Source organism: Nicotiana tomentosiformis, chromosome 4, assembly GCF_000390325.3.
Source record: "Nicotiana tomentosiformis chromosome 4, ASM39032v3, whole genome shotgun sequence".
In the NCBI taxonomy this organism is placed as follows: domain Eukaryota; kingdom Viridiplantae; phylum Streptophyta; class Magnoliopsida; order Solanales; family Solanaceae; genus Nicotiana; species Nicotiana tomentosiformis.
Genome location: NC_090815.1, coordinates 135994383 through 136066471, shown reverse-complemented (window position 1 = coordinate 136066471; position 72089 = coordinate 135994383). Strand labels below are relative to the sequence as shown.

The window sequence follows — 72089 nt, the reverse complement described above, 5'->3', positions numbered from 1 at the left end:
TATGGATGCTCTCCACATTGCCAAGAACCCTGTCTTCCACGAACGCACAAAACATATTGAGGTTGATTGTCTTTTTGTGAGAGATTGTTTGTGTGATGGTATCATTTATTTACATTTTGTCTCCACTGACCAGCAACTTGCAGATCTTCTGACTAAGTCCCTGTATGGTGCTGCCCACAGAGCTCTTTTGTCCAAGTTGGGAGTTTTTCACCCTCCAGCTGGGGGGGGGGGGGGTTGTGAACGTGAGCTCAACTGAAGACGTAATCATGAATCAGGCCCAACTGAATGCCTTAGAGAGCAGGCCCAATTCTTAGTTACACTTACAACACAAGTAAGTGTAACTGAAGACGTAATCATGAATCAGGCCCACTAATTTTGTACATATACATATAGTGAAGTGAATATTCTAGAGAACTAATTTTTGTAATTGTTTTGCTATCTCTGAAATAAGAAAATATCTTTCTTTCTTTCACTCATTTTCTCTCACACGAGCTTAGGGTTCTAGCTCACAAAATTTAATGGCGATCTGCCAATTTTCTATGTCAACAAGTTTGCAATCACATATACACTGTGCGTGGAGATGATCTAATTGTACAATTATATATAATTAAAGAAAATTTTGAAAATAGGTAAAGCGAGACTAGAGAATCAAAATCACGAATCATTTAAATTCTTGGATATATCACATTATTATACCTTTGGCATTTAGTGTAACAACAATACATTCGTATCATAAGACGATCTCACACAAAAAGTTTACTCGTGGCAGTTATATGTATTAGTTTAGTAAATTTAACTCTAACAAGAACATTAGGCACAATCAAAATAGGAATTTTATATTTTTTAAATGAATCAAATTTCAATTTTTTTTTTTAAATTTATGTTTTCTCGCTAATTATAAATCTTTTTTAAATATAAAATTATGTTATTTACGTAAAGAGGTGTAAAAACTTTTATTCCCTATTTTCTATTTAACAATATGTGCAAATCACATGTTAGTTGATCTTCATTACCATATAAAATTGACTATAGTAAATTGGGAACATACACTAATATTAGGAGTTTGTAACCACATATCTGCAATGTGTTTGGAGACAATATCACGAGCTTATAACCACATTGGAGATGAATCGATTATATCATAGAGTAATAAAGCACTGATTATTTAATCTTATAATTACATCAAAATATTTATATTTTTTGTAAAGCACACAACTACATATGTATTCTGACTTTAGTTATTTTCTAAGAAGCTAGACTTTAATTAGTTGAGACTTGAGAGTGACCATTTAAAAATTAAGTCGTGAATTTTGCACTCAACCATATCCCTTAACTCTAGCCCAGCCGATACAAAATGCATTATAAGCAAAAAAGAGACACAAAATGCATTCACACATGTACGTTTACGTCCAAATAGCTACGTATAAGTGTATTTTGTACATAAAACTAGTCAAATGAAATCCCACAAAAGCACAATAGGGGTGTGTTTGGTACGAAGGAAAATATTTTTATTTTCTAATTTTCTCATGTTTGCTTGGTTTAAATGTTTTGAAAAATATTTTTCTCATGAACTCATTTTCCTCTGATTGGAGAAAAATATTTTCCTTATTAAAAAAATAAAAAATATTTTCCAAAATTCTTTTTCAATTGAGTATATAAAACAAATTAATTTAATATTCCAATTTCCACAATTTCTCTTAGCACTTTCAATTATATTCTTGAGTGTGTGGCGATCTGATTAGCTTGAATTGAGTCTATTGAATTATGTAATTATGTAAGTTTAGGAAGCTGCTGAAAACCTGAGGCAAGGGGTACAAGCTTGTAACTAAGTATATGCTCAGACTTTGGCAGAATAAAACAAAACTCTGTGAATCTGCCAACGAATATTTGACCTCCTGACGAAAATGTGTTCTGTTGGTAGCTTTGACGGGGTATGTAAACGGATTTCCAAGAATAGCACGAGGAGGACAATCTAAACTCACGATCAGTGGAGGTTGCTCCCCATTTACATCAGGAAGACTGTGTTTTGTTAGAACTGCAGATGCCGCGCTACAAGAACCTGGTCTTTCTCCGTCTCAAACCCTGCAGATAGTGTGGGATATAACACACGAAAATCTGGTAATCGGGCGGAATTTTAATTTTATGGCCCTAAAACTAAAAAAACAAATTAGGAACGGTCATGGCGATGCAATGACTATTGTGTCTTAGGTCGTTTTTGACTGCAGATGGTGTCGTTTTTGACTATTTTAGGCAATTCGGGTCCGGTCGCCTGGGCCCATGCAGATGCCGTGGGCTATAACACACGAAAATCTGGGAATCGAGGAAAATTCCAGTTTTATGGCCCTAAACGCGAAAAAGGAGGAACGGTCGTGGCAATGCGGTGACTATTGTTCTTTAGGTTATTTTTGATGGTGTGATAAAATTTTAGACGACATGGGTCTGGGAGCCCGGGCCCACGCAGATGGCATGGGTTATAACACGTGAAAATTTGGGAATCGAGCGGAATTCCAACTTTATGGCCCTAAAACGCCAAAAACGAGGAAGTGTCATGGAGAGGCAGTGACTATTGTTCCTTAGGTCATTTTTTGTGGTCCGGCAAAATATTAAACGATCTGGGTACGCGCGCCCGGGCCATGCAGATAGCATGGGCTATAGCACGCAAAAATCTCGAAATCGAGGAACGGTAATGGCGAGGCAATGACTATTGTTCCTTAAGTCGTTTTTTATGGTCCGACAAAATTTTAGGCGATCCGGGATCGAGCGCCCGTGCCCATACAGATGGCGTGGGCTATAACAAATGATAATTTGGGAAGCAAGCGAAATTCCAGTTTTATAGCCCTAAAATGCCAAAAATTGAGGAACGTTCATGGCGAGGCGGTGGCTATTGTTCCTTAGGTCGTTTTTGATGATCTGAATTTTTTTTAGGCATTTGGGCTCCGGACGCTGGGGCCCATGCAAATGGCGTGGGCTATGCCACACGAAAATCTAGGAATCCCGTGGAATTTTACTTTTATGGCCCTAAAATACCAAAAATGAGAAACGCTCATGGCGAGGCAATGACTATTATTCCTTATGTCGTTTTTGATGGTTCAGCAATATTTTTGGCGATTCAAGTCCGGGCGCTCGGGCCCATGCTAGAGTTGTCAATATGGGTCGGGGCAGGTTAGCCCATCCCATCCCATGTGGGCTTTAGCAATTGACGGATTGGGCTAGCCCACCATTTTTATGGGCCTTATAATGGTCAGCCCACCCCAGCCCTATGTGGGCTGCGTGCCCCCAAGAACCGACCCATCATTTTTAAAATATAATTTTATATTTTTTCTTTAAGTTCTAACCTAAAAAAAAGATAAATATTTGAAAGTTAAAAAATATCTTATTAGAAAAATTTCGCAAAACTTAGTCAAAACTCAAAACAAACGATTCAAGAGAACGTCCACGATACTTATGGGATATCCAACACATCATCTTCGTCAAACACATTAGAATCCGTTTGTGACAAGGTTGTCTTAACATCTTCACTTTCATCTACATCTACAATTCATATGTAATATTAATTAGTCAAATATTAAGAATAATTAAATTTTAAAAACTAATAATATTCAAATTCACATAAAAAAATATTACAAGTTTGAGTTTGGGAAAAGCCGTGCAGACAATTTCGAGTAGTAACAAGTGTTTGGACATTTTCATGATGGATGCAACTTCTGTACTATGTCAAAACACGCCCACCAAAGCTGAAAGTTAATTCCGATGCTACAATGATAATAGAAATACTAAGTACATCACGCGCCATCACTGAAAGATCGGGATATTTTCTAGAATGGTCCTTCCAATACATGACAACATCCATCTCTTGAAACTTTTCAAAATTAAGGTTTGGTCCCTCTAAATAAATTCTGACTTTCCATTGCTAGCGGCAGTATACTTTTTATATTTTACTGTATATATTTTAAAAAGATATTTTTATTAAGCCCTCGGGCTTGGCTTAAAAGCCTCATTTTTAAATGAACTCCAAAAATTCTAGCCCAACCCTGATAAATCACGGGCTGGGCTAGCCCCACGGGCCAAACCCATATTGACGGCTCTAGCTCATGCAAATGGTGTGGGTTATAACACACAAAAATATGGGAATCGCGTAGAATTCTAATTTTAATGGACCTAAAACGCCAAAAAATGAGGAATAGTAATGGCGAGGCAGTGACTATTGTTCCTTAGGTCATTTTTGATGATCCGGTAAAATTTTAGGCGATCTGAATTCGGGCGCCCGGGCCCATGCAGATGGCATGGGCTATAGCGCACGAAAAATCTAAGAATCGGGTGGAATTTCAGTTTTATGGCCCTAAAACGCCAAAAACTGAGGAACAGTCATGGCGAGATGGTGAAAATAGTTCCTTAGGTCATTATTCATGGTCGTCAAAATTTTAGACGATCCGGGTCCGGGCGCTGGACCCATGCTGATTGCGTGGGCTATAGCACACGAAAATTTGGTAATCGGGCGAATACCATTTTTATGGCCCTAAAACGCCAAAAAATAAGGAACGGTCATGACGAGGCGGTGACTATTGTTCTTTAGATCATTTTATGGTCCGAAAACTTTTTAGGCATTTCGGATCCAGACACCCGGGTCAATGCAGATGGTTTGGGCTATGACACAAGAAAATATGGGAATAAAACGGGATTTTCATTTTATGGCCCTAAAATACCAAAAACATGAGGAACAGTTATGGAGAGGCAATAACTATTGTTTCTTAGGTCATTGTTTATGGTCCGAAAAGTTTTTAGGCAATAACTATTATTTCTTAGGTCATTGTTTATGGTCCGAAAAGTTTTTAGGCATTTCGGTTCCGGACACCAGGGCCAATGCAAATGACGTGGGCTATGGCACAAGAAAATATGGAAATAAAACAGAATTTTTGTTTTATGGCCCTAAAATGCCAAAAAATAAGGAACGGTCATGGAGAGGCAGTGACTTGTTCCTTAGATCATTTTTAATGGTCCAACAAAATTTTAGTTGACCCGAGTTCGGGCGCCCGGGCCACGCAGATGGCGTGGGTTGTAACACACGAAAATATGAGAATCAGGTGAAATTCTAGTTTTAGGCTCTAAAATGCCAAAAACGAATAACGGTAAAGGCGAGGTAGTGACTATTCTTCCTTAGGTCATGTTTGATGGTCCAAAATAATTTTAGGCTATCCGAATTCGGGCGCCCGGGCCCATATAGATGGCGTGAGTTATAGCACACAAAAATTTTGGAATTGGACGGAATTCTAATTTTATGGCCCTAAAACGCCACAAAATAAGGTACGGTCATGGCGAGGCAGTGACAATTGTTTCTTAGGTTGTTATTGATGGCCCGTTAAAATTTTAGGTAATCTGGGTCCGGGTTCCCGAACCCATGCAGATTGTGTGGGCTATATAGCACACGAAAATCTAGGAATCAGGTGGAATTATAGTTTTTTGGCCCTAAAACACCAAAAAATGAGGAACGGTCAAGGCGAGGCGGCGACTATTGTTCCTTAGGTCATTTTTTATAGTCAGAAATTTTTTTAGGCGATCTAGGTTCGGGCACCCGGGCCCATGCAGATGGCGTGAGCTATAGCACATGAAAATCTGGGAATCAGATAGAAATCCAGTTTTATGGCCCTAAAATGCCAAAAACTCAGAAACGGTCAAGGAGAGGCGGTAACTATTATTCCTTAGTCGATTTTTGATAACCCGACAAAATTTTATGTGATCCAGGTCCGGTCGCTCGGGCCCATGCAAATGGCGTAGGTTATAGCCCACGGAAATCTAGGAATCGGGCGGTATTCTAATTTTATGGCCCTAAAATAAAAAACATTAAGTAAAAGTCATGACGAAGTGGTGACTGTTGTTTCTTAGTTTATTTTTTGTGCTTTGAAATTTTTTTAGGCGATCTGGGTCGACGAAATTTTAGTTTTATGGCCTTAAAACACCTAAAAATGAGGAACGGTAATGGCGAGGTGGTGACTATTATTTCTTTGATCGTTTTTATGGTCCGAATAAATTTTAGGCGATTCGGGTCCGAGTACCTCGGCCCATGCAGATGGCGTGTGCTATAGCACACAAAAATCTAAGAATCTAACAGAATCTATTTTTTTGGCCCTAGAACGCAAAACAATGAGGAACGGTTATGACGAGGTGGTGACTATTGTTCCTTAGGTCATTTTTGATGGTCCAAAATATTTTTAGGCATTTCGCATCCGAATACCCGGGCCCATGCAAATGGCGTCGGCTATGGCACCTGAAAATCTGGGAATTAGGCGAAAGTTTAGTTTTATGAACCTAAAATGCCAAAAAATGACGAACAGACATAGAGAGACATTGACTATTGTTCCTTATCTCATTTTTAATGGTCCAACAAAGTTTTAGGTGATTCAGGTCTGGGGTCCGGGCCCTTGCAGATGGCGTGGGTTATAGCAAAGGAAAATGTGGCAATCGGGTAGAATTCTAGTTTTATGACCCTAAAACGGCAAAAATGAGGAACGGTCATGGCGAGGCGGTGACTATTGTTTCTTAGGTCATTTCTTACGATCCGAATTTTTTTTTAAGCGATCCGGGTTTGGACACATGGGCTCATGCAGATGGCGTGGGGTATAGCACACGAAAATCTAGGAATCGTCTAGAATTCCAGTTTTTTGGGCCTAAAACGCGAAAAAATGAGTAACGGTCATGGAGAGGCGGTGACTATTATTCCTTAGGTTGTATTTGATGGTTCGGAAAACTTTTAAGCGATTTGGGTCGGGCCCGCCTCATTCAAATGGCGTGGGCTGTAGCGCACGAACATTTAGAAATCAGGCAAAAATCCCGTTTTATGACCCTAAATGTGAATAAATGAAGAGTGGTCATGGCGAGTCGGTGACTGTTGTTCCTTAGATAATTTTTTATGGTCCGGCAAAATTTAAGACGATCCAGGTCAGGACGCCCGAGCCCATGCAGATGGCGTGGGCATAGCACACGAAAATTAGGGAGTCGGGCGCAATTCTAACTCTATGGTGACTATTGATCCTTAGGTCATATTTGATGGTCTGGCAAAATTATAGGCAATCCGGGTCCGGGCACCCAGGTCCATGTAGAAGGCGTGGGTTATATAGCACATGAAATTCTAGGAATCGGGCGAAATTTCAGTTTTATGGCCATAAAACACCCAAAAAGGAGGAACGGTTATGGCGATGCAGTGACTATTGTATCTTAGTTCGTTTTATATGGTACGGTAAAATTTTAGGCGATTTAGGTCCGGGAGCCCGGGCCCATGCAAATGGCGTGGGTTATAGAACATGAAAATCTGAAAATCGTGTAGAATTCCAATTTTATGGCCCTAAAGTGCCAAAAAATGAGGAACAGTCATGGAGAGATGATGATTATTGTTTCTTAGTTCGTTTTATATGGTCCAATTTTTTTTAAGTGATCCAGGTCCGGGCGCTCGGGCCCTGCTGATGGCGGGGGCCATAACCCACAAAAATCTGAAAATTAGGCAAAATTCTAGTTTTATGGCCCTAAAACATCAAAAAATGAGGAACGGTCATGGAGAGACGATGATTATTGTTCCTTAGGTCATTTTTTATGTTTCGACAGAATTTTAGGTGATCCGGGTCCGGTCGCCCGGGCCCATGAAGATGGCGTGGGCTATACGTACGAAAATCTGGAAATCGAGCAAAATTCCAGTTTTATTGCCCTAAAATGCCAAGAATAAGGAACGGTCATGGCGAGGTGGTGGCTATTGCTCCCTAGGTCTTTTTTGATGGTCACCCTGTCCCATGCAGATGGCGTAGGCTATAGCACATGAAAATCTGGTAATCAGACGAAATTCCAGTTTTATGGCCCTAAAACGCCAAAAAGGAGAAACAGCCTTAGCGAGGCGGTGACTATTGCTTCTTAGTTTATTTTATATGGTCTGGCAATGTTTTAGGTAATCTAGGTCCGGACGCCCAAGCCCATGCAGATGGCGTGGGCTAGCACACGAAAATCTGAGAATCGGGCAGAATTCCAGTTTTATGGCCCTAAAACGCCAAAAAAGGAGGAACGGTTATGGCGAGGCGATGACTACTGTTTCTTAGTTTGTTTTATATGGTCCGGTTAAATTTTAGGCGATCCACGCCCGGGCGCCTGGGTCCATGCAAATGGCGTGGGCTAGCACACATAAATTTGAGAATCGGGCAGAATTCCAGTTTTATGGCCCTAAAACTTAAAAAATACGAGGAACGGTCATGACAAGGCAGTGACTATTGTTCCTTAGGTCATTTTTATGGTCCAACAAAAGTTTAGGCGATCAGGGTCTGGTCGCCCGGGCTCATATAAATGGTTTGGTATATAGCACAAGAAAATCTAAGAGTCGGGCAAAAATACCAAAAAATAAGGAACGGTCATGGCGAGGCGATGACTATTGCTTCTTAGTTCGTTTTATATGGCCCTGAAAATTTTTAGGCGATCTAGTTTCGGGTGCTCGGGCCCATGCAGATGGCGTGGGCTATAGCGCATGAAAATCTGGGAATCACGCGGAATTCTAATTTTATGGCCCTAAAACGTCAAAAAACGAGGAACGGTCATGGTGACGTGGTGACTATTGTTCCTTAGGTCATTTTAGATAGTTAAACAAAATTTAGGCGATCCGAGTCTTGTCGCCTGGGCCCATGCAGATGGTGTGGGCTATAACACGTTAAAATCTAGAAATCAGGCGAAATTCCAGTTTTATGCCCCTTAAATACCAAAAACGAGGAACAAACATGGTGAGGAGGTGACTATTGTTCATTTGGTTATTTTTGATGGTCCGACAAATTTTTTGGTGATATGGGACCGGGCTCCCAAGCCCATGCAGATGGCGCAGGCTATAGCATACGAAAATCTTGAAATCAGGCAAAATTCTAGTTTTATGGCCCTAAAATGCCAAAAATGAGGAACAATCATGGAGAGGCAGTGACTATTGTTCCTTTGATCGTTTTTTATGGTCTGGAAAAATTACAGGCGATCCGGGTCTGATCGCCCGGGCCCACGCAGATGGCGTGGGGCTATAGCACTCAAAAATTTGGGAATATAGCAAAATTCTAGTTTTATGGCCTAAAACACCAACAAATGAGGAGCGATCATAGCGAGGCGGTGACTATTATTACTTAGGTTGTTTTTTATTTTCCGGCAAAGTTAAAGGCGATTCAGGCCCGGGCGCCCGGGCCCATGCATATAGGGTGGGCTATAGCACACGAAAATCTAGAAATCAGGTGGAATTTCAATTTTACGGGCTACAAATATCAAAAACTGAGGGACGGTCATGGAGAGGCGACCACTATTGTTACTCAGGTGGTTTTAGATAGTCCAGCAAAATTTTAAGCGATCCGGATTTGGTCGCCCGGGCCCATGCAGAAGGCGTGGGCTATAGCACACGAAAATTTGAGAACCGGGCGGAATTCCAGTTTTATGGCCCTAAAACGCTAAAAAACGAGAAACGGTCATGGAGAGGCGACGACTATTATTCCTTACGTCATTTTTTTATGGTCCGACAAAATTTTAGACAATCTGGTTCAGGTCGCCCGAGCCCATTACGATGGCGTGGGCTAGTACACGAAAATCTAGGAATCAAGAAGAATTCTAGTTTTATGGCCCTAATTGCCAAAACCATGACGAATTCATGGCGAGGCGATGACTATTGTTCCTTAGGTCATTTTTGATGGTCCGACAAATTTTAAGCGATACGGGTTCGGGCGCTAGGGCCGATGCAGATGGCGTGGCCTATAACATATGAAAATTTGGGAATGGGGTGGAATTCTAATTTTATGGCCCTGAATGCGAAAAAACGAGGAACGAACATGGCGAGGCAGTGACTATTGTTCCTTAGGTTGTTTTTGATGGTTCAAATTTTTTTTAGGCGGTCCAGGTCCGGATCCCGGGCCGATGTAGATGGCGTACGCTATAACATACAAAATTGAGAATTTGGCAAAATTCCAATTTAATGGCTCTTAAACGCCAAAAAACAAGGAACGATCATAGAGAGGCAATGACTATTGTTCCTTAGGTTATTTTTGATCGTCCAATAAAAATTTAGGCGATCCGAGTCAGTTTATGGCGTGGGATATAACATACGAAAATCTAGAAATCAAGCGGAATTTCAGTTTATGGCCCTACACGCCAAAAAATGAGGAATAATCATGGTGAGGTGGTGACTATTGTTCCTTAGGTCTTTTTTGATGGTCCGATAAACTGGCGTACGCGCCTATGTAGATGACGTGGGCTATAGCACATGAAAATCTAGGGATCAGGCGGAATTCTAGTTTTATGGCCCTAAAAAGCCAAAAACTAAGGAACGATCATGGCGAGGCGATGACTATTGTTCCTTAGAAAATTTTTGATCATTTGGAAAAATTATAGGCGATCCTGGTCCGATCGCCCGGACCAATGCAAATGGCATGGGCTATAGCACACGAAAATTTGGAAATCGGCCAGAATGCTAGTTTTATGGCCTAAAATACCAAAATTCGAAACTATCATGGCGAGGCGGTGACTATTGTTACTTAGGTAATTTTTATGTTCCTGCAAAATTTTAGGTGATTTGGGTCTGGGCGCCCGGGCCCATGCAGATGGTGTGGGCTATTGCACATGAAAATCTGGAAATTAGGTGGAATTTCAATTTTATGGCTCTAAAACGTCAAGAAACGAGGAACGATCATGGCGAGGCGGTGACTGTTGTTACTTAGGTCTATTTTTATGGTCCTGCAAAATTTTAGGCGATTCAGGTTCGGGCACATGGGCCCATGCAGATGGCGTGGGCTATAACACACAAAAATCTGAAAATAGTCGGAATTCAATTTTATGGCCCTAAAATGCCAAAATATGAGAAACAGTCATGGCAAGGTGGTGAATATTTTTTCTTAGGTCATTTTTTATGGTCCGACAAAATTTTAGGCGATCTCGGTTTGGTCGCTCGGTGGGCTATAACACATGAAAATTTGAGAATCAGGTGGAATTCCAGTTTTATAGCCCTAAAATGCCAAAAAAAGAGGAACGGTCATGGCGAGGCGGTGACTATTTTTACTAAGGTTGTTTTATATGGTCCGGTAAAAGTTTGGGCGATCCCGGTCCAGGCGCCCGGGCCCATGCAGATGGCGTGGACTATAGCACACGAAAATCTAGAAATCAGGCAAAATTCTAGTTTTTTGGCCCTAATACGCCGAAAAATGAGGAACGGTCCAGGCTAAATTTTAGGAGATACGAGTTCAGGCGCTCGGGCCCATGCAGAAGGCGTGGGCTATAACACATGAAAATCTGAAAATTAGGCGAAATTCAAGTTTTATGGCCCTAAGATGCCAAAATTTTAGAACAATCATGGAGAGGCGGTGACTATTGTTCCTTAGGTCATTTTTCATGGGCTAAAGCACACGAAAATCAAGGAATCGGGCGGAATTCCAACTTAATGGCACTTAAACGCCAAAAAATAAGGAACGATCATGGCAAGGTTGTGACTATTGTTCCTTAGGTAATATCCGGGTCCAGTCGCCCAACCCCATGCAAATGGCGTGGGCTATCAAACACGAAAATCTAGGAATCATGTGGAATTCTAGTTTTATGGCCCTAAACTGCCAAAAAATGAGGAACAATCATGGCGAGGTGGTGACTATTGTTCCTTGAGTCATTTTTTATGGTCCGACAAAATTTTAGGTGAATCGGGTCCGGGCCCCCGAGCCCATACATATGGCGTAGGTGCACACAAAAATCTAGGAATCATGCAAAATTGTAGTTTTATGGCCCTGAAACGCCAAAAAATGAGGAAAGATCATGGCGAGGCGGTGACTATTATTTCTTGGGTCATTTTGATGGTCTGGCAAAATTATAAGCGATTCAGATCCGATTGCCCGGGCCCATGCAGATTGCGTGGGATATAGCACATGAAAATTTGGGAATAGAGCAGAATTCTAGTTTTATGGCCTAAAACGCCAAACACTGAGGATCAGTCATGGCAAGGCGGTGACTATTGTTACTTACGTCTTTTTTTTATTGTACGGCAAAATTTTAGGCAATTCGGGTCGCTAGCGCCGGGGCCCATGCAGATGGAATGGGCTATAATACATGAAACTCTAGGAATCCGATAGAATTTCAGTTTTATGGCCCTAAAACGCTAAAAAATAAGGAACAGTCATGGCAAGGCGCTGATTATTGTTCCTTAGGTCATTTTGATAGTCCAAAATTTTTTAGGTGATCCGAGTGCGATCGCCTAGGTCCATGCAGATGACGTGACTTGTAGTACATGAAAATTTGAGAATCGGACGGAATTCCAGTTTTATGGCCATAAAACATCAAAAAATGAGGAACGGTCATGGTGAGGCGGTGACTATTGTTCCTTAGGTCATTTTTGATAGTTCAACAAAATTTTAGGCGATCCGGGTCCGAACGCCCGGATTCATGCAGATGGTGTGGGCTACAGCATACGAATATCTAGGAATCGGGCAGAATTCCAGTTTTATGGCCCTAAAACGCCAAAAAGGAGGAACGGTCTTATGGAGGCGGTGACTATTGTTCCTTATGTATTTTTTTATGGTTCGGCAAAATTTTATGTGATCCAGGTTCGAGCCCGGGCCCATGCAAATGGAGTGGGTTATAGCACACAAAAATCTAGAAATCGGGTGGAATTCTAATGTTATGGCCCTTAAACGCTAAACAATGAGGAACGGTTATGGCGAGGCGGTGACTATTGTTCCTTAGGTAGTTTTTGATGGTTCAAAATTTTTTTAGGCGATCCGGTTCCGGCGCCCAGGCCCATGCTGATGGCGTACGCTATAGCACACAAAAATTTGGGAATCAGACAGAATTCCAATTTAATGGCTCTTAAACGCCAAAAAATGAGGAACGGTCATGGCGAGGCAGTGACTACCGTTCCTTAGGTCATTTTTGATGGTCCGGCAAAATTTTAGGCAATCTAGGTCCGGACGTCCGGGCCCATGCAGATGGCGTGGGCTTTATCACTTGAAAATCTGGGACTTAAGCAGAATTCTAGTTTTATGGTCCTAAAATGCAAAAAAAGAAGGAACGGTCAAGGCGAGGCGGTGACTATTGTTCCTTAGGTTATTTGTTTATGGCCTGGCAAAATATTAGGCGATCCGGGTTTGACGCCCGGGCTCTTGCTGATAGCGTGAGCTATAGCACACGAAAATCTAGGAGCGGAATTCAAGTTTTATGGCCCTAAAACGCTAAAAAATGTAGAACGGTCATGGAGAGGAGGTGAATATTGCTCCTTAGGTCATTCTTTATGGTCCGCCAAAATTTTAGATGACCCGGGTCAGGTCGCCCGAGCCCATTACGATGGTGTGGGCTATAGCACACGAAGATCTAAGAATCTGGCGAAATTCTAGTTTTATGGCCCTAAGTTGCTAAAATATGAGGAACAGTCATGGCTAGGCAGTGACTATTGTTCCTTAGGTCATTTTTGATGGTCCAGCAAAATTTTAAGAGATACAGGTCCGAGCGCCCGGGCCCATGCAGATGGCGTGGGGTATATCACACGAAAATCTGGGATTCGGGCGGAATTCTAATTTTATGGCCCTAAACGCCAAAAACAAGGAACGGTTATGGCGAGGTAGTAACTGTTGTTCCTTAGGTCATTTTTGATGGTTCAGCAAAATTTGAGGTGATCCGGGTCCGGACACCCTGTCCCATGCAGATAGTGTGGGTTATAGCACATGAAAATTTGGTTATCGAGCGAAATTCTAGTTTTATGACCCTAAAATGCAAAACAAATGAGTAACGGTCATGGCGAGGCGGTTACTATTGCTCCATAGGTCATTTTTCATTGTCCGATAAAATTTTAGGTGATCCAGGTCTGGGTTCCCGGGCCCATGCAGATGCACACGAAAATTTTAGAATCGGGCGAAATTCTAGTTTTATGGCCCTAAAACGCCAAAAATTGATGAACAGTCACGGCGAGCGATGACTACTGTGTCTTAGGTCATTTTTTATGGTCCGACAAAATTTTAGGTGATTCGGGTCCGGTCGCCTGGGCCCATGCAAATGGTGTAGCACACGAAAATCTGAGAATCGAGTGAGACTCCAGTTTTATGGCCCTAAAATTCCAAAAAAGAGGAACGATCATGGCGAGAGAGTGACTATTGTTCCTTAGGTCATTGTTTATGGTCCAACAAAATTTTAGACAATCCGGGTCATGGCTACCGGGCCCAAGTAGAGGGCATCGGCTATAGCACACAAAAATCTGATAATCGTACGAAATTCTAGTTTTATGGCCCTAAAACGCCAAAACATGAGGAACGGTCATGGAGAGGCGGTGACTATTGTTCCTTAGGTCATTTTTTATAGTCCGCCAAAAGTTAAGGCTATCCGGATTTGGTCGCCTGGGCCCATGTAGATATAGCACACGAAAATCAAGGAATCGAGCAAATTTTTAGTTTTATGATCCTAAAACGCCAAAACATACGGAGCGGTCATGGTGAGGCACTGATTATTGTTCGTTAGGTCATTTTTATGGTCCGCAAAATTTTAGGCAATCCGGGTCCGATCCCTCAGACTTATGTAGATGGTGTGGGGTATATCACATAAATATCTGGAAATCGGGCGAAATTCCATTTTTCTGACCCTAAAACGCCAAAATATGATGAACGGTCATGGAAAGGCGGTGACTATTATTCCTTAGGTCATTTTTTATTGCCAGAAAAAAATATTAGGCGACCCGGGTCAGGTCGCCCGGGCCCATGTAGATGGCGTGGGCTATAGCACAGGAAAATCTGGGAATCAGGCGTAATTCAAGTTTTATGGCCCCAAAATGCCAAAAGACGAGGAACGGTCATGGCGAGGCGGTGACTATTGTTCCTTAGGTCATTTTTTATTGTCCGAAAAAAATAGAGGTGATCCGGATCTGGTCAACCTGGCCCATACAAAAGGCATGGGCTATTGGCGAGCTCTAGGCATATATGATTTTTTGCTCGTGCTCTGTTAAATTATAGTAAAGCTTAAGATATCGTCCCACGGAGATTGGAACCAGCTAGGCTACAAATTTGTATTGTCTTTGTCACTATTTGAGAGAATCAAATTGGTAAAGAGAGAGTTGTTAACAAAAATGGAAAAATAAAAGCAATAAATATTTAGAGTTTTATAATAAAAGATAGAGGTTGGGATATTGTGAATCAGCAAGATAAAACCATTTTAATATAATCAAAATTTTATTATTTATTTATCTGTTTAGTGAAATGATTGCTTATTTCTAATTCAACCAAATCCCATAAAAGTAACCAATTAATAACACCTCTTTCGATTAGTGTAGTCAATCGCTTAACAGTGAAACAAAGACCTTATTTAAAGAATGACCACTTATTTCTAAGATATCACTCTACATAACAACAATATATAAATAGCACTGCTAGCGCTTAGTGTTATCAATATATTGACAGTTAGTGACATTAAATAATAACTGACTAATAACACCTCTTTCTATTAGTGTAATTAACCAATTAAAGTAATGGCTTCAAACAAGAATTATCTTAGCTGAGTGCACCAAGTGAGAAAAAGAATCTTTCGATTAGCCTTTGCTAAATCAATAAACTTGTTTAAATCATTATTATCTCCCGAATAATAAATAAAATAACAAGATAAAGATTTGATAAGTGTATATAATTATATCTAATAGTAAATATAATTAATATCAAATACCTTGGTGTATAAAGACAATAAATAGAAAATTTCAACATAAGAAGATTATTATAATATTTTTATAGCTTCATCTAGTATCCCAACCAAAAAAGATTACTCCATTATGGAGAAAAGATAAAAAAGAAAAATACTATTTGTACAATAAAATAAATAACTTTTAAACTAAAAAAAAGCCAATATTAAAATCGGTGTTCTCTACACAAGTATGGTTCTCCTTTCAATTGAAGTTTACACCCTTTTTATAGGGACAAACACAAGCAAAAATTCCCAAGAATGTCATCCTTAGCCTGGGATGTGGTCTGGGATGTCTTCCTTGGTCTGAGTCGCTTAATTTTCTCTAGTTGTTTCTTCCCACGGATGTCATCCTTGGCACTCTTTCTTTATTTTTGTATTCTTCTTTCTATGCAGTATTTATTATATTTACACAAATATTGAACAAAAAGTAATATATTTAAAAATAAAATATTTATTTAATATTATATATACTTAAAACATTTATACTTATCAAATACCCCCATACTTAAATGTTTGCTCGTCCTCGAGCAAAGTACACAAAATAAATAGCGGCTAAAGTTTTTAAGTAAAATTATGAGAACTTTAGACAAACGAGAATATAACCAAGATCAAGCCACGAGTTCAAATAATCTTTAATCGTACTCATGTTCATTTATTGAGAACCAAAATTATAATACTTTTTAATCCCAAATGTGTCTCACTAAATGAAGAGAGATGCCCACAAATCATAATATTTCAATGGTGTGGGCTATTCGGGTCAGGTCGCCAAAATTTTAGGCGATCCGGGTCAGGTCGCCCGGTCCCATAACGATGTTGTGGGCTATAGAGCACGAAAATCTAGAAATCAAGCAAAACTCAAGTTTTATGGCCATAAAATACCAAAAATGAGGATCTGTCATGGTGAGACGGTGACTATTGTTCCTTAGGTCATTTTTGATGGTCCGTCAAAATTTAAAGTGATACGGGTCCGGCGCCCGTGCCCATGCAGATAGTGTGGGCTATAGCATACGAAAATCTAGGAATCGGGCAAAATTCTATTTTTACGGCCCTAAACGCCAAAAAATAAGGAACAGTCATGGCGGGGCGGTGACTATTGCTCCTTAGATCATTTTTTATGGTCCGACAAAATTTTAGGCAATCCGGTCCAGTCTTTCGGGCTTATGGAGATGGTGTGGGCTATAGCACCCGAATATATGAGAATCGGGCGGAATTCCGATTTTATAGCACTAAAACGCCAAAAAGGAGGAACGATCATGAATAGGCGAATACTATTGTTCCTTAGGTCGTTTATGATGGTCCGACAAAATATTATGCGATTCGAGTTAGGTCGCCCCGGCCCATGCAGATGATGTGGGTTATAACACACGAAAATCTAGGAATTGGGCGTAATTCAAGTTTTATGACCCTAAAACGCCAAAAACGAGGAATAGTCATGGCGAGGCAGTGACTATTGTTCCTTAGATCATGTTTTATTGTCCAAAAAATATTTGAGGAGATCCGATTTCGATCACCTTGGCCCATATAGAAGGCGTGGGCTATAACACACAAAAGTTAGGGAATCGGGCGAAATTCCATTTTTATATCCCTAAAATACCAAAATATGAGGAACGGTCATGGCGAGCCGGTGACTATTGTTTCTTAGGTCATTTTTGATGGTCCAAAAAAATAGTTAGGCAATTCATGTCTGGGCGCCCGGGCCTATGCAGATGGCATGGGTATAGCACACGAAAATATGGTAATCGGGGAATTCAAGTTTTATGACCCTAAAACTCCAAAAAATAACGATCATGGCGATGCAGTGACTATTATTCTTTAGGTCATTTTTGATGATCCGGAAAAATTGCAGGCAATCTGGGTCAGGACACCCGGGCCCATGCACATGGCTTGGGCTATAACACACAGAAATTTTGAAATCGGGCGAAATTGAAGTTTTATGGCTCTAAAACACCCAAACAACGAGGAACGGTCATGGCGAGACGATGACTATTGTTGCTTAGTTCGTATTCGATTGTTTGGAAAATTTTTAGGCAATCCGGATCCGGGCGCCCGGGCCCATATCGATAGCGTGGGTTATAAGTTATAACACACGAAAATCTAGGAATTAGGCAGAATTCTAGGTTTATGGCTCTAATACGCCAAGAAATGAAGAACAGTCATGGCGAGACGATGACTATTATTTTTAGGTCATTTTTGATGGTTTGGGAACGTTTTAGGCAATTCGGGTCCGATCGCCCTGGCCCAAGTAGATGGCGTGGGCTATATAGCACACGAAAGTCTAGGAACTGAGCGAAATTCCAGTTTTATGGCCCTAAAATGCCAAGAAACGAGGAACAGTCATGGCGAGGCGGTGATTATTATTTCTTAGGTCATTTTTGATGGACTGGGAATATTTTAGGTGATCCGGGTCTGATCGCCCTGGGCCCATGCAAATGGCGTGGGCTATGCACATGAAAGTACATGAATCAGACATAATTCTAGTTATATAATTCTAGTTATATGGCCTAAAACGCCAAAAAATAAGGAACGATCATAGCGACTATTGTTCCTTAGGTAGTTTTTTATGGTCCAATGCGGACGCCCGGACCCTTAAATACGAAAAAATAAGGAACAGTCATGGCGAGGCGGTGACTATTATTCCATAGGTAGTTTTTGATGGTCCGAATAAATTTTAGGCGATCCAGGTCAGGTCGCCCGGGTCCATGCAGATGGCGTGGGCTATAGCACAAAAACATCTAGGAGGAATTCCAATTTTTTGGCCCTAAAATGCCAAAAAATGAGGAACGGTCATGGCAAGGTAGTGACTATTGTTCCTTAGGTCATTTTAGATGATCTGACAAACTATTAGGCGATCCGGTGTCCGATTACCTTGGCCCATGCAGATAGCGTGAGTTATAACACACGAAAATCTGCAAATCCAGTAGAACTCCAATTTTATGGCCCTAAAAGGCCAAAAAATGAGCAATGATCATGGCAAGGCGGCGACTATTTTTCCTTAGGTCATTTTTTGTGGTCTGACAAAATTTTAGGTAATCCGAGTATGATCGCCCGGGCCCATGCAAATGGTGTAAGCTATAGAACATAAAAATCTGGGAATGGAGCGAAATTCTAGTTTTATGGCCCTAAAACTTAAAAGAATGAGGAGCGGTCATGGCGAGGCAGTGACTATTGTTCCTTAGGTTCTTTTTGATGATTCAGAAAATTTTTAGGGGATCCAGGTCCCGACTCCGGGGCCCATGCAGATGGCGTGGACTATAGCAAACGACAATCTGGAAATCGTGTGGAATTCCATTTTTATGGCCATAAAACGCCAAAAAATGAGAAACGATCATGGTGAGGCGGTGACTTTTTTTCCTTAGGTCATTTTTATGGTCCGGCAAAAGTGTAGGCGATACAGGTATGGTCGCCCGGGCCCATGTAGATGGCACGTGTTATAATATACAAAAATTTGAAAATCGAGCGGAATTCTAGTTTTATGGCCCTAAGATGCCCAAAACGAGGACAATGATGGCAAGGCGGTGACGATTGTTCCTTAGGTCATTTTTTATTGTTCGGCAAAATTTTTGGCTATCCGGATCTGGTCGCCCGGGGCCATGTAGATGGCATGGGCTATATAGCACATGAAAATTTGAGAATCGAGCGGAATTCTAGTTTTATGACCCTAAAAAGCCAAAAAATGAGGAACAATCATGGAGAGGCGACGACTATTATTCCTTAGGTCATGTTTTAGACTGTAGCAGATGGTGTAGACTGTAGCACACGAAAATCTGATAATTATGCTGAATTCGTTTTTTATGGCCCTAAAAAGTCAAAAAATAATGATCGGTCATGGCGAAGCGATGCCTATTGTTCACTAGGTCATTTTTTATGGGCCCGTAAAATTTAAGGAGATTCGAGGTCGGTCGGTCGGTCGGCCGAATTCATGCAGATGGCGTGGCCTATTACACACAAAAATCTGAGAATCATCATGAATTCCTATTTTATGGCCCTAAAATGCCAAAATGATGAACGGTCATGACGAAGCAATAACTATTGTTCATTAAGTCATTTTTTATGAGCTTGCAAAATTTTAGGAGATTTGAGGCGAGTCGCCCGAATTTAGGGGTGTCAATGGATATTTAAAAATCGATTAAACAGACCGAACTTGTAACGACCCGGCCGGTCGTTTTGAGAGTAATAGCCTCGATCCACTATTTATTATTTCCCCCGTATCCTTTTCCGCTTATGTGACTTGTCGGGAGGGTTCGTTTTGGGTTTTGGAGTGTTTTGGGACACTTAGTCCCTAAATCAAAAGCATAAATTTAGGATTTTGACCATAGTCGGAACTGTATGAAGACGACTCCGGAATGGAGTTTCGTCGGTTCCGTTATCTCCGTCGGGTAATTTTGGACTTAGGGGCGTGTCCGGATTGTGTTTTAGAGGTCTGTTGCTCATTTAGGCTTGAAATGGCGAAAGTTGAATGTTTGGAGATTTTGACCGACAGTGAAATTTTTGATATCGGGATCGGTTTCAGATTCCGAAAGTTGGATTAGGTTCGTAATGTTGAATATGATTTGTGTGCAAAATTTGGGGTCAATCGGACATGGTTTGGTTGGTTTCGGCATCGATTGTCGAATTTGGAAGTTTCAAGTTCTTTAAGTTGAATCAGAGGATGATTTGTGATTTTAGCATTGTTTGATATGGTTTGAGGGCTCGAATAAGTTCGCATGGTGTTTTAATATTGGTTGGTATGTTTGGTCGAGGTCCCGGGGGCCTCAGGTGAGTTTCGGGTGCTTAATAGATTGAGTTTGGGACTTATGCAATTGTTGGACCTGCTGCACCTGGTGTAATCACACCTGCGCACTTTGGGCCACAGATGCGGTGCCGCAGAAGCGGTTTTGGCACTGTCCAGCTGAAACCGCAGGTGCGGTCGTCGATCCGCAGAAGCGGACGTGCAGAAGCGGAAGAGAAGCGCAGATGCGGGCTCGCAGAAGCGGCCTTTATTCGCAGATGCGGACTCAGTCCCCCTTAAGTGATGTTCGCACCTGCGATGGAATTTCCGAAGGTGCAGTACCGCATGTGCGGTTGAAGCTCGTAGAAGCGAGATTTCTGGGCAGAAAAGAGGACAAATCGAGGGTTTTGGTTGTATTTCATTAATCTATAGTTGTTTCCTCCATTTAATTTCGGATTTGGATTGATAAGTTGGAAAAATGGGAGAAACGTTCCCTAACCGAATTTCTGAGTTTTGTTTGGGATTTAGACATCGGATTTGGATAATTTTGGTACAAATGAACTCGAGAGTGAATGGGTGTTCGTATTTTGTGACTTTTACCCAATTCCGAGATGTGGGCCCAGATCGACTTTTTAGGGAAAATTTCGAAATTTTTGTTAAAGTATTGATTTCATTAATTAGATGAGTCTATCATGGTTATGTTTATGATATATAATTGCTTTTGGTTAGATTTGGGCCATTCGGAGCCGGATATTCATAGGAAAGGCATTGTGACCGATTGATTGAGCTTGATTTGAGGTAAGTGGCTTGCCTAACCTTGTGTGGGGGAACTCCCCATAGGATTTGTACTGTTTTTGACATATGAGCGTCGTGTACGTGAGGTGACGAGTACGTACACGGGCTAATTGTGTGAAAATCCAATTTTTCTACTAAGTAATAACCGGATTTCCTTCTTATTTGAGTTTCATCAGCATGTGTAGTATCCTGCTAGACTAGAATAGCATGCCTACTTGCCTTAACTGTTTACTTGAACTACGTGCAGCATGTTTAGTGAATTTACTTGTCTTTCCTTAACTGGTACTTAGGTTGAACTGTAGAATTTCATGTCGTAACTATTGAATTCTATTGTTTGACTGCATATTTACTTGGGACTACGGAACGGTATTCCGGGAGATCCCCATGTACTGCATATTTACTTTGGGACTACGAAATGGTATTCCTGGAGATCCCTCCTATACCGCATATTTACTTTGGGACTACAGAACTGTATTCTGGGAGATCCCCCTGTTCTGCACATTTATGTTTGGGACTACGAGATGGTATCTCGGTAAATCCCCTATTGTTATTTCTATGTACTGAGTTGTTGTCTTCTATGATTTCATTCTTGTTAAATTTCAGTCTTTATTTTACTGAGGTATTTCATTCTATCTTGTGTTATTATATACATACCAGTAGGGCCCTGACCTAACCTCGTCACTACTCGACTGAGGTTAGGCTTGGAACTTACAGGGTATCGATTGTGGTGTACTCCTGCTACTCTCTGCATATGTTTTTCATGTGCAGATCTAGATGCACCTTATCAGCCATACTATCAGTGAGTTGTGACAGCTTTGGAGACTTCAAGGTATATCTGCCGCGTCCGCAGACCTCGAAGTCCCCTTCTACTCTTCCCCATGTCCATTATCTTCTGTATTTTCTTTTGATAGACTCTGATGTATAGAGACACTAGATTCTTTCCATTCCGTAGTTTGTGATTCACGATGTTCCAGGTTTTGAGATTTGTTGTGTATTTTTGAATAGTTGGTTATTGTACATGCCAAGCGGCATGGTACCCAGTTATGTTGCTATTGTTACAGTTAATTGTTAAATTTATATTTTCATTTTATTATTACGCAAATGTTAGGCTTACCTAGTTGTAGAGACTCGGTGCCGTCACGACGTCATATGGAGGGAAAATTGGGTCACAAGTTGGTATCAGAGTCGATTTATTATTGCTCAGTATGGTGGACTTTGATATTATTTTGGGCATGTACTGGTTGTCGCCCCATTATGCTATTCTTGATTATCACGCTAAGACCGTGATGTTGGCTATGCCAGGATTTCCGCGATTAGAATGGAGAGGTGCCTTAGAGTATACTCCCAGCAGAGTTGTTTCATTTCTTAAAACTCAACGAATGGTCGAGAAGGGGTGTGATGCGTATCTGGCCTATGTGAGAGATGTTAGTATTGATACTCCTACCATGGAGTCAGTTCCTGTAGTAAGGGATTTCCTGATGTATTTTCAGCAGATCTTCCGGGTATGCCACCCGACAGGGATATTGACTTTGGCATTGATTTGTTACCGGGTACTAAGCCCATTTCTATTCCACCATATCGTATGACCCCAGTAGAGTTGAAAGAATTAAAAGAACAGTTACATGAGTTACTTGATAAGGGTTTCATTCGGCCGAGTGTATCACCTTAGGGTGCTCCTGTCTTATTTGTGAAGAAGAAGGATGGTTCTATGCGGATGTGTATTGATTACCGCCAGTTGAACAAAGTCACAGTGAAGAACATATATCCATTGCCTCGTTTTGATGACTTATTTGTTCAGCTTCAGGGTGCTAGAGTGTTCTCTAAGATCGACTTGCATTCAGGCTATCATCAGTTGAAGATTCGGGAGCCAGATATCCCGAAGACTGCTTTTAGGACTCAGTATGGTCATTATGAGTTCCTTGTAATGTCATTTGGGCTAACCAACGCCCCAGCAATATTTATGCACTTAATGAATATTGTATTTCAGCCCTATCTTGATTCTTTCGTCATTGTATTTATTGACGACATTCTGGTGTATTCCCAGAGTTGGGAAGATAATGAGCGGCACCTGAGGACTGTGCTTTAGACTTTGAGAGAAAAGAAGTTATATGAAAAATTTTCAAAGTATGAATTCTGGCTTGATTCAGTGGGATATTTGGGTCATATAGTTTCTGTCACGACCCAAAATCTAACCATGGTCGTGATAGCGCCTATCGTGTTACAAGGCAAGCTTATTTCCCAAAATATTACTACTAAATCGATTATAAGAATTTAATAAAACATTTGAATTTTTTCATAAACTAAATCAACTCTAAATATAATTATAGAAAATACGGAAACGAGCCCCAAACATTGGGGTGTCACTAAGTCATGAGCATCTAAAACTATGAACTAAGATATATAAGCTGTCTAACTGTCCAAAAGAAGAAATGACAAGAGGAGTAACAAGGTCATGCGGACGCTAGCAGCTACCTTGCAATCTCCACAGATAGCCGACCTGAACTCAATGATCGCCGCCTTCTAACTCACCTGGATCTGCACATAAAGTGCACAGTCTAGTATGAGTACAACTGACTCAGTAGTAACAGAAATAACTAAGGAACTGAGCAGTAGTGACGAGCTAAGCAGAATAATCCAATTATTATTTCCACAATTAAGTACAAATAGGAGTAGACAGGTAATTTCATAAATCAGTAAGACTACAAGGAAAATTAACAGGTAAATGCAGCAACAACAAAAGTATATGCAACCTCACAGCAATGTCACTCGATCACTCAGCACTCGCACTCAGCACTCAATGCTCAACACTATGCGCTCATTGGGGGTATGTACAGACTCCGGAGGGGCTCCCAAAGCCCAAGCGCTAAGCACGGACAACTCACGTGCCATCATATCAATACCTGGATCCACACGGTCAACTCACATGCTACGCGGACAACTCACACGCTATGGTATTAATACCTGGACCCGCACGGTCAACTTACGTGCTACGCGGATAACTCACGCGCTATGGTATTAATATCCTCACAACCAGGCCCTCGGCCTTACTCAATCATGTACCTCACTAGCCTCACCATCATCAACAAATAAGGGAACACAACCCACATCAAGTATCACAGCATATTAGCAAATAATAGAGACTGAGATAAACATGTACAATAATTTCTATGACTGAGTACAAATAATGTGAGCATGAATAAAGCCTAAGCATGATCTCAAACATGAAGGCAGACAAGTTCAACAACAAGTAACTATGTAAACACAGATGATGGCCATGAGGCCTCACGGGACGAACCAAGTCTCAATCCCTCGAGGTATACACCAGCATGCCCGTCACCTAGCATGGGTATCACCTCCAAACAGTCACACGATATCAAATTCTCCAGGTTTATAACCTCAAAGCCAGAGTTAAAACTGTTACTTACCTTAACAGCGTAAAATCCTACTACAGGATGTCCTCGTCTCTGGACTCGGTCTCTAAAAGCTCCGAATCTAACCATAACCAGATTAATACCATCAACATAGGCTAACGAATCGAATTCCACAATAAAAACTATAAAATATGCCAAAAATCCGAAACCGGCCAAAACCCGCCCCCCGGCCCACGTCTCAAAATCAGTCAAAAATGGCAGAATAATAAACCTCGTCCTCTCCCGAGTCTAACCATATAAAATTCATCAAAATTGGACTCCGTTTGGTCCCTCAAATCCTCACTTAAACTCTCCAAAACTCAAACCTTAACTCTCTCAATTTCACTTTGAAATCATCAATCAAATCCCAAAAACGAAGATGGATTCATGAAATATAATCAAAACTCAGTAGAGAACACTTATCCCAATCCTTATGGTGAAAATCGCCCCTAAAATCGCCCAAATCCAAGCTCCCCAACTCAAAATATGACTCAATGAACAAACTCTCGTTTTATATATTTTTCTGTCAGCTATTTTGTCTCGTTTCTCATGCCAAACGATCCCGAAACTCACTTTTTATGACCCTAATGTATTCTTTGTGAAATTTTAGTCAAGTTAGGCTTTTGAATCACTTAATTTGACCTTATAATAAAGGAGAAATGTTGGTTTCAATATTTGCAAATAGTGCAGATTTTTAAATACGCCGTCAGTGGCAATTTCGTAATTAATCTGAAAAATCTGGCAACTTAATTCTTAGTAAAATGACCATAAAATTCCCATACGATGTCCAAATGCGACGATTCTTTTTGCTACGGGTCCGTAATTATGATACGGATCTAATTCTTCAATCAAAAAGGAAATCGGAGCTCATTGTTTCAATATGATATCATTTATGCTTGAACAAACGGCGTCGAAACATAAGAAAAACGAACGCAACACAACCCAAACCTATCTGAAACTCACCCGAGGCCCTCGGTACCTCAACCAATAATTTTAACAAGTTATATATCACTACCCGAACTTAGTCGAACCTCCGGAACACCTAAAACAATACCACAAAACCAAATCAACCTCGAATTCAAGCCTAAGAACTTCTAAACTTCCAAAATTCGCCAACGACGCTGAAACCTATCAAACCACGTCCAAATGACCTCAAATTTTGAACACACATCACAAATGACACTACGAACCTACTCCAACTTCCGGAATTCCATTCCGACCCCGATACCTAATTTTTCACTACTAACCAAAATCGCCAAATTTCTAACTTTCGCCAATTCAAGCCTAATTCTATCACGGAACTCCAAATTATATTCCGGACACACTCCTAAGTCTAAAATCACCCAACGAAGCTAACCGAATCATAAAAATTCAAATCCGAATTCGTTTACTCATAAGTCAACTTTCGGTTGACTTTTTCTAACTTGGCTTTCTTACTAAGGGACTAAGTGTCTCATTACACTCCAAAACTACTCCGGACCCAAACCTACCAACTCGATACAACTCAACACCACTGAACAACACATAAAGAAGCAGGAATGGAGGAAACGGGGCTATAACTCTCGGAACGATTGGCCGGGTCGTTACAATTTCATGCGAGGGGATTAAGGTAGATCGGAAGAAGATTGAGGCAGTGCAGAGTTGGTCCACACCGTCCTCAGCTACGGAGATCCGGAGTTTCCTGGGTTTGGCAGGGTATTATCGCTGATTTGTAGAGGGTTTCTCTTCTATTGCTGCATCTATGACCAAATTGACCCAGAAGGGTGCTCCGTTCAGGTGGACCGAGGAATGTGAGGAGAGCTTCCAAAAGCTCAAAAAGCTTTGACTACAACCTTAGTATTGGTATTACCTACTGGTTCAAAGTCTTATACTGTGTATTGTGATGCATCGCGTATTGGTCTTGGCGCAGTGTTGATGCAAGACGGTAGGGTGATTGCCTACGCGTCCAGACAGTTAAAGGTTCATGAGAAGAATTATCCTGTACACGACCTTGAGTTAGCAACTATTGTTCATGCCTTGAAGATTTGGCGGCATTATTTGTACGGTATTCATTGCGAGGTCTACACCGATCACCGGAGTCTACAACATCTGTTTAAACAGAAGTATCAAAATTTGCGGCAGCGGAGATGGTTGGAGTTGCTGAAGGATTATGATATCACCATTCTCTATCATCCCGGGAAGGCCAATGTAGTGGCCGATGCCTTGAGTCGTAAGGCGGGGAGTTTGGGCAGCTTAGCATATTTATCGGTAGTAGAGAGGCCTTTAGCCTTGGATGTTCAGGCCTTGGCCAACCATTTTGTCAGATTGGATGTTTCCGAGCCGAGTCGAGTTTTGGCTTGTGTGGTCTCTCGGTCTTCTCTTTATGACCGTATCAAGGAGCGTCAGTATGATAACCCCCATCTGCTTGTCCTTAAGGACATAGTTTAGCACGGTGATGCCAAGAAAGTCACTATTGGAGGTGACAATGTATTACGAATGCAAGGCAGGCTATGTGTGCCTAATATAGATGGTTTGCGTGAGTTGATTCTCCAGGAGGCTCACAGTTCGCGGTACTCCATTCATCCGGGTGCTGCAAAGATGTATCGGGACTTGAGACAACACTGTTGGTGGAGGAAAATGAAGAAAGACATAGTGGGATATGTAGCTCGGTGCCTAAATTGCCAGCAGGTGAAGTATAAGCATCAACGACCGGGTGGATTGCTTCAGAAGTTGGAAATTCCAGAATGGAAATGGGAGCGGATCACTATGGATTTTGTTGTTGGGCTCCCACGAACTCAGAGAAAGTTCGATGCAGTTTGGGTGATTGTGGATAGATTGACCAAGTCAGTTCATTTCATTCATGTGATTACTACTTACTCTTCAGAGCAGCTGGCTCAGGTATATATTCGCGAGATTGTCAGACTTCACGGTGTACCGGTATCTATCATCTCTAACCGGGGTACACAGTTTACCTCACAGTTTTGGAGGGTTGTGCAGCGAGAGTTGGGTACTCGGGTTGAGTTGAGCACAACATTTCACCCTTAGATGGACGAACAGTCCGAGCGCACTATTCAGATACTGGAGGATATGCTCCGCGCTTGTGTGATATATTTTGGGGGTGCCTGGGACCAGTTTTTGCCACTTGCGGAGTTTGCTTACAACAACAGTTATCAGTCCAGCATTCAGATGGCACCGTATGAGGCTCTGTATGGTAGGCGGTGCAGGTCCCCAGTGGGTTGGTTCGAGTCGGACGAGGCCAGATTATTGGGTACGAACTTAGTTCAGGGTGCCTTGGAGAAGGCTAAGGTGATTCAGGCTAGACTTCGCACAGCCCACTCCAGATAGAAGAGTTATGCAGATCGGAAGGTTCGCGATGTTGCATTCATGGTTGGAGGGCGGGTCTTACTCCGGGTTTCACCTATGAAGGGCGTTATGAGGTTCGTAAAGAGGGGCAAGTTGAGCTCAAGGTTTATTGGTCCATTTGAGGTATTGCGGCGAGTTAGGGAAGTTGCTTACGAGCTTGCCTTACCTTCCAGCCTAGCAGAATTCCATCCGGTATTTCATGTTTCGATGCTCCAGAAGTATCACAGCGATCCGTCTCATGTGTTGGATTTCAGCTTAGTCCAATTGGACAAGGATCTATCTTATGTTGAGGAGCCAGTGGCTATTTTAGACAGGCGGGTCAGAAAGCTAAGGTCAAAGAACATTGCTTCCATGAAGGTTTAGTAGAGGGGACAACCGGTCGAGAAGGCGACTTGGGAGATCGAGCAGGATATGCGCAGCCGTTATCCTCATCTTTTCACTACTTCAGGTATGTCTCTATACTCGTTCGAGGACGAACGATTGTTTTAAGAAGGGGGGGATGTAACGACCCTGCCGGTCGTTTTGAGAGTAATAGCCCCGATCCACCATTTACTGTTTCCCTCGTATCTTTTTCTGCTTATGTGACTTGTCGGGAGGGTTCGTTTTGGGTTTTGGAGTGTTTTGGGACACTTAGTCCCTAAAACGGAAGCTTAAGTCTTAAGATTTTGACTGTAGACGGAACTGTATGAAGACGACTCTGGAATGTAGTTTCGTCGGTTCTGTTAGCTCCGTTGGGTGATTTTGGACTTAGGGGCGTGTCTGGATTGTGTTTTGGAGGTCTATAGCTCATTTAGGCTTGAAATGGTGAAAGTCGAATTTTTGAAGATTTTGACCGGCAGTGAAAATTTTGATATCGGGGTTGGTTTCCGATTCCAGAAGTTGGAGTAGGTCCGTAATATTGAATATGACTTGTGTGCAAAATTTGGGGTCAATCAGACGTGGTTTGGTTGGTTTCGGCATCGGTTATCGAATTTGGAAGTTTCAAGTTCTTTAAGTTGAATCGGAGGATGATTTGTGATTTTAGCGTTGTTTGATATGGTTTGAGGGCTCGACTAAGTTTGTATGGTATTTTATGATTGGTTCGTATGTTTGGTCGAGGTCCCGGGGGCCTCGGGTGAGTTTCAGGTGCTTAACAGATTGAGTTTGGGACTTATGCAATTGTTGGAGCTGCTGCACCTGGTGTAATCACACCTGCGCACTTTGGGCTGCAGGTGCGGCGCCGCAGAAGCGGCCATGGAGCCGCAAAAGCGGTTTTGGCCCTGTCCAGCTAGGACCGCAGGTGCGGGCGTAGATCCGCAGAAGCGGAAGAGAAGCGTAGATGTGGGCTCGCAGAAGCGGAAGAGAAGCGCAGATGTGGGCTCGCAGAAGCGGCCCTTGTTCGCAGATGCGGACTCAGTCCCCCTTAAGTGATTTTCGCAACTGCGATGGAATTTCCGCAGGTGTGGTACCGCATGTGCGGTTGAAGGCTCGCAGAAGCGAGATTTTCGGGCAGAAAAGAGGAAATATCGAGAGTTTGATTCATTTCTTCATTTTTGGACTTGGGAGCTCGGGAATTGGCGATTTTTCGAGGGATTTTCAGATAGAGCTTTGGGGTAACGATTCCTAACTCGTTTTTGGTTGTATTTCATTAATCTATAGTTGTTTCCTCAATTTAATTTTGGATTTGGATTGATAAGTTAGAAAAATGGGAGAAACGTTCCCTAACCGAATTTCTGAGTTTTGATTGGGATTTAGGCATCGGATTTGGATAATTTTGGTACGAGTGAATCGTGAGTGAATGGGTGTTCATATTTTGTGACTTTTACCCGTTTCCGAGACGTGGGCCCGGATCGACTTTTTAGGGAAAATTTCGGAATTTTTTTTAAAGTATTAATTTCATTAATTAGATGATTCTATCATGGTTGTGTTTATGATACGTAATTGCTTTTGGCTAGATTTAGGCCATTCAGAGCCGGATATTCGTGGGAAAGGTATTGTGACAGATTGATTGAGCTTGGTTCGAGGTAAGTGGCTTGCCTAACCATGTGTGGGGAAACTCCCCGTAGGATTTGTACTGTTTTGACATATTAGCGTTGTGTACGTGAGGTGACGAGTACGTACACGAGCTAATTGTGTGAAAACCCAATTTTTCTACTAAGTAATAACCCGATTTCCTTCTTATCTGAGTTTCATCAGCATGTGTAGTATCATGCTAGACTAGAATAGCATGCCTACTTGCCTTAACTGTTTACTTGAACTACGTGCTGCATGTTTAGTAAATTTACCTGTCTTTCCTTAATTGGTACTTAGGTTGAACTGTAGAATTTCGTGCCGTAACTATTGAATTCTATTGTTTGGCTGCATATTTACTTTAGGACTACGGAACGGTATTCCGGGAGATCCCCCTTGTACTGCATATTTACTTTGGGACTACGGAACGGTATTCCGGGAGATCTCCCTGTTCTGCATATTTACGTTTGGGACTACGAGACGGTATCTCGGCAAATCCCCTGTTGTTATCTCTGTGTACTGAGCTGTTGTCTTCTATAATTTCATTCTTGTTAAATTGCAGTCTTTATTTTACTGCGGTATTTCATTCTATCTTGTGTTATTATATACATACCAGTAGGGCCCTGACCTGACCTCGTCACTACTTGACCGAGGTTAGGCTTGGCAATTACTGGGTACCGATTGTGGTATACTCATGCTACTCTCTGCACATATTTTTCGTGTGCAGATCCAGGTGCTCCTTATCAGCCACACTATCAGTGAGTCGGGACAGCTTTGGAGGCTTCAAGGTATATCTGTCGCGTCCGCAGACCTCGGAGTCCCCTTCTACTCTTCCCCGTGTCCATTATCTTCTGTATTTTCTTTTGATAGACTCTGATGTATAGAGACACTAGATTTTTTTCCATTCTATAGTTTGTGATTCACGATATTCCGGATTTTGGGATTTGTTGTGTATTTTTGAATAGTTGGTTATTGTACATGCCAAGCGGCATGGTACCCAGTTACTTTGCTATTGTTACAGCTAGTTGTTAAATTTATGTTTTCATTTCATTATTTCGCAAATATTAGGCCTACCTAATCATAGAGACTAGGTGTCGTCACGGCGTCATATGGAGGGGAAATTGGGTCGTGACAGAACTGTACCGCACCGAATCGATTTTTAGGTTTTTTTTTAATAAAATAGTAGGTTTTTATATAAATCTATAACTGTATCGATAATTAGGGTAGGTTTTTTATTTTATGAAATAAACCAAAAAAATACTGAACCGATATATATATATATATAATAAATAATAAAGCATTAACATTTTTCTTGGCCTTGAAATTATGATAACGATTACAAGCCAACAAGTAATTAAACTCAAAATCCTTATTCCCAAATCTATTATACTACTATTGAAACTAAATTATTTCCAGCATATTCACTAGCAAGACACAAGGTATTCTAGCGATTATGAGTAGCAAACTACAATGTATTGAATATTTTTCTTTTTTATGATTTAAATTTATATTTTTGAATATTTAATTTTTTATAGTCTTTATTCTTGAGTCCCAACTTACTTAATATCTTTCCATTCGTGTGATTTATATTTTCTTTGTCTTTGCTTAGTAGTTTCTTTTACGTTGTTGTAGAATAGTTGATGGATCTATACTCTGGTCATCTTTCATGTTTTCTTAATTCATCACCCTTTAAATAGTAAAAATATCTAGAGAGTTTTGCTAAGTCCTATAAAAGTACGTATGTTGTTGCATTCTACTTCTACTAGTGACTTTTAAGTGACATTTAAAAAAATATCGAAAATTATTCGAACCATACCGATACCGAAGAGAAACCGACATGATTGGTACGGTTTCTAAAAGTCTAATTTTGGTTATATATAATAGAATAACCGAAAAATTGGTATGATACAAATTTTATAAAATAACCGGCTAAATCGAACCATTGATAGCCCTACCCAAATTCATGTAGTTGGCGTTGACTATAGTTTATAGCACACAAAAATTTGGGAATCGTCTTGAATTCCTTTTTTATGGCCCTAATACGCCAAAAAAAAGGAAAATTATTGTTCATTAGGTCGTTTTTTATGGGCCTACAAAATTTTAGGAGATTCAAGGCCGGTCGCCCGAATTCATGGAGATGGTGTAGACTATAGCACACGAAAATCTGGGAATCATCTTGAATTCTTGTTTTATGGCCCTAAAATTTCAAAAAAACGAGGAACAGTCATGGCGAAACGATAACTATTTTTCATTAGGTCATTTTTATGGGCCCGCAAAAATGCCAAAAACAACCTAAAAGTCATGGTGAAGCAATGATTATTGGTCACTAGGTCGTTTCCTATGGACCTACGAAAATGCAGGCCACTTAGAGTCGGGCAATTTTTGCCTTAAAAATAAGCATGTACTAATACACATGAAAAAGTAGATATAATCACAAATTCGTGTTGTATGACCACAAAACACCAAAAAATAAACACGAAAGTTGTGGCGAAGCAATCAATATTGATCTCTAGGTCGTTTCCTATGGACCTACAAAATCCAGTTCAATCAGAATCCCTCAAAAATTCTACAAAATCAACATGGACTAATATACCCGAAAATATAAATATAATCATAAATTCATATTGCAGGATCCCAAAACACCAAAAGATGAACCCGAAAATCATAGCAAAGTGATGAGTATTGGTCACTAGACCGTTTTTTGTGGATCTACGAAATTTCACGCCGATTGGAGTCTGTCAAAGAAATTCTACAAAATCGACATGGACTAATACACACGAAAAAGTGGATATAATCACATGTTGCATGATCCAAAATAATAAACTCGAAAACCATGATGAAGTTATTTTCCTATAGACCTACGAAATTTCAGGTCAATCGAATTCTATCAAAGAAATTCTACAAAATCGACATATACTAATACATACAAAAATGAATATAATCATAAACTCATTGATTCGATATAAATTACTACTTTTTAAAGGAATTGCAACGTATGTTAGGTCACTAGTCTTCTCTTTTCCAATTATGGCCACGAAGATTTTGACGCAAAACAATCCTTACAGGGCATAAAACAAATTATGAATTTAGCAGCTCAGTGCATTGAACCGATTGACATGGCAAACAACGTTGACGTTCAATTTTTGAATTAGACGCCTCATTGTTTTCAAACTACATGTTTCATCTTCTAATTGGTTTCAATAATAGGTTAAGAATTCAAAGTTGTCTCCACACCGAGGCAATCAAAAGATCTCATAACATGTATTATGCTATTTGCCTTTTCTAGCTCATCTAACTGGTAGTAAAGATCATTTACATAAACATTGTACCATCACACAACTTAGAATGACAACAACTAAGATGCCAAAACTGGAACTTGTTACCTTTTCTCTGCAATCCTTTCTCTATAAAGCTAAGCACTAGTAATATCCGTTAAGATATCCCAAAAAACACGCGACGTCTACAAAAACAGCTAGGTATTTCTATAACACTTTTTTGTTTTATGAGTTTTCCCGAGCCGAGGGTCTATTAGAAACAGACTATCTCCACAAGGTAGGGGTAAGGTCTGCGTACCCCAGACCCCACTATGTGGGATTATACTGGGTACTTTTTTTTTTTTTTTTTTTTTGGTTTTCCCGAAGAAAGAAAAAGGAATAAAGAATTGAAATATAGAAAAAACTGCGTGGAAGGCTAGAAAACTATACATAGTTTACCTATACTATATTGGATGTTGCTTTGAAGTTAAGCAGATGCTGATAAGCCCAATTGACAAATTTGAGACACTGGAGGAGCCTCCCAATAAGCTGTCTTCTTCTTCATTTCTGCAAAATCCCTCACACATTGCTCCATTCTTAAATCTTCAACTCGCCTTCTCGCTGCAGCCAGTTTATTACCTGCCACTCCATCGAATAATTTCTGCCACCCACTCTCCCACTCGGCATGAGCATCACAGAGCTGAAGGGTGTTATTGGCCCAATCGGTCCAGCTCCATCCTTTGTACAGTCTGTTCATCATGAGCCCAACACAGTGGTCAGTGCACGAAGGTGTACAAGGCCGGCACTTGGCACCGCTTAATGGGCCTGGACTAGAAAGTGCTGCTACTGGAACACCAAAACGTGGTGGTGGAAAATCATAGCTACGATCCGATACAACGCAAAAGGGGAGACGCTTAGTGATGTAGGGAACTTTGTGGATAGTCAGTTGGGCCTTGAATGCACCCTCAGAGTTGAGGAGATGGTATCCAGCTGAATCCAGCTCAGGAATCAAAGAGAGCCGCGAAAGAGCAACTACAGACGTGTTGTAGTCACCAAGCCCAAAGCGATCATTTAAGCCACCGTAGGATGAACCAGGAGGGACTAAGTAGGCACCCGGTATGAAGTTGTTGGGTGATAGTGGGGCGTTCCAGTAGCCATCAACTCGGGTACGAATTATCCAGTCATAAGTGAAGTTGTTCTTGTGTTGGTAGGCTTGAATCATCGTCAAGCAGCCCTCAACCAGGTTGAAATATTGCAGCAGACCCTGCCATACAGAACAGTAAAAATATTTGTTGCAATTTTGGGAATTAGAAAAAGCCAGTGTAGCTTATTAACATCAAGCCTAGGGGATATGGCTATAAATGCTTTTTATTTTTTCAACTAAGCATTAGTAGTGGACGCCTTATGTATGTAGAAACTAAACTTGAATTTGCCTCTGCAACTATGAGCTAAGTGCTAATGAACTCTAAGATTCGCCTCTACAACAATGAGCTAAAAGCTAATTAACTCTAAGAAGCAAGGATCTATCATAGTATCTCTCAATGTACAACTAAGCAATGAACCAGTGATCTATCATATAAAATGGTAAGAAAGATGCACAATACTACAATAGCAATTTAAGTCCAACCAGCGCAGGCAGTAGCATTGCCCCGCATTAGGTAAAGATTGAGCTAGAGCAGTACTAATTGCGCTCGAATTAGGTAAAGCTATACTACCATAAATTTAACATGCTCACATGTTAGACTAATAAACACCATATTTACTACAAAACCTACTTTTCAAGTGCACTTAACACTAATATTCAACCATCATTAATCCGACAGCGGACTATTCGATTGCAAAATCTAATGAAATGGTGAACCATTCAATGGTGTTCCTAGTGAATACTTCCATTTTTCAATTAACAGTTCCCCTTCTCAAGTAACTAACACAGGGATTACGATGTCCTCAAATCCTCAACATTTTCTTATTTCTTCCCAACAAACCTTGGATGGTTTCAGGTAGGGGTGGCAAATGGGCGGTTTGGGCTGAATTTGGGCGGGTCAAGATGGGTTAGGTCAATAAATGGGTCATTGCCCAACCCAGCCCAAAGTGTACTTGAGCTAAAATGGACTGGGTCAAGATGGGCTAAACAATGATCATAGCCCAATCCTTCCAACTTGACCCATGTTTTAGAACCATGCTCATCTTGCATAAGCAAAGTCTTTTATCTTTTATACACCTATGTATAAAATATAAATAAATACTATTAGTATTTTGAGAATTAAAATATATTTTCTTAAATAACAAATTAGTATTTAAAATGTGTACGTTGAAAAATATTTTGCGGGTGGGGTGGGTAGTGCAGAAAAACTAAAAAATAGAAAATTGAAAATACAATTGTGGGGGTGGGGGGTGGTGCAGAAAAACGAAAAAACAGAAAACCGAAAATTGAAAATACGGAAAAAAAAAAGTAAAAAAGAAAACTTTTTTGCAGGGAGTGGGTGGGGTGAGTGGTGCAGAAAAACGAAAAAACAGAAAACAGAAAATTGAAAATACGAAAAATAAAATAATTTTTTTTTTTTGCGGGGGTGAGGGTGGGTGGTGCAGAAAAATGAAAAAAAAGAAAACAGAAAATTAAAAATACAAAAAAAAAAGTAAATTTTGCGGGGTAGAGATGGTAACTAAGTAAATATTTAGATAAGTTGGGTTGAAATCCCTTTGTTTTGGGGTGTGTTTCATGGGTTGTAATTGGGCTATAAAAAATAATAGGTTAACTTGGACTCAGCCCAAACAGACCATGAGCTAAAATGTTATAGCCCAACCCATTAATTTTTGGGCGGGGTTTGGGCTCAAATTTACACCCCTAGTTTCAGGCTAGAGCACACAGAATTGGTGAAGCTCAGAAGGTAAACCTATAACAACTTGTACCTGATATCCGAACCAATTTTTGCCTAAATTTTACCTACCTTCAATATTGTACGTCGTCCCTAACATCTCTTCACTTTACAGTATTGAGGTCCGGTCATGGCAGAACTGCAAACTGCTCCTCATCAACGTTTGTTCTATTAGGTGCCAGATTCATCACTTCATGTATACTTATCCGCGACAACTCAATTCCAAACAAGTTAGTCTCAGCTATATAAATTGATGCACTCGCTTTACTTTCTCCAAGTATTATGAAGATTCATCAAAATTAGACTTTTTTCGACCACCGGATACTTACTATCTCCCACCACCACAGCTGCACAAGTACTGGTAAATCTGCATGCCAAGAATTAGGCGGACGAGTACTGACTATGCACTTTCGGCAATCTCCCTCCTCAATCCGAACATAGAACTGTGGAGTTAGATTTCACCAAAGTATACGAAACCAAATACAGAACAAGCGTCGACTACTAACTAACAAGAGCCGCCAGCTACAACTACTATTTAACAACCTTCCAAAATTGGCTTTGGAGTTGCAACAAATACATCATTAATATCTAATACTCCATTTGTTATGATCCTTAAAAACAAAACACTTATGCCAAAAAACATTCTCCAATTGGAATCTTCTTAAACTAAAGCTGGATTACTAATTAAGCTAAACAAACAAACAAAATTCCTTACATAAAAAACAAACGAAAAACAGAGAGTTTTTTTTTTACCTGTATACCATTAGGTGAGTTGCGAGGGCTGAGAACTCGGACCTGATACTCGGTCATGTTAATGGGTTTGGGCCGGAAAAGTTTGACGGCGGAGATTCGCGGAGCAGCTTTTAACAAGGAGAGCTTATAAGCTTTAGAATCGAACGGGCTATGAAGATAAAGATCAGAATTCGGATACTCTTTCAGAATCTTCTGGATAATAGAAGGCCCAGTTAGTTCAAACCTACGTGCCCCACCTACTAAACACACAGCAATTCTAGACCGATCCAACTCCTCCTTTATCACCGGTTTATTCAACAAAACCGGCGAAAACAACGGTTCATCATTTTTAGACCGAGTCTCCGATTGATTCGCAAAAACCGACGGGAGTAAGCTAGACCGGTTCAGCAAGGAGTTAGGAGGAGGAGGGACATTATTGTTGAAAACGGATTTGAAAGGGGCAAAAGTGGAAAAGGGATTGTTGAAGGTGAAAGTGGAAGTGGTTATGGTGGGAATGGAGGAGAGAGAAATGTAAAAGAGGAGAGAGAGAGGAGGGAGAATTAAGAGTAAAAGCTTCCAATCGAGATCTGAAGAAACCCATTTTGAACATTTTTTCAGCAGCAGCTTCATTTCTGGTTCTGGGTTCTCTCTCTTTGTTCGAGATCTTGGATTTCGTTTCTTCTTCTTCTCCCATAAATGAAGGGGAAAAAACCTTTGTTCTACAAAAGCTACTGCTAGTATTCAAACAGACTTGAGCTTTTAAGCCATGCACACTAAATGAAGAAAAGGGTAGTGATAATATTGGATTTTTCAACTACTACTTTAGTACTAAAAAGGGCTGAAATCTGTAAATATGAATGAACGTTATATGACTCTGCTTTTTCTGGGTAAAGGTTCAGAATATAATTGTCAAAGTGTGATGATGAATCTCGATTTGAAAAGAGAAATAGAAAGAAATAAAAGAATATGAATAGGAGTATAAAATTTCACTCGTGTATAATCTGTTTATGTTTTTATTACATTACGAAAATATAAAAATGAGTCGATTGCATGCTATTTCATTTTAACACTTGATTAAAGTATGAGTATATATTAAGGGACAGCTCGGTGCAGAAAGTATTATGTATTTATGTACGATTCAGAGAATGGCCGTATCCCAAGTGGCATGATATAGATAATTTATGCTAATACAAATATAGTGATTGATTTCACGATTTGAACATGTGACATATAGTTAATAATAATTTAATTATATGTGTGTGTGAAAGATACATAATTATATAATTTATTTTTTTATAAATATATATATACGAATAAATAAGTAGATAAATTTGAAAAAAAAATAGATGCATCACTTTGTCCCAAAAGATAATGTAGTAGCTTACATTTCAAATTTATATTGCCATGACTCATGAGTTAAACGTTGCAACTACTCATTTGGTTTTCAATAATTGTCATTCTTTCAAAATTTGTGTTCTCCTTTTGTTTCTCCATAATTGACATTCATTACACTTGTCATTTTCTTTTCTTTTTTCTTTTTTCTATTTGTAAAAGCTTTGCTTGTTATGTTAACTATTGTTACAAACGATAAATCTGTATTTTCATATTACCAACATCAATGCCTTAAATTGGAACAATCAAATGAAGATGAAACAAGTGATCTTTTTCTAATTAAAATCAATGTAGTAAAAATTTGACTTACCTCTTCCCTTGTTAATAGTTTTAAAAAAAATACTCAAAAGAGTAGACAGGGAATAAAGGTTTGAAAAGTGAAAATAATGTAAAGCAGATCGAGCAATTGGCATATATTCTTTCTGACTAATCTGTTCCTAGTCTATTTAAATATTTGCTATTTGTAATCTCAACGCAGACGACATCACTCATGAGTCATGGCTTAAGACTTGTGACAGATGTAATTAGCAAAAATATTTATTGGACCAAACACCATATAATATAGTAAAACTATTGGTGGTTTCTAAATTTTACGTGGGGTAGGCTGCCACGTGTAGCTTGTCAAGTTGGACACCATTTTTTTCAATTATATTTCTATTTCTATTATATAGAAAAGCCATGATTGGTCGACCAAGGATAGAATTGTCATTTTATTTTTCATACACTACCACATAATTCTAGAACTGTCCACACTTTCATCTCCTTTCCTAACTCTCTCACTTTCCCTTCATCTTCTCGGCTTGGGGTTTTACCACAATTTATTCTTAAATCTTCTTCCACTTTTTTCAGTTCATCCTCCTCTCTTTTAATCTTCTGTTCATTACTTTTTTTTAAGGGATTTCTTCCTATTTTATCAGTTTCTTGCTTGAAGTATCTACATTTATGGGTCTTCTACTTTGGGTATTACAAGGTTCAGGTTAGTGTGTCAGCTATTTTTTTTTCAATTTTTCTTCTATTTTATTTCATTTTTTTGTCTGCTATTATCCGTTGTTATTGTTGTTATTTATTTTGGATTTTTTCTTCTGTTGTTCTGCATTTTTGTCTTCATATGCAACCTGTATCAATATAATACTTCTGCTTTAATTTGTGGTCTAAACGATTGGTTAAATCTTCAGTTAAATTTGATTTAAGTTTTTTTTTTCATTTGGTTTTCTTGCTTTTTCTTTTTGCCTCTTCTTGGTAGAAGAACACTTCTAATAGAACTAGGTTTAATATGGGGCATGCGGGTGCTGCTACCTGAAACCTAAGTTAGTTTTAATTGGGTTTTGTTACATTTTTAGGTAACACTTTTTGTGCCACAAGTGTTTGATGAATTTATTGAAAGAAATTACTTCTACATTGAACTTCTAGATTCTCCCTTTTTGAAGCTTGAGTTTTGATAGATCATGGCTATACAGTTTGTGCGTTCAAAAGCAATGTAATCTGTTTGACAGACAACTTTCTATCCTTATGGTCTCTCCATCTCGAGGAGTTAATCACTTGCAATATACATCGCGTCTTCTTTCACCGGAAAAGGACAATCCAGAAGAACTTTATATCTCTGCCACAAAATCTAGTCGTATCTCAAAAAATTGAATATAGCCTATTAGTCTATCTTTCTTTCCTTTTTGTTATAATGGTGGTGATAACAACTTCTCATTTCTCCCGTTTTTCTCTATTTATTTAGCTGAACCGACAAAGATAATGTATTTTTCACGTGTTGTGGGAAGACTTTACATTGATTAATAATTATAGAAAGATCACCTACCGCATTGCTTTGTCGTCATTTGGTATTTTCAAATTTAATAACTACCGAAGCAGAACAAAAATTAGAAAATTATTAATTTTGTGTTAAACTTAAAACACATAACCTCTCCAACCATCATAATTCATCTAACTTATTATATAAATGAGTATGATTGTAATCGCTTACTATCATTTCTCCTTTATCTATCTTCTTTTCAATTTCTTACTTTGCAGAGAATGTTCAAGTTTTGTTCTCACTTTGAATTTATCTTATTGAAACAGGTTTGTACTCAAAAGATAGAAATATATTTACTTGCCATGGTCATGGAAGACTCAATGCTCCTCCTCCATCACTCTCAGAAAGGATATGAATTATCTATATTGGTACACTTTCTTCTCCACGTATTATGTTTATCTTTATGACGGTAATTCTAAATCTCTGCACGTTGTTTGTTGGGCGTGCTTGCTTTTGTGCTTTAATTTAAAGTTAAACTCTTTCTAAATAAAAAAGTATGACATTCTTTTTGGAACTGATTAAAAAGAAATATAACACATAAATTGGGACAGAGAAATTATGTTTTATTTGTGAATTACAACACAATTACTCTATACCACACTGCACTATTTCCAAGAGATACTTTTGTTCTATGAGTTTATGCACTAAGATTGAGTACAAACAGAGAAAGGATGGTTTAGCATGATTAATGTGGAGTTATTTAATAACTGTTATATGGTATAAGTTGTTATTTTCTTTGTTCATAAAACGCATCTTGATGCCAAGGACAAACCAAAAAATTGAAAAAGAAAAATTTATTACCTGGACTGAGTCCGTTTCAAACATCTTGTGCTCTTGCGTATAGAATAACACAAAAGAGTTATTGATGTTACTTGGTTTATCAAGCATTCAAATTCCATGTTGATTAACTTCTAATCGGAAGTGTCAGGATTAAGCATTATTTTGCGATGACTATATCTTGAGGACATTTTTTATTTGATTACATCTTCTATGGTATTTTGTGAAATCTTAATTATTTTTATTAGTTGATTTTGTTATAGACTGATTATTCATTAAAGATAAGTTTAAGGAAGTCATCCGTTTAAAGAAGTCTGATGACTAAGGTATAAATTGGGTCATGAGCAACACCAACTTGATGAGTAAATAAAATAAGTTTATTGCCAAGCACATAATAATGTTGAGATGATATAAAAAAATGCCATGTCAGTCCATATTTTATTCTTTTAGTGGTGATAGGAATTGTATCAATGAATCTACGTCACAACTGTGTATTTTAATGGACTTTTTAGATATTTACTAATCATGTGATTGGGCTTACTTCTTTCTTTTGTTTGAGGGTAAGTAAAATTGTAGACAATCTTTTCTGGAGATTGTTTGCATTAAATTTTCAGTATATTTATATACTTGTTAGCATTAGCTTATTAAAAAAATAAGAATTAGCATTTCTTCGATTGTAGTAACGACGTCTTTGCTTTTAAATACATTATTATTATTATTATTCCGTCTTTCCTAAAGGAGCGTGACTAAGACACTTGTAGTACTCTAGAGTAATTTAGTTGCACAGATACTTGGCTTGTGTCTATGTTCTCTCTTTCTAGCTTATTTTGGTATCATGATATATTTCAAATTCTTGGTGTGGGACTTGTAGTAGTAAATATTTTTTATTAAGAATATTTAATATCTTATTCTTGTCTCAGAATAGGAGCAAGCTCTCATGAAGAATACAAAGTAGTGGATGTTTTTAGCAAGGTGCAAATACTTGCAATACTCTATATGACTCGTAATTAGACTATGTAATTTCTATTGTTCATAGGTGGTATAGCACTGATAGCAACATAATACGTCTAGTTAATCATGTGGTATAGAATGATAGGTAGGAAATGAACAAGTAGTCATATGCTTGGATTTGATTTTGTAAATGATTTTAAAAGAAAAGCACAACAAAATACAATATGTTGCTCGGTTCTACACATGTCGGGCCCCTGGGGAGGTAAATATGAATTTCTACGTCTCTCACTATTTACTGAGAATGGAACTATTCTTTTTGTTGGTGATATGGTTATTCTAAATTATTTATTGCTATTTATAATTGCAATCAAGTATAAATATGCGTCCATACACAGTTAAAATTATATCACAACTCAAATTATTAGACTCTCGATCAAAATTATAGACTCAAATTATTGAACTCTTGTATAATTGTTGGGCCCGTGCTATGCACGAAAAATACTCATGCCAAGGGATGGTCGACCACTGCTCTGAAGAGTTGTACAAAAAGCTATGTTAGTTGTACTATGTACTTGGCTTTATCCAATTTCTTCACCTTTTGCCACGTGTATTAGCACTTTCCTTTCTTTTTGGCCACCTATGCTGACGGAGCTATCGAGAATCATCTATGTGCTCTCTGTTTCGAAGACTACTATCCATCATCTTTCAAAATTCCTTTTTTGTCAAAGAAGAATCCAGCTATTTCATCCGCCATGAAATTGAAAAATCTGAAGAGAACTGGAGGAATATTTAGGCAAAAATTAAAAGGAAAGGAGCTTAAATATAAACATTAAAACTGTAACTACGTTTGATGGTATTAAAATATTCACTCATGGGCAGATGGTAAACTTAATCATATAAATTCATTGAGGACATTTAGAACATAGAGTTAGTTTCTTTTAATATTTTTTTACCTGAAGCACCCTAGAAATGGTTGCACAGAGCTCAAATGAGTGTTCACCAATAGTAGCATCATAGGTGATTTATAGAAGATAAAAATAATGACAAAATAAAAAGAAAAATATAAAAGTTAAGATTAATTTTAAATATTTTTACTACCATAATTGTTTGTATATATTGATACCTAGCTCTGCTTATCATGTTATTTGAGTTAATTTAGTTAGATCATTGGTTCCATACTTGTGATTTTTTTTCTAGATTATGCTTTAAATAAATATGTCAAATCTGCTTAAGACTCTTCCCTGGTTTTATCACTTTTTATCTGTAAAAGATGAAGGAAGTATTAGAAAACTTTTTTTTCCCCTGCTCTCCGCAAAGCTAATTTTTCATCAAATTTTCAGGAGTAGTAGCTGAAGTTTAGTTCTCTGATTTCATTGGTAGTTGTGGATGTAAATATGATTTAATAATAAATTAATGAAATTTTGTTTGGATATCCTTATATATTTTTACTTCCTTCAATCGTTCTTTTTTGTTTGCCTTTATTCTAAAGATAGAAGAGTATAATGGAAGCCCTGTTTGTTAGGATACACTGATAGTTTTGTATTTTAGTCCTTTTCCTCTTTCAGGAAGAAAATGATGCAAAATTATTACAAGGGATATGTGTTCTTAATTCAATCAAAGTTTCACAAATGATAGTTTGATCTTCTTCTTCTTTTCTGGATTTGATCTTGTTGCTAATTTTTGAATGAATGTTTATTGTGCTTTGGTTTTTTCAAGGCTCAGAAAAATAATTTTCAACTTTATAACTGGTTAAATATGAATTTTTTAGGGTTCATGAATAATACTTTTCATTCAGCCTTATAAATGGCGAATTGCTAAAATTGTTAGCCAACACAATTCTCTTCTCCCAAAGCATTATTTGAGTGGGAGGCTGGTATTTTAACATGAGCTACTATTTCATTTATGCATCATCCTAGCTACCGAATAACAAGACTATCTTATGACAATGCATCTTGGGGTGCGGGGTGGGGGAAGTAATAAATGACATAATTATTCGAGCATGTAATTCCTTCTGATATAGTACAAAATAAAAAGGTTGTATTTTTTTACCCACCAATTAAGGAACTCATGAGATTAGACAGCCTTAAAACTGATCCAGTTTGACTGAGTTAAATGGTATGGTATGCTGTTTGTTGCGCATCATGGAGCTTTAATTTCTTTCCCTACTTCCCAATCATAGGCAAGGAACCTGAAACTTGGAGTTGCAACATAAGTTTTTCTTAGAAAGCTAGAACAACAACTCTAGGCCGTTTCTCTTTTGTTCTAGAGTTCCCTGCTACTGGGATATGCATCTTTTTCTTATTTCTTTTCACAAATTAATGAAGGCTTTGGAAGATTTGATTACACTATGAAACCTTAATTACATGTTAGGCATATCCCAAAATTTTTCTGATCAAACATGGTGAATATTCTAGCATGGATGCATAATCTTTCTTACCTTCAGGAGTCGTCCGAGTTCCCCAGTGCTTATGAGGAAGTGTGTGGTCCAGGTAACATTTGGGTTGAAGCTTGAAATAACACAAATATAATATCAATAAGTGCGAGATGATTTGGTGTTAAAAGGTTATTTTCCTTCCTTCTGCAAGGATAAAAGGTTGTTTTCCTTCCTTTTTGCTCCCATTGTTCGTATCAAAGTTAATAAAGCAGTTTCTTTGTGCTAGCTATTCAAAATAAATTTATTCTTTCATATTTGCTCCAAACTACATAATTGAATTTACAAAATGGCATTTATTCTGTGTATTTGCAGGTAAGAACATATAAATACAAATAGTCTACCTCAAATTGTTGGGCCCGTGCTCCACGGGCATCAAACATCTAGTCTATTATATTGAAGAGCCATAATGGTCGATCAAGGGTATTTCAGTAATTTCATGACTGATTTAAATTACTGATTTAAGTTAAATTTTTATTACTTTGGTAACACACATGTACATAATTCATCTAGAATTCTCTAGAGCTCAGTCCTCCAACTAGCTTTCTTTCACCATTAATTTGTTCAATCATCTGTTGATCTGCCATTGATGGCGAGTTCTAGCAGCAATCTTCTACCATTACTTCATTACTATTGACCTTTCTCTCTAATTTTTGCTTATCCTTCGTATCCTCTTTAGGGATTTCCTATTGCCTTTGATGTGCTTGGTCTTATCCTCTTCTAATCTTTGCTTTGGCATAATAGTATCCCCATGGTTAGCATCTTCCAGAGTTGAAACCAGAGGTGAATAGACGAGGTATAATGTTCTATGGTTCCTTGTAAGGTTAATTTTTTTTCCAGTTTTTCCACTACTTATGCTTAGACTCATACGAAGGGAATTGTCAAGCATTTTGGACTACTTTTCCTCATCAAGGAAATGATATAGAAGCTCGAGATTCGACTCAATGTGCTAGAATTGATGAGGCACTGTGCTCTTGACATAGGTGGTTTAACGAATTAAGAAGCAATCGGATTTCGAATACAACTATGTGTTTCACAATTTGGTATAAAGTTGTGCGCTACTGCTTGCTTAGTATCTGTGCCGATCAAAGCCAATGCTCTTATAGTCCGTTTTTTCCCTCACCAAGTTCCGCGTTTTCTGATGTTTCTCTTTTGATTTTTCTTCTAAACTTCCTGTTGAATGAGGTTTGAAGTTGATCCATGATCCGAAATGACAGCTTCTTATTTTTACTTTCTTTATTTTATTATTTTAACTACGAGAAGAATTAACCCAAATAGCCGCTCACCCTAGCACTTAAACTAAAAATAGCCAGTGAATGTATAATATATGCATAATTTATGTATTACATATGTATAATTGTGTATAATCAATATATAATCTATGTATATGGCTAGAAAAAGTAAACAATTAATATGGCTAGGTATATGTGTAAAAATCCCAAATATTTTCAGGAGTTGCATAATGTGCTTAATTGGTTGTCAATGTGTAATCAATGCAGAATACGGGATTTTTAAGATCATAGAGGCGATAAATTTGTGATTAGTTCTTGAATCTTTATAGTCTAACCGAAAAAGATGGAGGAGAAAGCATTATTCCCATCAACTTGCACTTTTGATGTACTAATATACATTAGCTATATAACCCTCAGGGGTTGGCCTGGTGGAAATTGACTTGAGCCTTGGGGTTTGCTCCCTTTCAAGGTCTCAAGTTCGAAACTCACTGGGTGCAAATAATTTCTGAGGGCCATCGGACTGGGTAAAACCTGAATTAACCGTGGTGCACTTGCGGGAAACTCCTTGCCGAGGGCCTGTGCACCCCCGAAATTAGTCGGGGCTCAAAAAGACTTGGACACCCGGTGCAAAATCAAAAATGTACATTAGCTATTATAGGCAAAAGCAGCATGAAGAGACTGTGTAGAAGGTTGCGAGCTTGCAAACACACACGATATGATTGTTTTGTTTAAAACTTCATTGTGGCAAACCAAATAATAAAAGCTTAAAAAGCATAGATTTTTTGATACATATAGAGGGAAAATTGATAAAACATCATGAGTGTAGATTTCTGTTTGGTTTCATGATTTTAATATTTTGTTTCCTATTTCTATTGTTTCAGGTTTTCAATGTTCCATTTCAAGGACCCAAATGCTACTGAGCTTATAAATATCACACCCATCTTGGAGGTGCGAAATCAAAAGCATTTTTTACTAAAGAAATACTTGCAGAGGATGAAAGAAAACCTGCAGAAGTTTTAACTCACATGTCCTGGTGGCACTAAAGAAGTAGTTGCAGATGATGAAAGGAAAGCTACTAAGATTTCATTCTACATTTCCTGGTTGTTTTAAAAGTATGTTTTCACTTTCAATGCATCACCATCTACTTATCTGAAAGCTATTTCTGCATTATATTTTTCCTTTATAGGTCAATTTGGGAGTAGAAAGTATGAAAAATAAAAAGTTGAAAGATCTGGGTGATTCAAGAAATGTAAATAATCATAGTGTATCGTTAGAACCTGAAACTACCAGAGTGACAAACACACAATTAGAAATTGAGAAGGTAATTGACACTAAAAGTATACTGAAGTTAATGTATTGTATGCTGCAAGAGACTTCGTTTTATAAAAGGTAATATGTGCTGTATTGGACTTCTTACAGGGTACAACTGAAGAGAAAGAGTAAGAGACTTCTTCCAATTTCTTGTTTCTATGCCCTTTCTAACACATAAGAACTCAATCTCTTAATTACATTGCATATACAATGTTAACAGAAGGGATGTGCATAACGGGGTCACTTGGAAAAGTTGTACCCTTCTTTGCGGAAATGCTTGAATGATATCTCTCAATGTTGTTGCATACTCAGTACTTCTAAATGCAACTTGTAAATATGGTATATTGATTGTCAGAGCTGTTTCTATTTCATACTTTTCGAACTCTAACCGTACAAGGAAAAGTTAGGACTATTCTTCCCCTTTTCTTCCCTTCTTTTGCATCTTATGGCCTACATCTGAATGGAAATTCCAACTGCTATATGATATATTAAGGATATGTGGTTTCATTTTTTGCCTAAAAGTCTATTTTGACGTTGTAACTTGACAAGCTAAACAAAATAAGAGAACTTGTTAATCTATATATTTATAAGTTGAATTAGTTTGGAATTGTCTGGTGGATTGACTCTAATGTTGCAACTGATTTTTTTTTTTCAAAAACTGTTATGCAAATAGTACCAGTGATCTTATCGAACTAATAGCTGCATGTCACGACCCAAAATTTTTTACCGACGGGACCGTGATGGTGCCTAATATTTCACTTGTCAGGCAAGCCAACGTTAGAGAATAATTAAACCAATTTCTTATTTCCATTCAGTAAATAATAATAATAAAATATAATAAGTGCGGAATATCATAAAATTATATTAATTACTACCACATGGATCTGGAATCACAATTCACTAGCATTCTAGAATTTACTACAAGTAATAGTGTGAAAGAAATATAACTATCTGAATGAAAGAAACAGTAGAACATAAATGATAGACGGGGACTTCAAGGTCTGTGAACGCGGACAGATCTACCTTGAGTCTCCGGACAACGGACGAATAGCAAAATCTCGATCAACCTGAGCCGGTATCAAAATCTGCACAGAAAGTACAGAGTGCAGCATCAGTACAACCGACCCCATATACTGGTAAGTGTCGAGCCTAACCTCGACGAAATAGTGACGAAACTAAGGCAAGGCACCTACAATTTAACCTGTACAATTTAACAGTGTATATGCAAATAACAGAAATGAAGAACTAAACAGGAAATGTCGGGAGGGGAACATACTGAGGGAAATACAAGATAATGATCACCGGAGTAGTCAATATACCATGAATCAACAGGAATAGTGAATACAGTAAGGAAATATGCACGGCATCACCTTTCGTGCTTTTACTCTCAATCTCACCATAAAATCAATAGAAACGGCACGACATCGCCCTTCGTGCATTAACTCTCATATCATGGCACGACATCACCCTTCGTGCATTAACACTCACAACATGGAACGACATCAACCTTCGTGCATTAACACTCTCCCTTAGCATAATGCAATGCATAAATAACAACAGGGAGACAGAATAACAAGTACAAACCTTACTTCAATATTTGGTTCTATAATATCAATCTCAACTTTGAAATAAAAACTCAATTATCACTAGAAAATCCGTAAACATGATAAGAACGATAAATTGAACAATACTAGCATAACAAGTAGCAATTTGACATAGGAAAAGACAATATAAGAAAAACAGAGAAACATAGAAAAACAGGTAAATTTGGTGGCGCATAAGTACTTGTCACCTCACATATACGCCGCTCACATGGATTTCACTTAGCAAGTAATCTAAGGTTCAAGTAATCTAAGGTTCCTAATTCCTTCAAGTCAGGGTTAGACACAACACTTACCTCGTTCCGAAGGCCACTTAATTCTCAATCACAGCTTTTTCTTTGGAATTCACCTCCAAACCACTCGTATCTATTCAAAAATGACTCAATAATATCAAATATTGCTAAAGGAATCAATTATATTGCATAAATTAAATTTTCCAATTTTTTTCTCCAAAAAGTCGAAAAATCGACTCCAAACAGAGTTTTTATAAATCTAGGGCTACTATGAACAAGAGGTCAAATTGCTACTATGAAAAAATTGGGAAATTTAATTTATGCAATATAATTGATTCCTTTAGCAATATTTGATATTATTGAGTCATTTTTGAATAGATACGAGTGGTTTGGAGGTGAATTCCAAAGGAAAAGCTGTGATTGAGAATTAAGTGGCCTTCGGAATGAGGTAAGTATTGTGTCTAACCCTGACTTGAAGGAATTAGGAACCTTAGATTACTTGCTAAGTGAAATCCATGTGAGCAGCGTATATGTGAGGTGACAAGTACTTATGCGCCACCAAATTTACCTGTTTTTCTATGTTTCTCTGTTTTTCTTATATTGTCTTTTCCTATGTCAAATTGCTACTTGTTATGCTAGTATTGTTCAATTTATCGTTCTTATCATGTTTACGGATTTTCTAGTGATAATTGAGTTTTTATTTCAAAGTTGAGATTGATATTATAGAACCAAATATTGAAGTAAGGTTTGTACTTGTTATTCTGTCTCCCTGTTGTTATTTATGCATTGCATTATGCTAAGGGAGAGTGTTAATGCACGAAGGTTGATGTCGTTCCATGTTGTGAGTGTTAATGCACGAAGGGTGATGCCGTGCCATGATATGAGAGTTAATGCACGAAGGGCGATGTCGTGCTGTTTCTATTGATTTTATGGTGAGATTGAGAGTAAAAGCACGAAAGGTGATGCCGTGCATATTTCCTTACTGTATTCACTATTCATGGTATATTGACTACTCCGGTGATCATTATCTTGTATTTCCCTCAGTATGTTCCCCTCCCGACATTTCCTGTTTAGTTCTTCATTTCTGTTATTTGCATATACACTGTTAAATTGTACAGGTTAAATTGTAGGTGCCTTGCCTTAGCTTCGTCACTATTTCGTCGAGGTTAGGCTCGACACTTACCAGTATATGGGGTCGGTTGTACTGATGCTGCACTCTGCACTTTCTGTGCAGATTTTGATACCGGCTCAGGCTGATCGAGATTTTGCTATTCGTCCGTTGTCCGGAGACTCAAGGTAGATCTGCCCGCGTTCACAGACCTTGAAGTCCCCGTCTATCATTTATGTTCTACTGTTTCTTTCATTCAGACAGTTGTATTTCTTTCACACTATTACTTGTAGTAAATTCTAGAATGCTAGTGAATTGTGATTCCAGATCCAGGTGGTAGTAATTAATACAATTTTATGATATTCCGCACTTATTATATTTTATTATTGTTATTTACTGAATGAAAATAAGAAATTGGTTTAATTATTCTCTAACGTTGGCTTGCCTGGCAAGTAAAATATTAGGCGCCATCACGGTCCCGTCGGTAGAAAATTTTGGGTCGTGACATGCAGCTATTAGTTCGATAAGATCACTGGTACTATTTGCATAACAGTTTTTGAAAAAAAAAAATCAGTTGCAACATTAGAGTCAATCCACCAGACAATTCCAAACTAATTCAACTTATAAATATATAGATTAACAAGTTCTCTTATTTTGTTTAGCTTGTCAAGTTACAATGTCAAAATAGACTTTTAGGCAAAAAATGAAACCACATATCCTTAATATATCATATAGCAGTTGGAATTTCCATTCAGATGTAGGCCATAAGATGCAAAAGAAGGAAAGAAAAGGGGAAGAATAGTCCTAACTTTTCCTTGTACGGTTAGAGTTCGAAAAGTATGAAATAGAAACAGCTCTGACAATCAATATACCATATTTACAAGTTGCATTTAGAAGTACTGAGTATGCAACAATATTGAGAGATATCATTCAAGCATTTCCGCAAAGAAGGGTACAACTTTTCCAAGTGACCCCGTTATGCACATCCCTTCTGTTAACATTGTATATGCGATGTAATTAAGAGATTGAGTTCTTATGTGTTAGAAAGGGCATAGAAACAAGCAATTGGAAGAAGTCTCTTACTTTTCCTCTTCAGTTGTACCCTGTAAGAAGTCCAATGCAGCACATATTACCTTTTATAAAACGAAGTCTCTTGTAGCATACAGTACATTAACTTCAGTATACTTTTAGTGTCAATTACCTTCTCAATTTCTAATTGTGTGTTTGTCACTCTGGTAGTTTCAGGTTCTAACGATACACTATGATTATTTACATTTCTTGAATCACCCAGATCTTTCAACTTTTTATTTTCCATACTTTCTACTCCCAAATTGACCTATAAAGGAAAAATATAATGCAGAAATAGCTTTCAGATAAGTAGATGGTGATGCATTGAAAGTGAAAACATACTTTTAAAACAACCAGGAAATGTAGAATGAAATCTTAATAGCTTTCCTTTCATCATCTGCAACTACCTCTTTAGTGCCACCAGGACATGTGAGTTAAAACTTCTGCAGGTTTTCTTTCATCCTCTGCAAGTATTTCTTTAGTAAAAAATGCTTTTGATTTCGCACCTCCAAGATGGGTGTGATATTTATAAGCTCAGTAGCATTTGGGTCCTTGAAATGGAACATTGAAAACCTGAAACAATAGAAATAGGAAACAAAATATTAAAATCATGAAACCAAACTGAAATCTACACTCATGATGTTTTATCAATTTTCCCTCTATATGTATCAAAAAATCTATGCTTTTTAAGCTTTTATTATTTGGTTTGCCACAATGAAGTTTTAAACAAAACAATCATATCGTGTGTGTTTGCAAGCTCGCAACCTTCTACACAGTCTCTTCATGCTGCTTTTGCCTATAATAGCTAATGTATATTAGTACATCAAAGGTGCAAGTTGATGGGACTAATGCTTTCTCCTCCATCTTTTTCGGTTAGACTATAAAGATTCAAGAACTAATCACAAATTTATCGCCTCTATGATCTTAAAAATCCCGTATTCTGCATTGATTACACATTGACAACCAATTAAGCACATTATGCAACTCCTGAAAATATTTGGGATTTTTACACATATACCTAGCCATATTAATTGTTTACTTTTTCTAGCCATATACATAGATTATACATTGATTATACACAATTATACATATGTAATACATAAATTATGCATATATTATACATTCACTGGCTATTTTTAGTTTAAGTGCTAGGGTGAGCGGCTATTTGGGTTAATTCTTCTCGTAGTTAAAATAATAAAATAAAGAAAGTAAAAATAAGAAGCTGTCATTTCGGATCATGGATCAACTTCAAACCTCATTCAACAGGAAGTTTAGAAGAAAAATCAAAAGAGAAACATCAGAAAACGCGGAATTTGGTGAGGGAAAAAACGGACTATAAGAGCATTGCTTTTGATCGGCACAGATACTAAGCAAGCAGTAGCGCACAACTTTATACCAAGTTGTGAAACACATAGTTGTATTCGAAATCCGATTGCTTCTTAATTCATTAAACTACCTATGTCAAGAGCACAATGCCTCATCAATTCTAGCACATTGAGTCGAATCTCGAGCTTCTATATCATTTCCTTGATGAGGAAAAGTAGTCCAAAATGCTTGACAATTACCTTCGTATGAGTCTAAGCATAAGTAGTGGAAAAACTGGAAAAAAATTAAACTTACAAGGAACCATAGAAAATTATACCTCGTCTATTCACCTCTGGTTTCAACTCTGGAAGATGCTAACCATGGGGATACTATTATGCCAAAGCAAAGATTAGAAGAGGATAAGACCAAGCAAATCAAAGGCAACATGAAATTCCTAAAGAGGATACGAAGGATAAGCAAAAATTAGAGAGAAAGGTCAATAGTAATGAAGTAATGGTAGAAGATTGCTGCTAGAACTCGCCATCAATGGCAGATCAACAGATGATTGAACAAATTAATGGTGAAAGAAAGCTAGTTGGAGGACTGAGCTCTAGAGAATTCTAGATGAATTATGTACATGTGTGTTACCAAAGTAATAAAAATTTAACTTAAATCAGTAATTTAAATCAGTCATGAAATTACTGAAATACCCTTGGTCGACCATTATGGCTCTTCAATATAATAGACTAGATGTTTGATGTCCGTGGAGCACGGGCCCAACAATTTGAGGTAGACTATTTGTATTTATATGTTCTTACCTGCAAATACACAGAATAAATGCCATTTTGTAAATTCAATTATGTAGTTTGGAGCAAATATGAAAGAATAAATTTGTTTTGAATAGCTAGCACAAAGAAACTGTTTTATTAACTTTGATACGAACAATGGGAGCAAAAAGGAAGGAAAACAACCTTTTATCCTTGCAGAAGGAAGGAAAATAACCTTTTAACACCAAATCATCTCGCACTTATTGATATTATATTTGTGTTATTTCAAGCTTCAACCCAAATGTTACCTGGACCACACACTTCCTCATAAGCACTGGGGAACTCGGACGACTCCTGAAGGTAAGAAAGATTATGCATCCATGCTAGAATATTCACCATGTTTGATCAGAAAAATTTTGGGATATGCCTAACATGTAATTAAGGTTTCATAGTGTAATCAAATCTTCCAAAGCCTTCATTAATTTGTGAAAAGAAATAAGAAAAAGATGCATATCCCAGTAGCAGGAAACTCTAGAACAAAAGAGAAACGGCCTAGAGTTGTTGTTCTAGCTTTCTAAGAAAAACTTATGTTGCAACTCCAAGTTTCAGGTTCCTTGCCTATGATTGGGAAGTAGGGAAAGAAATTAAAGCTCCATGATGCGCAACAAACAGCATACCATACCATTTAATTTAGTCAAACTGGATCAGTTTTAAGGCTGTCTAATCTCATGAGTTCCTTAATTGGTGGGTAAAAAAATACAACCTTTTTATTTTGTACTATATCAGAAGGAATTACATGCTCGAATAATTATGTCATTTATTACTTCCCCCACCCCGCACCCCAAGATGCATTGTCATAAGATAGTCTTGTTATTCGGTAGCTAGGATGATGCATAAATAAAATAGTAGCTCATGTTAAAATGCCAGCCTCCCACTCAAATAATGCTTTGGGAGAAGAGAATTGTGTTGGCTAACAATTTTAGCAATTCGCCATTTATAAGGCTGAATGAAAAGTATTATTCATGAACCCTAAAAAAATTCACATTTAACCAGTTATAAAGTTGAAAATTATTTTTCTGAGCCTTGAAAAAACCAAAGCACAATAAACATTCATTCAAAAATTAGCAACAAGATCAAATCCAGAAAAGAAGAAGAAGATCAAACTATCCTTTGTGAAACTTTGATTGAATTAAGAACACATATCTCTTGTAATAATTTTGCATCATTTTCTTCCTGAAAGAGGAAAAGGACTAAAACACAAAACTATCAGTGTATCCTAACAAACAGGGCTTCCACTATACTCTTCTATCTTTAGAATAAAGGCAAACAAAAAAGAACGATTGAAGGAAGTAAAAATATATAAGGATATCCAAACAAAATTCCATTAATTTGTTATTAAGTCATATTTACATCCACAACTACCAATAAAATCAGAGAACTAAACTTCAGCTACTACTCCTAAAAATTTGATGAAAAAGTAGCTTTGCGGAGAGCAGGGGAAAAAAAAGTTTTCTAATTCTTCCTTCATCTTTTACAGATAAAAAGTGATAAAACCAGGGAAGAGTCTTAAGCAGCTTTGACATGTTTATTTAAATCATAATCTAGAAAAAAAATCACAAGTATGGAACCAATGATCTAACTAAATTAACTCAAATAACATGATAAGCAGAGTTAGGTATCAATATATACAAACAATTATGGTAGTAAAAATATTTAAAATTAATCTTAACTTTTACATTTTCCTTTTTATTTTATCATTATTTTTATCTTCTATAAATCACCTATGATGCTACTATTGGTGAACACTCATTTGAGCTCTGTGCAACCATTTCTAGGGTGCTTCAGGTAAAACAATATTAAAAGAAACTAACTCTATGTTCTAAATGTCCTCAATGAATTTATATGATTAAGTTTATCATCTGCCCATGAGTGAACATTTTAATACCTTCAAACGTAGTTACAGTTTTAATGTTTATATTTAAGCTCCTTTCCTTTCAATTTTTGCCTAAATATTCCTCCAGTTCTCTTCAGATTTTTCAATTTCATGGCGGATGAAATAGCTAGATTCTTCTTTGACAAAAAAAGAATTTTGAAAGATGATGGATAGTAGTCTTCGAAACAGAGAGCGTGCGTATTTCAGAAGGCGCGTTGTATTTTGACTTACGGATATTTAATTAGTATTGCGGTACTCACATGGTTGATAGACTGCTGATATTCAAATTTTTTCAAGTGGCACGGAAGAACTTTTAAAGTATTTTTTGTGGGATGATTGTGTATGAGAGAGGTGTTAGGCATTCGGGCGGTGGAGATGGAATCATATGGTGATTCGCGTGTTCTATGGATTTGGAGATTTGGGAGTTTTGAGGAGCAAATTATTTCATGGTGCTCGACTGTGAAGTTGTGGCCGGAGCTAGCCAGATGATAGGATGTATTGTGATTCAGTCATTATGGATTTCCGGAGGGATTTTTAATCTATTTATGGGTAACCCGAGTTGATTTGGGGGCAGTTCTCTCATTCGAGTCATCTTACATGACTGAATATATTTGAATTGTTGCGTATGTGTCACGACCCCAAATTAACCCTCCGTAAGGTGTCGTGATGGCACCTAGTCTTTACGACTAGGTAAGCCTAATATTACGAAAAATATAAAGAAAACACAATATTTTAAAGATAAACAGCATATTATAAATAGCCAAGAGTAGTACCACTCGGCATATACAAAATAATTTCCCAAGACCCGGAATATCACTAAGTCACAAGCTGCTATAATCTATGTAGCTCTATATAAAAAGATAATAAAGAAAGTCTCTAGGCGAGGGAGTAGAAGGGTACTCCGAAGATCTGCGGACGCAAGCAGTGGTACCTTGAAGTCTCCTAAACTCAGCAGCACGCACTAACCCCGAGGCTGATAGCTCGCACCTGGATCTGCACATGAAAACATGTGCAGGGAAGGGCATGAGTACACCACAATGGTACCCAGTAAGTGCCAAGCCTAACCTCGGTCGAGTAGTGACGAGGTCAGGTCAAGGCCCTACCGGAGTAAATATAATAAATTAAACAGAAAAAAATATAAGTAAAATTTATGGTAACACAGTTAAAGAGATTCTCAAAAATTTAACAGTTAAGGGAGCCCTCGGCTCAAAACAAGGTAAACACAGTGGAAAATCTCCCGAGATACTGTCCCGTAGTTCCGAATGAATATGCAGTACAAGGGGATCTCCCGGAATACGTCTGTAGTCCCAAAGTAAATATGCAGTGCTAGGGGATCTCCCGGAATACGTCTGTAGTCCCAAAGTAAATATGCAGTGCTGGAGGATCTCCCGGAATACGTCCGTAGTCCCAAAGTAAATATGCAAGACAGGGGGATATCCCGGAATACGTCTGTAGTCCCAAAGTAAATATGCAACGCAAGATGAAATGGTAGGTATGGTATCGAGTTATACAGTTTATACTGAACATAGATAAGGAAAATAAGGATTTAACTAAGCATGGCGCACAGAATGTCAAATAGGCAGTTAAAACACGTAAGCATGCTTTTCTAGTCTAAACTAAACAATTAAACATATTAGTACAATTTAATAAGAGAAACAATTTATGATTTAAAAAGGATAAACAGGATTTTTGCAATAACAACCCATGTATGTACTCGTCACCTCATGTACACGGCGCCCACACACCAAATAATATCAAGATATCCTAAGGGGAAAGTCCCCAACACAAGGTTAGGCAAGCCACTTACCTCGAACCGCTCAAATCAACTCGATATCACGTTCTTGCCACGAGTATCCGACTCCAAATGGCCCGAATCTATTCAAATTAATTTCATAATGTAAATATAACTACAAGTAACTAATTTAACTAATTAATTCGAAGCTATAGCGTGAAATTAGAAAAAATGCCCAAAAAATCTCCCCGGGCCCACGTCTCGGAATCGGGTAAAAATTATAATTTATGAACACCCATTCACTCACGAGTTCACTCGAACAAAAATCATCTAAATCCGACGTCAAATTTCCATTCAAATCTCAGACTTTCGATTGGGGAACCTTTTCCCCCATTTCCAAACTTTTACCCTCAATTTCCTTAATTAGACTAGCAAAACAACAATAGATTATTGTATTATGATCAAAATAGAGTTAGAATTTGTTACCCAATAGTTCTTCTTCAAAATCCCTCGAGAAATCGTCTCCCACCGAGCTCCAAATCGAATTTTGTGTTATGAAATTTCAAACCCTCGAAATCTCCTTTTCTACCCAGCGATTTCTGCATCTGCACTCATGGGGCCGCATTTGCGGTCCCGCACCTGCGGAAAAATCAACGCAGGTACGAAAGCCAGTTATTGGGCTGGGTCTGCATCTACGATCCCTGGGTCGTATCTGCGACCCCTGGGCCACATCTGTAGCTCCCCTTCTGCGGACGACCAGCTGCACCTGCGAGCCCAGCATACCCCTGTCCATTTCCGCATTTGCGAACTCCCAAGCGCACCTGCGAGTTCGCACTTGTGGACTCCCCTCCTCATGTGCGAAAACTCCAGAACCAGCAATGCACCAGATTTTCCTAAGTCCAAATTTCTTCCCGTTAAGTATCCGAAACACACCCGAGGCCCCCGGGACCTCAACCAAAGATGCCAACCAATCCTAAAATACCATACGAACTTAGTCGAGCCTTCAAACCACATCGAACAACACCAAAATCATGAATTAAGCACGGATTCAAGCCTAAGAACTAAGAATTTTCCAAATTCTACAAACGACGCCGAAACACGTCAAAACTAGTCCGGATGACCTCAAATTTTACAAACATATCTCAAATGACACTATGAACCTACAGCCACTTTTGGAATTCCATTCTAAGCTCGATATCAAAATTTCCACTATCGGCCGAAATTGCCGAAAAACTAACTTTCGCCAATTCAAGCCTAAATCTACTACAGACCTCCAAAACACATTTCGGATGCGCTCCTAACCCCAAAATCACTCAACGGAGCTAACGGAGTCAACGGAATTCCATTCCGGATCCGTCTTCACACAGTTCCGATTACGATCCAAACTCTAAGGCAAACTCACAACTAGGGACTAAGTGTCCCAAAACTCTCTGAATTCCATAACCAATCACTCCGGCAAGTACCAAAAGTAGGAACAATTATGGGGAAAGTAGATATTAGGGGATCGTGGCTCTAATTCTCAAAACGACCAGCCGGGTCGTTACAGTATGGGTGCACGGATGGCACGGGTTGTGGCTCTAAGTTATATTGGTGTGGCATATCTGTAGAATAGATGTGCTTAGTAAAATAAGGTCATTGGACCTGGAATGGGTACTATAAGGTTTGAAACGGTATATTCGGGAGGATAATATTGAAATTCGGCTTAGAAATCGATTATGGTTCTGGTTGGGGCGAGAGAGCTCCATGACTTGTTGATCTGATAAGGGGTCTTGATATTTCTGCGTGTTTCTTTTATTATCAACAGTATACAAAGGTTTTGGGATGAAGTTTGGTTCGATATGGGGTTTAATACTAGTACTTGGTTGGTTTTGGAGTAGTTACTTTGATCAAGAATGGTGCTACGAGCATGCGAGTTGTGTAATATGCTGGGTGATTATATCTGTGGTTATAGTTATAGCTCGATGCAGCTTGTTCGGACTTATACAATGTGTAGATGTGAGATTCAGGTCTTGAGAAGAATTTTGGATGTTAGAAATTTGGTTCCATGGGTTTTAGGCTAAGGTTAAATTAACGATTTTTAGTTATGTTGTGTGGTCAGGCCTATATAGAATAGGTTGACGTGAGATCACCGCGAGTACGTGTGTGGTAAGATGGAATAGTAATTTGATGGCTTGGAACCAACTCTTGGCACGTTCGAGGACGAACGTATGTTTAAGTGGGGGAGAATGTAACGACCCGACTGGTCGTTTTCAGTATTACAATCCCGTTTCCCTATTTACTGCTCAAATTGGTCTTTACAGTTGTTGTGTGACTTTCTGGGGCAATTGGTTCAGGTCCGGTGAGGTTTTGGAATGAATTGGAACACTTAGTTCCAAGGTTTAAAGCTTAAGTTAAAATAGTGACCAGATGTCGACTTATGTTTAAACGACCTCGGAATTTAATTCTGATGATTCCAATAGCTCTGTATGATGATTTTGGACTTAGGAGTGTGTCTAGAAAATTATTTGGAGGTCCGTATTGGAATTAGGCTAGAAATGCCGAAAGTTGAATTTTTGGGAAGTTTGACCGGGGGGTTGACTTTTTGATATCGAGGTCAGAAGCCGATTCTGGAAATTGGAATAGCTTCGTTATGTCATTTATTACTTGTGTGCAAAATTTGAAATCATTCCGGATTGATTTGATGTATTTCGGCACAAGATATAGAATTTGAAAGTTCAAAGTTCATTAGACTTGAATTGAGGTGTGATTCATAGTTTTAGCATTGTTTGATGTGATTCGAGGCTTCGATTAAGTTCGTATGATGTTTTAGGACTTGTTGGTATAATTGGTTGCGGTCCCAAGGGGGCTCGGGTGAGTTTCGGGATGGTTTCGAACCATTTCTAGGCCATTTTTAGTTGCTGGTTTTTGCCTACAGAGGTGTGCATCGCGATCGCGAACATTTGGTCGCGTTCGCGAAGAGCAAACAGCAGTTTGGAACCTTGTGAATCGCGATCGCGGAAGCTCTTTCGCAATCGCGTAGAACAAAATCTCTGTAGTACTGACCCGACTTTGGAAGCTTATATCTCGCAATCTATAAGGAATTTGGAGATGATCCAAAAATGAAAGTTGTAGCTCTTGATGTTTAGTTTGCAGAAATGTAAACCGATTTTCATTTGGAGTTGTGTGCAAAAGGTTGTGGTGGATACACTATAGGCTGTCTGGGAAGAGTTTGGAAATCTCTGTTGCACAGGGCTGACTTTGGAAGCTTATATCTATCAATCTACAAGGAATTGGGAGATGAGCAACAAATGCAAGTTATAGACCTCTATGTCTAGTTTTTCGAAAGTTAAACCATTTGCAATTTGGAGTTTTGTACAAAATAGTTTGGCCATTATACTAGAGGTTATTTGAAAGAGTTGGGGAGTTTGTTTTTCGCGATCACGAAGCCTTCTCTACGATCGCGAAGAGCAATTTTGGGGCTGAAAATTTTTGTGCTTCGCGATCGCGAAGAGTAAATGCCTGGACAGAAGATATATTTTGAGGTTTCGGCCATTTTAACATATTTGGAGCTATGGAGCTCGGATTGAGGCGATTGTTTAGGCTATTTTCACCATATGAATTGGGGTAAGTGATTCTAACTCGGTTTTGGTTAAATTACATGAATCTATTATTAGTTTTATCAACAAATTAGTGTTTTGGGTTGAAAATAGTAAAAAAAATCATAGACTTTAATTGAGGATTTGAAGGCCGAGTTGTGGTTGGATTTGAGTAATTTTGGTATGGTTAAACTCGTGGTTGAATGAGGGTTCGGATTTTGTGAGTTTTATCGGATTCCGAGACGTGGGCCCCACGAGTGATTTTTGGGGCGTAATTTTGGATTTTTAAAAAATATTAGTATTTTGATATGGAATTAATTCCTATAATTTGTGTGGGCCTAATCAAATTAATTGTGACTAGATTCGAGCCATTTGGAAGTTGATACGCGCAGAATGGAATTTCTGTAGCATTGCTTAGCTTGCTCGACATTGGATTTGGATTGTTCGAGGTAAGTAACTCTTCTAATCTTGGAGCTGAGGATATGAACCCTGAATATATGTATTATGTGAATTGTTAGGAGGTGACGCACATGCTAGGTGACGGGCATGTGGGCGTGCACTGTAGAAATTGTGGCATAATTGTTTTGTGGAATTTTGTAATTAAATAATCTTGGCATTCTCTATGTGGTTTTATGTGTTAAAGAAATTGAGCTGAAAAGCATATTAAAAATTATGTTGAGGTTGTGTGCCAGTATTTTGGGACCCACATAGGTCATATTGTTGTGAATTATTTGTTTACATTAAAAATGCATACTCAGTCATATTCATTTCATTACATATTATATCTCAGTCTCTGTTGTTATTCATTGATACATCATATCATTATTTTTGGGCTATTCTCATGACATTGTGAGCCCATGAGAGAGAGACTGGAGAGATTGATGACTGAGGGAGGCCGAGGGCCTGATTGTGAGGATATGTTTGGGATCGGGCTGCACGCCGCAGCAGGCCATGTTGGCTTTATATATATTATTACTATTATATGGATCGGGGCTGCTCGCCTGCAGCAGGCCTTATTGTCTTATTATGGCACGTGAGTTGTCTGTGCGGATTCTGATATGATATTATAGCACGTGAGTTGTCCGTGTAGATTATAGCGCTTCGGCTGTAGGAGCCCCTCCGGAGTCTGTACACACCCCTAGTGAGCGCAGGTACCTACTAAGTCCGAGTGCTGAGTGCTGAGTGACTGAGAGGCATGAGTGATTGTGAGGTATACCCGATGGGCTGTTTACGAGTGATTGTGAGGTATGCCCGAGGGGCTGTTTACGAGTGATTGTGAGGTATGCCCGAGAGGCTGTTTACGAGTGATTGTGAGGTAAGCCCGAGGGGCTGTATACGAGTGATTGTGAGGGCTGCCCGAGGGGCTGTTATATGATTTTATCACTTAGTTGCATCGCATTGGCATGCACACATGACATACATGCATAGAGATGTATTTTTCTCATGCTGTACAATATCACATCATTCATCATTTTTCACACATTTTTGACAGATGGGCATAGTGATGCATTTGTTTTTACACGGGCTATCTGGAAAGAAAAAGAAACATCTCATTTATTATTGAAAGGATTTTTGGGGAAAATAATTGTTTTCAAACTTATTCATATTTTGGCAACTTCGGTAAACGATTTTGATTTTCACTGATGTACTTGAAAGGAAGAACTATATTTTTTTGAAATCATGATTTGGCTGAGCATTTTATCTCTGAGTTACTTCTGGTATTATTTGTTTTATGTTGTTATGGACTATTTTAGACTATTAGTTTTGGACCCGACCTTGGTGGAAGCTCGTCACTACTTTCAACCTAAGGCTAAGTTTGTTACTTACTCAGTACATGGAGTCGGTTATACTGATACTACACTTCTGCACATTGCGTGCAGATGTTGGCTGTTGTTGTTGCTGTGCTCGATGGTTGCGGGATTTGAAGATGTACATGCGTTTCTATTGTAGCTGTCTCTTGTTCATGGTAGCCTTAGATTTATAAAAGCTCTGTTTATGTACTATTCAAACAGACTATGTATTCATTTCATTTCCGTTTTGTAAACTCTATTATTAGAAACTCATGATTTGTACTACCAGTTCTTGGGGATTGTATAAGATTAAGATCTTTATTTACTTAAATTACTTTAATAATGGTTATTGGAATTGGATAATTGAAAGTTGGCTTACCTAACGGGTTGGGTTAGATGTCATCACGACTAGTTAGATTTTGGGCCGTGACATAAACTAACTATAAAAACAAAACAAATAAAAAAAGGAGAATAAGGATTCAATAAAAGGGCTGAAGCCCATTCTGTGGAAACATAAAAAAAAAAACGAAAGAAAGAAAGGGTAAAAAGGGTCGAAGCAGAAGCTTCAGAAAACGCAAAAAGAATTTCAAAAGGAGAAGAAGAAGAAGAAAAAGGCTGGAACCAAACCTTGAGAAATCTTAAATACGCACTGGTTCTTACGGGTAATACTCGAATTTCTCATCTGGATTCTTTTCTTCTGGTAATTCTTTTTGCCCTCAATTCATATATTTGAAGGATTTCACAAGGTATAATAAATTTGATACCAATAAGAGTTACTTTGGAAAAACTATGCAATTGGAAGTTGGTCAATATTACTGTAGGATAAGTTCACTTGGAAAAAAGAAGGGTATTGATGTATTTGTACTTAAACTAGTCTCATTAATTGTATTGCAATGACAATATCGTATTTGGGTTTGAATGTGGTAAGTCCGGTATTGAGTACAAAAGATAAGTACCAATTAAGAAGAAATATTATGGATAGTAATGTTATTTTAGTTTCAATTTATACACATGATTAAGGGAATTGAACAGTAAAGGGAATAAACCATATAAATACCTTTTTTATTTAAAAGATTTCGAACTAATTTAAATTACTCATATGTGGGTAAATATAAATTCACAAATTAAGACTCAAACATGAACCCCGATGATTGGGTATTCTAAATTAGCTATGAATTAGCCTAAACAAGAAAATTAACATGAGATCGATATTATGTAATTATAGATTGATTGGAGGAATTTGTACGAATTGCTCGAGGCGAAGCATTTGGTATTTCGGCACGAGTACTATGAGTAGTAATCTTACCACAATTTGTGTTTTCATAACTTGCATGATTTATACATGATTTTTAATATGAATATGTTATCGATTATTTTGAGTTGCATGTGGGACAAGTCTTTTACTCGATATGATACCGAAATAGTTATTTGGGATGATTACCGTTGTTTTAAATATTTTCGTTGTCACTAGATATGTTTTATCGTTACTTAAAATTACTGTTATCGAAATGAAATTTCATGATTTGATAAGAACCGATATGCCCTACATTATTTTAAAATATTTTCTTACAAGTATATAGGGATTACAAAGACAAGTATAAATGGGAGTAGACTTTGAAGGATCCCGTAGCTAACAGCGGGTTCGTTAGACCTGGTACACCTTGTAATTACAGATTACCGTTATAGCCCTCGCTAGTGGGAAGGTAGAACTAGCATATCGTTACCGATTTCCCTCGAGTAGGGACTACCGTTATATTTGACTTCTTGCGAAGAAGTCCACAGTTACACCGATTATATGATCTGTTCATTGAAACCTCCCAAATGTGAATATTGATATTATACTGTGGTTACCGAACTTATTACTAAATTGTTAATTGTATTATACTACAAGAAAAACATGATGAGACTGAAAATTATTTATTGTTTCTGAAAGAGCATTCTTATGTTATTTTCTGTTTGATATACTAGCATGTTTTCTGACTTGTCCCCAATAAAAATGGTTGCGGTTAAGTGTTATTACTCACTGATCTAGCGACTCACTCTCCGTTTTTTTTTTACAGAGACAGCAGTTGACGCGAGCGAGGATTTCGTTAATTAGAGCGCACGTGTTGATAGTTCTTACTGAGCCTTACACTTGTTTGCGTGGGCGGAGATTTTATTTATTGCTATGGTCCTTTATTTGAACTCTTAGAGTCGCTCCATAGTCATTCTTTTAGTGTCATGAGTATTTTTTGTTATTATAGACTTATGTTGAGTATCGCTCTTTATTATCAAAGTTGGAGATAAATTAGTATTTCTAGCTGTTAGTAGGTTAATGGTAGATATTTATTTAGGTTAATTGATATAGTTATTGTTGTTTGGATTAATATTAGGATATTTGGTTGTTGATTTGAGACAGAAAAATTTTTGGGATAGTCCAAAAACAGGGAAAATTCTGTCTGATTTTCTGTAAATACCGATGAGGCTTACTTGGAGGCACTTGCTCCTAAGTGCTGGTCATGATCCTAAATTGAGTCGTGACAATTTTTCCATGTGAATTCTTGTTGGTGTGCTATTTTTTATCTTTTTTCGTTTTAAAGGGATGGCATCTCATTTAGTCAGTTCACTGAATAGATGCACATTTTATCCAAATTATCGTCGCCTAGCACATGGATAAGTTGCTTGAATTTCTATTCTTTAATTCCGTTGTCTGAGGCAAATTATGAAAAATACATTGACTATGATGTTGGGCTCGTGCTTAGCACGGGCATACATATCTAGTTTATGAAGAAGCTTCTCTACAAGTGCTTGGTCATGGCTCACACATTTTAAATATCGGTATATCACATTTTTTATTCTAAATTAATTTACCCAATTAAATATTAATTTAAGAATATTGTTTTGAGACATTATTATTGTAACTAACAGAATGAATCAACCTCCATTGAAGGAGGTTGAGCTTGAGCTCTCATCGTGAGAGGAGAAGCTTGTGGACAGAAATGAAATTGGGGGAAAATAGTGTACTTTCCTATTCAGCTTAAGTGAGTCTTATACACGTGAGAAGAGGAAAATAAAGAAAGTAGACTACTAATTACCAAACTACCCCTGTAACTAACTCAACCACTAACCTCCTAAGTCTAGTAACTAACTAACATTAATGTAACATAAATAACACCAACTATACTACTACACTTGACAATATTCAATAATCTCAATACCCCCCTCAAGTTGGAGGTGATGAACTCACAACCAACTTGCCAAGAAGATCATAATGCTTGATCCATGTAAGTCATTTTGTTAAGATGTCTACCAGTTAGTTGTGAGTAGAAATATGATGAAGTGTAATCAAACCATCATGCAGCTTGTCTCTCACAAAGTGACAATCTACTTCTATATTTTTTTTTCTTTCGTGGAACACAGGATTCCTAGCAATGTGCACAGCAGCTTGACTGTCTCAGAAAACTGGAATGGGGGCATCACATGAGACTATTAATTCTTCTAGTAATCGTTTGACCCATACCAACTCACCAACCACCTTCCTCAATGACATGTACTCTGCGTTTGCAGAGGACAATGAGATAGTGGTTTGTTTCTTTGATTTCCAACTGATTGGGCTGTCTCCAAGGAGTACAAGATACCCACTCACAAACCTCCTGGAATCAGGGCATGCAGCCCAATCTGAATCACAGTAGGTTGTGACGTCATAAGAAGGAACATTAGATAGAAAAATGCCTAAGGTAGGATCAGCCTTTAGGTATCTAAGGACATGTATGGCAGCTTTGAGATGGGGTTCTCTTGGTGCTTTTATGAACTGACTTAAGTGTTGCACATTGTATGCAATGTCTAGTCTTTTGTTTGTGAGGAAATTGAGCTTCCCAATCAGCTTCCTATAATATGATGGACCAGACAACAAGGTACCTTCTTCAGCTTGAGTTTGGTTGATGAATCAAGTAGAGATGAAACGGGAGAATAACCCAAATAGTCATATTCTTTTAATAGATCAGTGGTGAATTTCCTCTGAGAAATTAGTACTCCATCATTCTTGTAAAGCATATCTAGGCCCAAGAAATAGTGCAGCTTGCCAAGTCTTTTATTCTAAAATGATTGTGCAAAAATGTCTTTAGTGCTGCGATTTCTTTAAGGTCAGTACCAGTAAGGATCATATCATCAACATATATTGCCACAAAAACTTATGAATCACCTTTTTTCTTATAAAATAAAGAGTAGTCATTTGCTGAGTGCCTAAAGCCTCTAGAGTGTAAGGATTTTGCCAGCTTATCATACCACTGTCTACTGGCCCATTTGAGGCCATATAAGGACTTCCTTAGTATGTACACAAGTGATGTATCCTCCACCATCAGACCTTGTAAGATTTGCATATACACTTCCTCATGTAGATCTCCATGGAGGAAAGCATTGTTCACATCCAGCTGATAGAGATCCCATCCTCTCTTTACTGAAGCTGATTAAGGTACTAACAGTAGTCATCTTCACTATTGGAGAAAAGGTTTCTGTGTAATCAACTCCAGCCTCTTGTGTGTATCATTTTACCACAAGCCTTTCCTTGTATCTTTTCACACTTTCATATACTTTGTACTTGATTTTGTACACCCACCTGCACCCTATAGCTTTCTTTTCTGCATGTAAATTAGCTAAATCTCAAGTATGATTAGTATATAAAGCTTCAAACTCTTGTGTCATTACTACTTGCCATGCAGGATTCATAGGTGTCTCCTCATAGAGCTTAATTCATACTCATGTGAAATATTCTTTATCAACTGCTGACTGTCATGGCTTAAACCATTGAAGGATACAAAATGACTGTTGGTAAAAAGGGCAGTGAGTGATGTGGATGAAGAGGGAACTGGTTGATGTTCAGGACTTATACTATTACTTGAATGGTTATGTAGTTGTAGATTTGGTAGAATACACACATAGTCTTTAAGGTGAGAAGGAGTGATGAGTGTTTTGCATGATCTCCTATGTTGTATAGGATTAGGTTGGTTATTATCAGGTTCCGTATGATGTATTTGCTCTAGGGGCAATACATGTGTTTCTGAATGACTTCCAGTTATAGGACTATCAGTATGGGTTCTGTTGTCTGATTTTGGACTATCAGTATTTGTAACTTGGGATTGTGTATCTTCAGATATAGGACTACTAGTGGCAGAAGTTGATGCATTCTATCAACAGTACAATGATCATCAGAATTATTCACTATGGCGTTTGGACATGAAGAATTAGAATTTACCATATGCAAGACAGAAGGAAAGGAAGAATGTTCAGGTAAAATGACAAAAGGAAATACATCTTCATGGAGAAAAACATCTCTAGATACATGTACCCTCTTTGTGGCTAGGTCCAAGACCTTATATCCTTTCACCCCAAAGGGATAGCCTACAAAGACATTAGGAGTAGCCCTTGGCTCAAATTTATCTTTGTGTGTCTTGAGTGTGGTGGTGTAACATAAGCAACCAAAGCTTTTAAGGTGTGAGTAGATTGGTTTTCTATTATAAAGAAGCTCAAAAGGGCATTTATGATTAAGGACTGGAGGGTAATCTGTTTATCAGGTAAGTGGCAGTTAGGATACACCCCCCCCTCCCCCCAATATCTCATTGGTAATTTAGATTGATAAAATAGGGCCCTTGAAATTTCTAGTAGATATTTGTGTTTTCTTTCTACCACACATTTTATTATGGTATGTATGGACAAGTTTTATGGTGAATTATGCCTTTATCTTGAAAAAATAGCATGGCCTCAGTATTTATAAATTCTAGCCCATTGTCAGTTCTAACAGCTTTGACTGAAGAATTGAACTGGTTTTCAATCATAGAAATGAGAGCTTTAATGGCTTGAAAGGTGTTGCTTTTACTACTTAGAAGATGTGTCCAGGTTGATCTGCTAAAGTCATCAACCATGGTAAGAAAATATGTGTAGTTATCATGTGTGGCTATGTGATAGGGGCCCCATAAATCTCTGTGTAAAAGTTCAAAGATTTTGGTAGTGGATGATGTTTTCTAGGGAAATAGTAGTCTTGTGTGCCTTGCCATGGGGCAGACAGAACAGAGAAAAGACTGTTTTGGAGAAAATTAACAGATATGGTGTCATGGGGCATACAGAACAGAGAAAAGGTTATTTGGGAGAAAAATTAACAAGTATGGTAGATATCCTTCTCATTTTCATAAAGGGTATATGACCTAGTCTGTTATGCCACAGATGTTCAACATTGTCCCCATGAGATGCAATAGATGACAGAAAAGAATGTATACTAAAGGAGGACTCAATTTTATTTCTTGAATAAAGGTTATTACATTGTTGAGTGAATGTGGTGATCTATTTACAATTGACAATGAATGTAAAGGCAGATTGTGACTCTATCCTCTATTTACAACATCAACTTATGCAGGAAAACATGAATGGGAACAAATAGTTGAAGGAATAGAAGATACACTAGACTTTGGACAACTGTGACACTTTGAGCATAGGAAGTACAAACCACTCCTTGCTTTACCAATCTCCAGAGGCCTCTTCATTGAAGGGGTCTGCATCATGCAAAGATATTTGCTGAATTAACTATGCAATTGAGATAGTCTGTTAAAGAGTGAATAGAGATGAGGTTGTATTTGAAACTAGATACATACAACACTCTAACTAAAGTTAACATTGGACCAAGAAATGCATCCCCAATTTCTGTCACTTTTACCCTATATCTATTAGGTAGTGTAACTAGAAAGGGATAAGATAAGGTTCTAATGTTATTCAGAAAATATTTCCTATAAGTCATGTGATTTGAAGCCCCACTATATAATATCTACAGTCAGTAACTGATTTAGAGCATTTACATATAGTGGTTTCAGCAATCTCTTTATAAGTAGAACAAGCTAGAATACTTGCAAAGTTTGCAGCTCCACAAGCTATGTTGTTTAAGCTTTCCCCTGTGTTCCTTCCTGGAAATTTCTCCAATAGGCTGAGCAACTGATTGTACAACTCCTTTGTCAAGTGCTGAAATCCCTAATCATGAGTTCCACCTTCAACTTCTTCACATTCTGTATGAACATTTGCAGCAGATGATGCATTCCTCCCTTTAGTGAACTTGAAATCCTGTGGAAAGCCATATATCCTATAGCAATTATCCCTGGTGTGCCCTTGCTTTTTGCAATAGTCATAGAACAATCGAGACTTAGCAGGTGGATAGATTTACTTGTTTGAATTGTATGAGTTATGGGCAGCACTATTTCCTCTTTGATTGTAATTTGTCCTAAACTTGTTATTTCCAGGTCCATTTACATTATGAAGTGGACTCCATAACCAGTCTGTTGCTTGGCCTGACTTCTCTCTGCTTCTCTTCCTGAATGAGAATGGAGAATGCATGTGCTATACTGGGCAGTGGATTCATCATGAGTATATTTCCTTTCACTACTGTGTAGACTTCGTTTAAGCCTATTAGGAACTGAATCAATCTTCGATCCTGCTCAGCCTTGTGCATATTGGCCTTTGCACCACAAGTACATTGACAATTGCATTGTGCATGTGCATTCAGGGTATTTAGTTCCTCCCAAAGCCTTTTCATTTTTGTGTAATAGCATGTGATGTCCAAAGCCCCTTGTCTAAGGTCGTTAATTTCCTTCTGTAATTGTTATAATTTTGCTCCATTAGTTTGATCATATCTATCTTCCAGTTCTTGCCATAATTCCTTGGAATCACTAACATATTATAGACTATCAGCTATGTCCTTTGAAAGTGAGTTTAGGATCTACTATGTGACCATATCGTCGCATCGAAACCACTAATCCGCCTTAGGTACTCTTTTAAGTCTGTGTAAGGCGGAGGGAATGAAGGGACCTGCAGGAGGCTGAAAAGCTGTAGTGCGCTAGCGCTAGCGAGTTAGCGCAACAACTTATGCCCATTGATCATAAGTCGTATCATCAACATTAGGTTTCTTACATTTCCCCATAATGAATCCAACCTTGTTCTTCACCGATAATGCTCTGAGAACTCCTCTTCTCCAAGATATATACCCAGTTCCATCGAAGGCAACAGGTATTAGTGTCGTTCCGGTACTCCCCGACGGGTGCATGTACAGCGGGTTGGTCGAGTCCAAATTATTGGTCGTATTCTGAGTTTCCTTATCTTCGTCCATCGATTGAGAATGAATTCTAAAAAACTAGAAGAATTAATCTCTGGATTTTAGGAAAAATCAAAAAAAATTCAAAACCCTAGCGACGAACTGTGAAGTGTAGATTTTGATTTTACAAAGCTGAAAACTGAGATTGAATGATGAGATTTGACAAAAAGTAAGAGAACGCCGATGAGAAATTCAAGTGAGCTATGATACCATGTCGGGATTGTAACTAACAGAATGAATCAACCTCCATTGAAGGAGGTTGAGCTTGAGCTCTCATCGTGAGAGGAGAAACTTTTGGACAGAAATGATATTGGGAAAAAATAGTATACTTTCCTATTCAGCTGAAGTGAGTCTTATACACGTGAGAAAAAGAAAATAAAGAAAGTAGACTATTAATTATCAAACTACCCCTGTAACTAACTCAACCACTAACCTCCTAAGTCTAGTAACTAACTAACAGCAATGTAACATAAATAACACTAACTATACTACTATACTTGACAATATTCAATAATCTCATTATCGAGTATAAATTTGTTTAATTTTTGAAACCATTTTAAGAAATAATAAAGTTGTACTGAGATTGTACTAAGAAGATGAAACGCGGGACTTGAATTACTTTAGCTGAAAGTGGAATATCCATATTTGCTTTTAAAAAAAGTAAGCTATTTTTGAACGACTGAAAGAGAAGACAAGTTAATTCTCTTAGACAAATGGAGTGGTCTTTTATCAATGAAGTACAATTCTTAAAGATTAAAGGGTTCAAATACTAGTAGAAATAAAAAAACACTGTTGTAAAGTAAAATAATAAGGTATTTGGGATTATTCATAAGATTTAAGTTATACACACTAACCGTATAAATGTAATTCTATATACTATCTTAATATTATTAGTGTATTTTATACCTTCTAGTGATCAACTTAGGAGAGCTTCATGTGATCAAGGAGTCACAATTGTTAATGGATTCCTAGCTTCTGAGCTTTATTGCTTCTAGCTTAGTTTTTCTTTTGGGAGTTATCAAACCCAAATTTACCAGATCAACTAGTTTTAGTACAACTTCATATAGTATGCACTATAATGCAGCCATCATTTTCACTATTTACTACTAAGGGCTAATAAATTAGGGGGATTTGCGGTCGTACCATATATTTGTGCCACCTTTTAACATGTACCATATTTTTTAAAATTATTGACTTGGTAGCCATCTCACAAAAAATCCGTAATAATATGACAATTATACCCCTAAACGATCTCCTCCTCTCCTCTTAGCAACTTTATAAAAAAATTAGAAACTTGTTCAGATTCATCTTCAGAATTACATTTGCATGAAGTTGTTTCGCCTTGAAGCTAAAACTTCATGCAAATGTAGCATGAAGTTGTTTCATGTTGAAGCTAAAACTTCATGCTAATATAGCATGAAGTTGTTTCACATTGAAGCTAAAACTTAATGCTAATGCATGCTGAAATTATTTATCCTGCAGTTTACAGTTTTGCCATGAATTTTATCCGAAACTTCAGTCTAAACATGCTGAAGTTATTTAGTTCATTTGCTAAAATTTCAGACTAAACATGCTGAAGTTATTTAATTCATTTGCTAAAATTTCAAACTAAACATGCTTAAGTTATTTAGTTCGTTTTGCTAAAACTTTAGACTAAACATGCTTAAGTTATTTAGTTCATTTGCTAAAACTTCAGACTAAATATGCTTTAGTTTTTTAGTTCATTTGCTAAAACTTCATACTAAACATGCTGAAGTTATTTAGTTCATTTGCTAAAACTTCAGACAAAACATGCTGAAGTTATTTAGTTCATTTGCTAAAACTTCAGACTAAACATGCTAAAAAAATTTAATTCATTTGCTAAAACTTCAGACTACACATGCTTAAGTTTTTGTCGTGCAGTATGTAATTTTCTAAAGAGTTTTTGCTAATGCATGCTGAAGTTATTTAGTTCATTTGCTAAAACTTCATACCAAAACATGCTGACGTTTTGTAACGCAGTCTACAGTTTAGTTCTGAGTTTTATCCGAAACTTCAGTCTAAACAAGCTGAAATTTTTTAGTTTATTTGCTAAAACTTCAACCTAAGCATGCTTAAGTTTTTGTCCTGCAATTTGTCAATAGTCTTTTATTAAAGGGCAAAATCGTCTTTTTAAAACGCTTTTAATAAAAAAATGAGTACGGATGCAAACGGAAAAACAAAA

The 72089-nt window shown here is 38.1% G+C and overlaps 2 protein-coding genes and 2 long non-coding RNA genes across 18 annotated transcripts; 1 reads left to right on the top strand and 3 right to left on the bottom strand.

Annotated features, from left to right (window-relative positions):
• Nucleotides 1–33163: 33163 nt before the first annotated feature.
• Nucleotides 33164–37729, bottom strand: LOC104097798 (uncharacterized). Its single transcript, XM_009604417.4, has 2 exons — nucleotides 36797–37729; nucleotides 33164–34431 (listed from the first exon to the last, which is right to left on the bottom strand). The coding sequence occupies exons 1-2, from the start codon at nucleotides 37403–37405 to the stop codon at nucleotides 33655–33657; spliced, it is 1386 nt and encodes a 461-aa protein (XP_009602712.1). The 5' UTR covers nucleotides 37406–37729; the 3' UTR covers nucleotides 33164–33654.
• Nucleotides 37730–38883: 1154 nt separating this feature from the next.
• Nucleotides 38884–49988, top strand: LOC104112145 (uncharacterized). 15 transcript variants are annotated; one of them, XR_011415699.1, is made up of 6 exons: nucleotides 38884–39143; nucleotides 40235–40336; nucleotides 41666–44550; nucleotides 44872–44923; nucleotides 46241–46680; nucleotides 46779–47099. It is a non-coding gene; the product is annotated as an uncharacterized lncRNA (long non-coding RNA). The 15 variants fall into 15 exon arrangements; XR_011415693.1 differs by having other exon boundaries at nucleotides 41666–44923; nucleotides 46241–46471; nucleotides 46779–46798; nucleotides 46891–47099; XR_011415690.1 differs by having other exon boundaries at nucleotides 41666–44923; nucleotides 46779–46798; nucleotides 46891–47099.
• LOC138909136 (uncharacterized) lies at nucleotides 47506–54333 on the bottom strand. The gene is made up of 4 exons (XR_011415703.1): nucleotides 52696–54333; nucleotides 52323–52374; nucleotides 48568–48637; nucleotides 47506–47755 (listed from the first exon to the last, which is right to left on the bottom strand). It is a non-coding gene; the product is annotated as an uncharacterized lncRNA (long non-coding RNA).
• A 10882-nt stretch (nucleotides 54334–65215) lies between these two features.
• LOC138910569 (uncharacterized) lies at nucleotides 65216–69331 on the bottom strand. The gene is made up of 9 exons (XM_070201811.1): nucleotides 69071–69331; nucleotides 68790–68862; nucleotides 68577–68708; nucleotides 68399–68487; nucleotides 68258–68303; nucleotides 67013–67158; nucleotides 66810–66944; nucleotides 66046–66191; nucleotides 65216–65648 (listed from the first exon to the last, which is right to left on the bottom strand). Exons 1-9 carry the CDS (start codon nucleotides 69329–69331, stop codon nucleotides 65216–65218), a joined length of 1461 nt encoding a protein of 486 aa, XP_070057912.1.
• Nucleotides 69332–72089: the final 2758 nt, after the last annotated feature.

Coding starts and splice junctions, on each gene's coding strand:
- LOC104097798 (XM_009604417.4), bottom strand. CDS start 37,405: ATGAAGCTGCTGCTGAAAAAATGTTCAAAATGGGTTTCTTCAGATCTC. Junction 34,432..36,796: donor ACTCACCTAATGGTATACAG/GTAAAAAAAAAA, acceptor TCTGTATGGCAG/GGTCTGCTGCAATATTTCAA.
- LOC138910569 (XM_070201811.1), bottom strand. CDS start 69,331: ATGAAAAGGCTTTGGGAGGAACTAAATACCCTGAATGCACATGCACAA. Junction 68,863..69,070: donor TCAGGCCAAGCAACAGACTG/GTTATGGAGTCC, acceptor GGCTTTCCACAG/GATTTCAAGTTCACTAAAGG. Junction 68,488..68,576: donor CTCTAAATCAGTTACTGACT/GTAGATATTATA, acceptor ATCCCTTTCTAG/TTACACTACCTAATAGATAT.